The sequence below is a fragment of the Apium graveolens genome, chromosome 8, assembly GCF_009905375.1.
Source record: "Apium graveolens cultivar Ventura chromosome 8, ASM990537v1, whole genome shotgun sequence".
NCBI classification, from domain to species: Eukaryota; Viridiplantae; Streptophyta; class Magnoliopsida; order Apiales; family Apiaceae; genus Apium; species Apium graveolens.
In genome coordinates, this window is record NC_133654.1 from 111,635,654 (window position 1) to 111,707,742 (window position 72,089).

At 35.2% G+C, this 72,089-nt stretch overlaps 1 protein-coding gene across 1 annotated transcript; it reads left to right on the plus strand.

Annotated features, from left to right (window-relative positions):
- Nucleotides 1-9,690: 9,690 nt before the first annotated feature.
- LOC141679865 (potassium channel KAT3-like) lies at nt 9,691-37,387 on the plus strand. The gene is made up of 10 exons (XM_074486239.1): nt 9,691-9,740; nt 10,448-10,685; nt 11,013-11,173; nt 11,539-11,600; nt 11,866-12,206; nt 12,442-12,681; nt 12,870-12,968; nt 13,043-13,075; nt 13,265-13,344; nt 37,276-37,387. Exons 1-10 carry the CDS (start codon nt 9,691-9,693, stop codon nt 37,385-37,387), a joined length of 1,416 nt encoding a protein of 471 aa, XP_074342340.1.
- The last annotated feature ends 34,702 nt before the right edge of the window (nt 37,388-72,089 follow it).

The window sequence follows — 72,089 nt, forward strand, 5'->3', positions numbered from 1 at the left end:
GATATTTCCAAGTGAGATTAAGCCATATCTCACCGTGTAACCATTGTTATCATCTCCAAAGGTAATACTTGAGCCAACTCTTTCTTCAAACTTGGTGATCATGGATAAATCTCCAGTCATATGACATGAACAACAACTGTATATATACCAGATATTCTTCCCTTTTCCCTGCATAAATCAAAACCATTTCAAGATGACTTAGGTACCCAGATGATTTTGGTACTAATCATGTTGAATGCCTTCTTTTCCTTGAACCATTCCGATGCTCTAGAATATGAAAGGTTAAGTTTTACTTTTACTCCGGGTGATGGTCTTTGAGAAAAAAGGATGGTGTTAAAATCAGATGAGAAATTTGGAAAGTACACTTTATTAAATGAAGATGCATACATGTTATTCTTTCCTTGTATACTATGTGAAGAGTCATAAGAACTAGAAATTGTTGGCATATTACTGTTGTTCTGACTAAACACTTTAGGCATGTTTAGAAAGGCATTTGTATGTATGAAGGGAACAGACATGACAGGAGTGGTGATGATTTTACATTTGGTAGATAAGTGATTAGCACTGCCACACTTGACACAAGGATTTCTAGGTACAAATCTGTCAGGAGTGTGATTACTCTGCTTGGTACTCCCTACTTTTTTATTTCTGATGTTCTTTCTTCTAAATCAAAACTGAGATTTTAGTTCACCTTTTAATCCTTTATTTAATAAGTGTCATATATTACTTTTCTCACTTTTCTTGGTTTTGCTGCCATCTTTTCTTAAAGAGATCTTGCTTACTGGTTCATCATCTTCAATTAACATGTCCAGTTTGAAAGTACTGATACTTTCTTTCAATAAATAATTTTCATCTCTAGATTTTAATTTCTTTACTGTATAAAAATTATTTGTAGATGAACAGTTATCAATAGAAACATCTTATTCAAATTTCAGTTTCTCCGTATTCGAAGTATCTTCACAGAAAGTTTCCATACTTTCAAGGTCTGTGAATTCACTTGCTATATCCTTGGATACCTTCCATTTGGAAATTACTTCTTTCTCAAGATTTAATTGCCTATAAAGAATTCCTTCCTTCTTTAATAAACTCAGGAGTTCATTTTTAGCTGTTTGGAAATTTATCTTAGCATTTTCATATTCAAGCAGCTGCATCTCTAAAAAGGTGTTCCTCTCTTATAACTCAGAATTATATTTTTTAATTCTAATATTTTTCATTTTAAGAGACTTCAGAGTGACATGCACGTTGTATAATTTAGAATACATATCATTGACAGTTTCTTGACATTCACCCTTACTTAAAATAGAGAGATCAACTATAATTAACTGATTACTGTTTGTGGATTATTCTGACTCACCGACTTTAGCCATAAGGAATAAAATGAGAAATTTTTTGCTCAAGGCTGGAATCTGGGCTCCTACCTGCTTGTTAACCATGGTTGATTGAGTGGTCTTCAAGATCTTTAAACCTTCTCTATGTTGAAGGCTTGCTAGGATACCAATTGTTATTCACTTAAAATCAACTTAGGTTAATTTGTAGAAGGGGCTTGTTTACAAACAATTTCAAATTAATTTCTACATGGGAAACGAAATATGAACACAGATGTTTATAATTTCAAGTGGGTTATTTTTCAACTTTCCACCTGAGGTTTATTTTTGAAGAAGTGGTATGTTACAATTACAAATGTAATCTCACAGGTTCGGTTTTCAGTGTTTCACTCATAGGAGTATGTCTTTCTAAATCCCTTTGAAAATGAAGAACCTATTTCTTAAGTGGAAAACTGCTACTACTCGGTTTATATATTACAAAGTTACAAAGCTTGCTAGATAATACGTATTGCAGTCTTCGTGGTTCAGCAAGGTTGCTTCTTCATTCTCTTTCCCATGATGCTTGATAAATTAGGATAAATATTATCTTCATATATAACTTTGAGTATCTCTCCAAATTTCCATGCACGGAAATAGAATATTTCTTCTTCAGAATCCAAGATCAGGTGCAAAGTTTATCTTGGCTTCTCATCCTCTTTTCAGAGATACCTATCAGCCTATGTGCTGTGACAATCCTAACTTTTGACCACTGTCACATCAGTATCAGTAGCTATAATATGCATTAGCCATTGATAGCTGTTAGCTGTAGAAATCCTTAGCCATTTGAAGTAATTATGCTACAGATTCCCTTAGCCACTAATAGTCACTTGATTAGTAGTTGAAAGGCTGACGTATAAGGCATTTGGTGCTTCTCTTCATTTAGCAGTTGAAAATTCACTTCACTTAATCTGAATTACATGGTATGGAATATTTACACTTAACCATCCTATTCTAGATAATACATTGAGTCAACATGACTTCTGAATGAATAATTGGATTTAAATCTATTTATTGAGTTCTCAGAGATGATGTTATAATGACCATCATTTGATTGGCTACTCCTCCAATTGTTATCCCTTAGGACGGTTAGCAGTTTGAGGTTACGTCTTCTCATAACATATTATGGAAATGTAGCTTTGTTTATCATTATAATTTAGGCTTGATTCCTAACAAGCATAGGTTATATCGAAACATATTAAATAATAAAAGATTTGACTACTCAAATGATAGAAGAATTTATGTAGAGTTATTGATACACATTTTAAGATTTAGTATTTCTTAATAAAATAATGAAGTGGAGGATATTAATATGGCATACTTAATCATTGATACATATGATATAGGAGTTGTTAACTAATGTCATTGCTTGTGATGTATATAGTGTGCAAAATATCAAAGATCTTATAAGAAGTCATAGAATCGAATAAAGAACATCCAAATTAGCACTTAAAAATACATTAGCAAATTGATCAAAGTATTACATGTAGATAATTGCAAGTTCGAGAACCTAAAATCCTGGTATAATGTAAATATGAAAATAAAATTATAATACTACTTATAATACTGATGTATATTATAACAATTTTTACATTATACCTAACTCGCTCGGGGATAGTGGTTTAAGATTCCGTTTTTACTGAATCATCTAAAACTAAGTATTTATTTAGATTACATCAGAAAGTGAGTACTAATCATGTTAGCAAAATTATACCTAAAATTAAAATATAAAAGTCTCCTAGGAAACTTGAAAATCAGTTAGGTGATAAAATTAAATCATACTTTAATATTGTAGTACATAATAGAAAAAATATTCATATATTGACTAATTTATTCTAATATTGTAATTTATCAATATCAACATAACTTAATGTAACTCCCGAGAAGTTTTAAGTAACTATCTTTATCGCGATTTATGATTATAATGTAAGTGCACAAATTAATTCGTTATTATTTTCGCGAGTGTGAACACCGATTACTTTATAAGACTTATATTTATAGAGAGTTATAGAATCTATTATCTTTAAAATAATATTATAAATTTATTTTCTTTTAAATATATATATATTCCCTAATCCATATATTTTTGAAAATCTAGGTGAGAATATTATTAATTAATTAATAACGAACAACAATATCTGGATATTTATTAGTTATTTGTTCTAACATATTAATTATGACATTAAATATCGCGCGGGATATTTAAATAAGTATATGATTATTAATTTTTCACTACGCCATAAGCGCACATAGGCAACAGTTTTTATCCAGCATTGCACGACAAGCGTTGCATTATCCACAAAATTTTCAGTTTATTGCAACACAGTGGAAAAAGCGTTGAAGCTACCGTTGCTAATAACTGTTAGTGTTGCGCAGCATGCAACAGTAGAGGTCATAGCGCTGCATTAGATATTATTTTTATTTAATAAATGCTGACATGGAAAATAAATCTAATGTGTGATGTTTGGGACCCACGGTTGCTGACGTGGCATTCTGACGTGTCATGTGGGCCCCACTGGAGGGGTCAATTTTTGCTAACGTGGTATTTTTGGGTCCCACATATGGGTCCCACTGGTGACGTGTTATGCTGACATGGCATACCACGTCAGCATGATGACATGACATGCTGACGTGGCACCAGTGGGTCCCACACGTGGGCCCAAAAAACTGACGTGGCATAGATGGATCCACCTGCTGACGTGGCACTTCAGGCGTTGCATTTGCTTTCTGGTGTTGTAGTAGGTTATTTAGTGTTGCCTTAGTTATTATACTATTCTTAAAATTTATTTGTTATATTCATATTCTAATTTTTTAAAAAATCATTTTTGATTGATCCAACCGTACAGATGATGTTACCTACTAATTTTAGAGATTTGTAATTTTTTTTAAAAAAATAGATTTTATGTTACCTGCTTTTATAATAGTCAAACCACGGTGCACACGGGTTCCCATTACGTAGTCTTGTTCCGGGTAGTGATTCTATTTTTTTAAAATTTTTGTTCAACGATCCAATAATACGGATGATGATACCTACTAATTTTAGAGATGTCTAAATGGTTTTTAAAAAAATTAAATTTTATAGCGTGTGTTTTTATAATAGTCAAATTACGGTCAACACGGGTTCTTATAACCAAGTCTTGTCCCGAGTGATTATTCTATTTTATTAAAATTTTTGTTCAATGATCCAACCGTATGGATGATGATAACTACTAATTTTAGAGATGTCTAATTTTTTTTAAAAAAAATTAGATTTTACATCATGTGTTTTTATAATAGTCAAATTACGGTCAACACGGGTTCCTGTAACCAAGTCTTGTCCCGAGTGGTGATTCTATTTATTTTAAAATTCTTGTTCAACGATCCAACCATACGGATGATGTTACCTACTAATTTTAGAGATGTGTATTTTTTTTTTAAAAAAATAGATATTATATCGTGTGTTTTTATAATAGTTAAATTACGGTCAATACGGGTTCCTACAACCAAATCTTATCCTGAATGGTGATTCTATTTTTTAAAAATTCTTGTTCAACAATCCAACCATACGGATGATGTTACCTACTAATTTTAGGGATGTGAAATTTTTTTTAAAAAAATTAGATTTTATATCATGTATTTTTATAATAGTCAAATTACGGTCAACACGGGTTCCTTATAGATTCTTGTCCCGAATGATTTCTATTTTTTAAGAATTATTGTTCGACAATAATTGTTTTGATTAATTTTATCATTGTCGTGTTATTTTGACATATATTTTACATTACTTGTACAATTTTCTTATAATATTTAAAATTTTAAATATTTAATAAAAAATTAAAAAAATAATTAAATGATGTTGAGACACAGATCTGCACACTTTCCCAAGCCAAAAAATTGGGCGGCTATTTTCCCGCCTTAACAAAAAATATCAATTTACTTTCCTTCTCTCCTCCTCACTCTTTCTCACTCTCTCCTTCTAACTCTTTCTCTCTAAATCTAAGCTGATATTTGGGCGGCCAAATATCTGAGCTGATATTCGAAGGCTGATATACTTTAAACTATTCGAAGGATGATATTCGTTTTCAATTGGTAAGTGTGGGCAATGGTTTTCTAAATCCGAGCTTCGTTTTCTAAATTTGAGTAACAGTTTGAATAATTTGAACTTGTTTTCAACTTGAAGATACTTTGGGGGCTTTACATTGGTGAATTTTGCAGGTAATTTTGCAGATATTTTGAACTTGTTTTCGATCTAGGGTTTATTTTTTTAGGCTTTTGATTTGGGGATTTAGTATTTTGATTTAGGGTTTACTTTTTAGGGCTTTTGATTTGGGGCTTTAGTATTTCGATCTAGGGTTTATTTTTTAGGGCTTTTGATTTGGGGTTATAATTTCCTGTGTTTCAAACTAATAATTTAGGGTTTCTTTTCTCTGTGTTTTGGGCTTGTGTCATAATATATGTATAACTGTATTTTAGTTTGATTTATGTTGTAGTGATTTAAATTTGAATGTTGCTTATGTTGTATTATGTGTATGATAGGGGGATTTATATCACTGGAAGTAGCTTGATTGGTGCTGCAATTAAAGCGCTTGGTATTAATTCGAAGAATTTCATCAGGTTATACTCGAATCCTAGCTTTGCGTATTTGTGTACGTTGTTTTTTTGATATGATTTTGTGGATGAGTTTTCATTAGATTGAGTTGATTTGTGTTAAGTTTTCATTAGATTGAGTTTGGACGGAGCCTGTGGTACAAACCACTTAGCCATCTCCTTGTCAATATACTCCAATTTCCTAAAGCTAATTAAAATCTTATTAAAATACAAAATCTACAGGATTAAAGAAGAATTAGTTAGACCGATCTAATTTCTACTTCTTCTTTCTTCTGAACTTCTCAAACACTCACACACTGACTTAATGACCTACTCAACATCAACACCTTTACCTTTTTATTCTTGTGGTGCTACTACTTCCACCGAAGTTCCCTGCTTTACTAAAAACAGGGCTGCCAAACTGCCATAAATAAGTCAGGCCCGTGATCAGTTTTGTAACAGAGAGGAAGACTCTGAAGAAGATACAGCTGACTTGATGATTTTTGTTGTAGACATCGTTTGGCCTTAGAATCATATCTAGAATGAATATCTTTATAAAATATATATTAATTTTATTGTTCTAGTGCTTTTAATTTGGACATGTGTAAAATACAAATCTCATATTTGTCTCCATATTTTATTTTCCTTGTAGTTTTGTCCAATGTTGTTACATCCTCCCCACTTGTATGTCCAGTTACCTTGAAATTGCTACAATTTATTTTAACTAAGTTCATTGTCACATCTACTCTATTTTTTCTAGGTGAAAGTAGGTTCAAACTAAGTTGAGACATTCGTAATGGACTCTAGGAGTAATGTTTGGATAGGACTACCAAGATATAGTGTATAATACAGACAAGGGGTGACAAATTTTTTAGATAATGCCAGTTTGTGCGAGGGGCAACGAAATGAAGTGCCCTTGCAAAAATTATATTGATCGTAAATGGCATACAAGATAGGTCATCAATGACCATCTTGTTTGTAGTAGTCCTTCACTAGCACATATCAAATTGATTTATGAAACTTCACAAATAAAGCCAAGGGTTAGTACTAACTTCATGGATTAAAAAACATGGATGGATTTTGGGAATAACTTAGATGAGATGTTCAAGGGTATGGGTAAAAATTGGGAAAATTATGAAGGAAGACCAAATGCACAAGCACAAAAGTTTTATAGAAGGGTTGAGGAAGGAAAACAACCATTATTCCCGGGATGTACTAACTTTTCTCGATTAGGTTTCATGATCAGACTCTATTATTTAAAGTTTGTTCATAGAATTAGTGACTCCGCATTCGAGGAGTTGCTTAAGCTAATGAAAGAAGTGTTTTCTGAAGCCCACCTGCCTTTGTCCTTCAATGTTGCGAAGAATGTCATTAAGGATTTAGGTCTTCATTATGAGAAAATACACGCATGCCCAAATAGCTGCATGTTGTATTGGGCAGAAAATAAAGATAAAGATGAATGTCATACTTGTGGAGTTTCAAGGTGGGTTGTACAAGAGAAAAAAGGTAGTGGTGTTAATAACAAGCCGGAGAAGTTGATTCACAAAGTGCCGACAAATGTAATGAGGTATTTTCCACTAAAGCCAAGGTTGCAAAGAATGTTTATGTGCAAAGAGTTTTCCAAAATTATGACATGGCATGCAGTGGGACGTAATAAGGATGGGAAACTAAGACACCTGGCTGATGGCGAGGCTTGGAAAATGATGGATGCAAAATATCCTGATTTTTCCTCGAAACATCGAAATGTGAACTTAGGTGTAGCAGCAGACGGATTCTGCCCGTATCGTACAATGAATTTAACTCATAGCACATGGCCAATTGTGTTGGTAAATTATAACCTTCCGCCTTGGTTGGGCATGAAGCAAGAAAATTTGATACTCTCAACACTAATATCGGGTCCAGATTCTCCAGGCAATAATATCGACGTGTATATGCAACTTTTGATTACGGAGTTAAAAGAATTATGGGATATCGGCATTGAAACTTACGATGCCTTGACTGACCAGAATTTTAAGTTGCGTGCATGCGTGATATGGACCATTAGCAGTTTTCTAGGATATGCAATGTTGTCCGGCTGGAGTACGAAGGGAAAACTAGGTTGTCCTGTTTGCCATTACGAGACTTCTTCATGTTATTTAAAGCACAGCAGAAAGATGTGCTACATGAACCATAGGAAGTTTCTTGAGCCTACACATAAGTGGAGGCTGGATAAGAAAAAACTTTAATGGTGATATTGAAATGGAACGGATTCCACCAGTGTGGTTGTTAACTAGATTTTTGTTTGTTTAGGGAAACAAATATTAGTCTAAAGTTAAGTTTTTTTTATCCATATGACTGTATGAGTACTAAATAGTTAATACAAACATATTTCCAGGTTAAATGTCTCTTGCATACACACTTAAAAATCTTGTTTCCTTTCTATTTTTACTGATATTAGGTTTTCCGTATGCTGTCCTATAAAGGATATTTACTCATGCATGCATATCTTTTAACTTAGTTCTAAAAGAATGGAACAAGCATTCAAAATTTAACATAACAAGTTATTGCTGCAAAGACCAATATTAATATGAGTTGAACTCACTTCTTTTGTGTGGAACCCTTGTTTGATGCATAACAAATCATAATGTTAGGAATATGTTGTGATCTTGATAATAAATCATACAAAACACCGTAGTAGATTTAACTTAGTCAATATTGTAGCACTCGACGGACGATCAAATATAGTCCCGACGGATGATTCAATATAGTGCCAACAGATGATGATTTGATATCCATCGAGTAAGTAGCTTATGTAACAAAAATGATTGTAGCACATTTTTGAAAACAACTTTGTGTAGATTCTGTAGTAGCATATGAGTCATGTTGACTACTAGTAGATATGCAGAATAGGATGATTAATTGTAAATATGAGATGTCTTGTAATTCTGCATAAATGAAATGGAGTCAAGTGTCAAATAGCTACCCGACGGACGATCACCAAAGCTACCCGACGGATGATCAAGAAAGCCACCCAACGGATAACAAGCATGTACCCGACGGATGATCAATTCAAATATATGTTGACAGTGACAACACAGTCACATGTGTTGGGTGTTTGCAAAAGGAATGTGGCATTCTGTTTAGCAGGAAATTGAGAACAAAGAAGCATTACCATTTATATGCAAGTTATGAAGATTTTCAAAGATGCTGGAATAGTGTAATGAAGCAGCATGGAGTTAGAGTTGATAGGTTTTGTTTTATTATCCTGTCTTATTACCATGTAAACTTGGTGATATATAAACCAAGTGTAGCTAGTAGAACAAAATCAACTAAGCAAACACATTTAGAAGAGAAATAGAAAAAGTTGTACTTGTCAAGAATTTCTCTGTAGTTTGTTTCACTACAAGAAAAAGTTGAATAGACATCACACATTAGACATCGGTTGCGGATGCCACTGATGTTAAAAGAGGTAATAACATCACCCCGTATTTTTCTGATATCTTTGTTATTTGAAGACATCGATTATTTAACAGCCGATGTCTAAAGTTCTCTAAAATAAATCAGCGCAAGCCACTTCAATTTGTTTCCCCCCTTAGTGAAATTTTACAAAAGTTTCCCTCGTTTGATTGCCAATTATTCCCCCTGTCCAGAGAAACTAAAAACAAAAAAAAGTAAATCTCTCACGAATCTCTCTCTCGTCTCTCAACCCCCACTGAATCTCTCTCTCTCTCTCTCTCTCTCTCTTACTCACTCGTCTCTCACCACTACAACCTTCGCTACTCTAATGGCCACCGCCACCAGCTCTGTTGTTTTAGTAACCACCATCTCCACCAGGTCCGATGGGTTCACCTTCACCGGTCTGCTAACAATCTCTTGGTGTCTCCTTTATATGAATACTATTATGGTCTTCTCTGCTTTAACAGTTAAGTTTTTTAAAATCAAAACCCTAATTTCTTAAATTGGGGATTTTTAAAATCGAAACCCTAATTTTTAAAATTGGGGTTTTAATTGTAATACTCTTTGTTGGTTATAAGGAATATGGTTTGGGTAATAATTAGCATGTTATTTTTGTTTACTTGGATTTATCTTTCATTTATTAATTTTTTAATTTTGTTTTTCTATATGATACAACTATTATTTGAGGTAATCTTTGGTTTATATTTAAGGTACTTTGATTATAGATGAAATCTTGGGTATAATCAAGGGAGTTGCAGTGAAAAGTGTTTACTTGCATCTATTTAAGTGTATATTGGGTAACATTGCACCAAAGAGGACTATTGTGATATCAGTTTTGGTAAGTAGTAACAGCCACTGATAGTGGTACTTGTAAATGTCACTATGAGGGAATTAAGGGAGAGCATGGTAGGCTGAAACCCGATATTCTAAGATGTTGGTTCTGCCTACTGCCTAGGATAGACTTCGGGTCACTCCAGGGCCGGGGAGTGCCATATGTCACTACATTTTTTTCAACTTCAGTGCTGTGCATAACTAGAATTTTTATATGCACTTAGTAACTTTGGAGTGCTTGGATTTTGAGGCAGGTGGTGGCAAGCATTTCTAGTGTTACTGGTCGTATACTCAGCATGTTCATCTCCATTCGAATTAGCCTTTAAGGAGGTTGCTACTGGATCACTTCTGCTGGTTGATTTGGTTGTCGATGCCTTCTTCGCGATTGATATCATTCTCACTTTCTTTGTAGCTTACCTGGACAAATCTACTTATTTGCTTGTAGATGACCACAAGCAGATAGCTGTAAGGTACAATCATTTTCCCCCTAAAGTTTCAAATTTTTGTTGCCATAAATTTATATCAAATTTATTTTTATATATTTTATGTCCTGGCTCAAAGGGCTAATAAACCTTATAATTTACAGAAATATGTATCTAGATTCGATATATACATTTTATAACTTGGTGCTTGTCATTCGCAAACACCAAAGTCCTAGCATACCTATAAACATGCTCTTAGGTCGATGATAATTGACAACTACAGGGACTACTAAGATGAGCAGAATGTCATCGATCGATTCCTACTTTGATGCCTCTTGCATCTTTACGATATGGTTTTCTTGTTTTTGTATGTTAATGTATTCTTTGGTCATTTCAGTATGTTACACATCTATGGTTTCCCATGGATCTTGCATCAACGCTACCATTCCAGACAATATACCGTATTTTTGAAGGAGAAATGCACCGTGGAGAAGTTTTTGGTTTTCTCAATTTGCTCAGGCTCTGGCGATTGAGGCGTGTCAGCGAACTCTTCTCTAGGTATAACATTCCATGGCTATTATTAATATACACTGCAACATCAAGAGTATGAAATCATGTGTGTAACTAGTGTATGTGCATTTGAGGCCTAAATCTAGTGGATTTAGCTTTACTTCGATTCTAACCTAGTTGAATTGTTACTTACAACCTAGATTCAGGAGTTTCTCTGATGCTTCTCTCTTTTAAGCACACGCATTATCATTTAACTAGAGACTTGGCACAATTGACATGTGAAGAGGGATTAGCATTTTCTGTAAAAAGATTAATTTCAAAATATATTTTGACATATCTTTGAGATGAAAATGCAACTGTTTCAATAGTTTTTAAAATTATGACTCTAATCTAGAATTTTTAAATTTTAACAGATTAGAGAAAGACACACGATTCAGTTACTTCTGGACGAGATACTGCAAACTTATTGCTATAAGTATATACTTCTTTCTAACCACTTCATCTTCCTAAACCAAATACTGTTCTTCTTTCTATGTCCCTTCTACGTGTTAACTTCACAAATTATGCACATTATACAAGTGTGTTTGTAACACGAACACATGCATACGTGCACTCATTAATAAAGTCATGTCTAAGAGAAAAGAAATTTTTGAATTCCAATTTGGTAAAATTCTCTTGGGTCCTGAGTTCCAAATATTCAGATTGAGTTGAAGGTTAGGTGATCATTCATTTTGAAAAAGGTTTTGTTGTTGGATTTTCACAGGTGACATTATTTGCAGTGCACTCAGCAGCTTGTTTCTACTTCTGGCTTGCTATACACCATAAAATACCAGAGCAAACGTGGATCGGAGCTCAACTTGCAAACTTTGAAAATAGAAGCATCTGGTTGGGATATACTTATACGATGTATTGGTCAATTGTGACGCTTACTACAACTGGTTATGGAGATTTGTACTCGAAAAATACAGGAGAAAAAGTTTTCAACATCTTCAATATGCTATTCAATATTGGCCTCACTGCCTATTTGATTGGAAACATGACCAATCTCATTGTCCATAGTGCTATTAAAACATTTTTGATGGTAATGTCTCCTCTCTTTTCACCTTTAACTATCCTTAGGTCTGTTATGAGGTTTTAGCACTGTTTTTAAGAAACTCGAACTCTAAAATTGTTAAAGAATATTTAAATTCTAACTTTCGGGATTAATTTCCAAATATGCATTTTATCTGGACAACTGTAAAGAAACAAAGTTAAGAATGGCTAGCATAGCAAGCACATAGACTATATAACTTTCATTTGATGTTTTACTTTTGTAGAGGGACTCCATAAATGAGATCTTGAGGTATGCAAGTAAAAACAGGCTTCTAGAGGGTTTAAAAGAGCAAATGCTGGCACACATGCAACTCAAGTTCAAAACAGCAGAACTACAACATGAAGAAGTGCTTGAAGATCTACCGAAAGCAATCAGATCTAGCATCGCTCAGCATCTTTTCCATAAAACTATAGAGAATACCTACCTTTTCGAAGATGTCTCTGAAGACCTTATCAGCAAGATTGTAAAATGCGCTTCTATCTTCTTTAACATTTATTTTATAAATAAAAGATGTAAAATCCCTGGCTCTGTTCTTCCTAAATTTTTTTAATCTACTATTCATTGTCATTGAGATCATATAGAACTTTTACATGTACTTATGCTACACAAGTAAATTTACCTGAGCAGTATGCTATGCCTTTTGACTGACAGGTTTCAGAAATAAAAGCAGAATATTTTCCACCCAAGGTTGAAATTATCTTACAGAATGAGATACCAACAGACTTTTATGTCATCGTATCTGGAGCCGTGGTATGACAATGTAATTAATTTATTTTAATTAAGTGTAATTCAAAATCGTAATATCTGACAATCTGAAACTGCAGGATGTAATAACACATAAAAATGGACTAGAGCAGGTACATTTTATATCCATAATATTTGTAATATAATTAATCTTTGAATTTATCCAGAAAGAATTTCCCGGATGAAGAACTCTGTTTTGTACTATGGCTATCGTGCATTATTATTAAGCCAAGTCAACTGTATCATTTTTCTTTGTTTATTTGTTCAATAACCTGTCAACTTGTTCATCTGTTGCTTTGCAGTTAGTAACAAAATTAAGTTCAAAGAATATGTTCGGGGATATCGGGGTTATCTTCATATCCCGACTATGTATCTTTTCAATGTAAGATGTAGTTTATTTTGATGATGATAAAGGACCAGACTATGTATTTAAGCATGTATTCAAATCTATTATTTCTTTAGTTTACTTGAGTGCAAGTTCCGTATATTTGATATATTTTAGTTACAAAAGCAATTGTACATCACTTTTAAAGAACAAAAACTGATGTCAAAAAAAGTTAATGTACATACTTTTAAATAAAAAATTAATGTCAAAGACTGCCATGTTCAAGTATAAATTGAAAATAGGCATTACTTTCTTTGGGATAAAACTGATATTTATGTGACAATATAGACATCACTTTTTAAGAAGAAAAACTGATGTAAAAAAAGTTAATGTACATCACTTTTAGATGAATAATTGATGTCAAAGAATGACATGTTCAAGTCTAAATTAAACATAGACAACACTTTGTTTGAGATAAAACTGATGTCTATGTGTCGATATAGACATCACCTTTCACTAAAGAAATCGATGTTTAATATCTGATTTTACATCACCTAAATGAAAATACACGATGTCTATGTGGAAAAAAACATAGCTCGTCATATGTTTAATCTGTTGTAATAGGTGTAATTTATTTATTAAATTATTTATTTCTAACATTTTTTGTAAAAAACCAATGCATGAACATCATTGTTTTTCCAGAAACGATGTCTAAGCAAGTAAAGACATCGGGTTATAGCCGATGTCTAGAATAGACATCACCGACATCAACATCGGTTGCCAAACAACATAGACATCGGCCAAAAACCGATGTCTATGGACTTTTTTCTTGTAGTGTTTGTTCACTTGTAAAGCAGTTGTGAGCCAATTTGAGCTTCACAGATTTCTCAAATCGATATATATATATATATATATATATATATATATATATATATATATCTGGTGGATACATTCAAATCCACCAGAATGTTTTAGAGACTTGTGTTTTTATTACTTTGTGTTTAATTTACTTAATTCCTTACTCCATACTTTGCAAATCAAAACACCTATATATATGTATTGAGTTAGAACAATCTTATAAATCTCTAAAAGAAGCCAGATTTACATTCAACCCCCCCCTTCTGTAATTCTTGTTGTATTGTTAGGGAATAACAATTTGAATCAGAGCAAGATCTTTAAGGACAATGAGTGTAAAGATCACAACAAACGGCAAGATGAACAAGAAGGATGTTGGAGTTAAAATTCCTTTTCTGGATAAAGACAATTATCACTACTGGAAGGTGAAAATGCATCTACATCTTCTTTCTCAAGATGAGGCCTATGTGGATTGCATAGAGAAAGGTCCTCATATACCAATGAGAGCTGCAACAAGAAATGAACCATCAATTCCCAAGCCTAGGCATGAATGGTCAGGTCCTGATATTGAGCAAGTCAGGAAAGATAAGAATGCCATGAATATATTGTTCAATGGAGTTGATGGTGATATGTTTGATAACATCATTAACTGCAAAACATCCAAGGAGGTTTGGGACACTATCCAGATTATTTATGATTGTATTGAGCAAGTAAGGGAGAATAAGATGCAACTGCTAATTCAGCAATATGAGCACTTCCATTGTGAAGATAGTGAGTCTCTCACTGATATTTTTAGTAGGTTTCAAAAACTACTAAATGCTCTGAAGTTACATGGAAGAGTTTATCAAACAAAAGACTATAACCTCAAGTTACTTAGATCTCTTCCAAAGGAGTGGAAACCAATGACAGTCTCACTGAGAAATTCTCAGGATTACAAGGAGTTTACCTTAGAGAGATTGTATGGCATCCTGAAGACTTATGAGCTTGAAATAGAGCAAGATGAGAGGATGGAGAAAGGAAGGAAGAAAGGAGGGTCCATAGCATTGGTTGCTGAGTTAGAGAAAGAGAAAGAAATGAAGGTAGAATCTGTTGAGTCTACTTCGAAGGTCTATGAGAACAAGGGCAAAGGGCTGGTAGCTGAAAATGAAGATCATTTGAGCCAAGATGACATAGATGATATTGATGAGCATTTAGCATTCCTTTCCAGAAGATTTTCCAAGCTCAAGTTTAAAAAGAACTTTGGAGCAGCCAAGCCAAGTAAAAACATGATGGATAAATCCAAATTCAAATGTTTCAAATGTGGCTTGGCAGGGCATTTTTCCAGTGAGCGTAGAAAGTCAGATTCCAGCAAAAAAAAGTTTGAGCCTATTGATTACAAACAAAAATATTTTGAGTTGCTCAAGAAAAAGGAAAGGGCTTTCATTACACAGGAAAATGACCGGGCAACTGATGGATTGGATGAAGATGATGATGTAAGCTATGTCAATCTAGCCCTGATGGCCAAGTCTGATGAAATAAAAACAAGTTCTTCAAGTAATCAGGTAATCACCATTAACCTAGCACATTTATCTAAAGCTGAGTGTAATGATGCAATCAATGACATGTCTACAGAATTACATCACTTGAGTGTTACACTTAAGTCCCTCACTAAGGAAAATGCTAAAATTAAAGAAGATAATTTGTTTTTAAGTGAGAAGAATAATGTGCTAGAGTCTCAGTTTATTGAATTTGAAAAATTGAGAATTGAGTCTAAGATTGCTAAGGATGAATTAACTGAGTCCTTGAAGAAAGAAGAGATTTTAAAGAAGCAGCTTGAACGAGAACATGAAGTGATTAAAACATGGAAATCATCCAGAGATGTCCATGCTCAAATCACTAAAGTTCAAGGTTTTGAGTCCTTTTGTGATGCAGCCTGGAAAAAGAGTAAGGAGAAGCTGGAATCCAATTTAGTTGAAGGATTGCTAACAGATGTGGACTCGATGGATGGTGAGAATCATCCGTCGGATAATCAAAAGGATTATCCATCGAGTGACAAAGAGCCACATCCGTCGGCTGTGAACAAACCTGTGAGCAAAGCCAAGCTTGCCAAGTTGAATGAAAAATATGGATCAGTTTCCAAAAACTTTGTTTCAGGAGAAGCTAGTCAAGTGAAGAAGGAGAAGAAAGTGAATGTTGGTCATCTGTCCATCAAGCAATTGAATGACAGATTAGAAAAGATGGAGGTTAAAACAGAAACTAAAAGAAAAAAAATAGAAATGGGAAAGTAGGGACTAACAAACATAATAACTACACACCTGATAAGTATGCTCTAAGAAAAATCTATGTTAAGTGTGGTAGTGTTAATCATTTATCTGTTAATTGAAAATTTTCCATGCCTACTCCTATATCTGTACCCTCTTCTGTTAGGTCCCAATGTGTTTGTAAAAGGGGGGGTTGAATACAAACAGTACCGAATAATCGAATTAAATGCGGAATAAAAAATATGAAACAAAATTCAATTTAAATAAAAATATTATTAAACTTGAAAGGTGTTACAACAACTGTATCGATTACAAGGAATTAATCTCAAATTAATTATCATAAATCTAGAATAAATTCGACATGAACTTTTTCTATTTTTGTAATAAAAAGATTCAAATGCTAAACGCAATTTGAGATTAAGTTCTAGGGATTTTGATCCGCTAGATTGTTACACAAGAACAAGATAAATAATTCTAGTGGTTTGGATTTAACTTTAGAAACTAGAATTTTGATCTTGAATTTCTGCATATGAAAGATGATATATTTTCTTTTCCTTTCTGCTGTGTTCTCTTTTGTTGACTTGTGTTCTGTTCGAATGTGATGAATAAACTGCTTCTGCTTCTTTTTAATCAATAGCCGAATAGAATGAACTGGCATGACAATCTCTTTTGCCCAGCAAGACTTTCGGTAGGACTATCTCTTTGAACTGGCAAGACAATCAGAATGAACTAGCAAGACTTTCGGTATGACAATCAATTGTCATACCGATTGTCATAGTAGTTCAAACAGATTGTTTTTGCTGAAAATAAATAGATTTAAATCCTATACTAATTCTGGTAAGATAATCCTTTTGAATTAGCATGACTTTCGGTATGACTATTGATTGTCATACCGATTGTCATACTAATACAATCAGTTGTCTTGTTGAATTAAACAGAATTTTTAAACCAATTTAAATTCTAAAAATTCTTAATATTAATTCAGAATTAATTAATCAATTAATTCAATTAATCAAATAAATTAATCTTTGCAGATATAATTTATTTTCTTAATTAAATTATATGACTTAATTAATTAATAGAGAATTAATACTAATCTTGAGCAGCATCCATTCTTCTATAAATCTTCTGAAAATCACTGAAAATTATGAATCAATTCCACCACTTCAACGTTGACACTCGATGTACTGTCTGGTTCATGAGTGAGTAACTTCCGTGACGTTTCTTCATGTCTTGACTTTGATACTTTAATTTTCTTCAGATTAAATCCTTGTAATTAATGATACTCTGACGAGATCTCTGTCACTTGATTAAATCCACACTCTTGATTTATATCACTGAGGCTTGATCAATATCTTGAACTTCTTCCAGTGAATTAACTCCTCAAGTCTGTAGATGAACCTTGTTTCTGAATCCTCTGACAGATGTTACTCTGTGAGATCTCTTTTGACGGTAGATACACTATTTACTTATTACATTCTTATTTGAGTTGAGTTGAATCCTCGAATATACAAATAGGCTATGACATATGACTTAAATCTTCCTTTCTCAACATGAATGCCATGCCTTCTATTCCTATGAATGCTATGTCTGCTCAGAATATGAATGCACAATTTTCTAATATGCCATTTTCACCTAATCATTATTATGATGCATTTAGTATGCCACAAATATCATTTAGCATGCCTTACAGGAATAACATGTTTGCAAACAGTATGCCTTTTCCAGCTAATCAAAATGTGCATGATAATTCTGTTTTAATAACTAGTTTCAAAGGTCCAACTCAAATGACTAAGGATGAATCAGAAATTTCCAAGTCAAATGAGATCAAACCTAAGAAACCAAAAAAGAAAGCTAACAGGGCAAGACCCAAGGAAACTTGGGTACCAAAATCAACTTGATTTGGTTTTGATGTGTACAGGGAAACAGAAAGAATCTTTGGTATCTGGATAGTGGTTGTTCAAGACACATGACTGAAGATTCTACCCTGCTCACAGAGTTTAAGGAGAGAGCTGGCCCAAGTATTACTTTTGGAGATGACAACAAGGGTTATACTGTGGGATATGGCTTGATTTCAAAATACAATGTCATCATTGAAGAGGTTGCCCTAGTGGATGGTCTCAAACACAATTTTACAACACAAGCTTCTGAATTAAAGGTTACTGAATTGCCCTTATCACAAAGCTGGCTGATACTCAACAAATTGTGTTTGAGACAAACAAAAGAAGCAACAAAGTGGTTCTCACTAGAATGAAAAGGAAATGTGTATTTAGCTGACTTCAACTCATCTAATGCAAAATATGTCACTTGTCTTCTCAGTAAAGCAAGTCAAGATGAAAGTTGGCTATGGCACAAGAAGTTGTCCCATCTAAACTTCAAGACCATGAATGAGCTTGTCAAGAAAGAACTGGTTAGAGGCATTACTCAAGTAAAGTTTTCTAAGGTTGGATTGTGTGATGCCTGCCAAAAGGGAAAGCAGATTAAAGCATCATTCAGAAAAAAGCTTGATTCAATAATTGAAGAAACTTTGCAATTGGTACACATGGATCTATTTGGACCAGTAAATGTGTTGTCCATTTCAAGAAAAAGATTTTTCCTAGTAATTGTAGATGATTTCTCAAAGTTCTCTTGGACATATTTCCTAAAGTCTAAAGATGAGGCTAGTGAAATCATCATAAATCACATAAGGCAAGTCAATAATCATCCTGATTTTAAAGTAAGGAGAATCAGGAGTGAAAATGGAACTGAGTTCAAGAATTCTGTAAGGAGATCATTTTGTGAAGATAATGGGATAATGCATGAGTTTTCTGCAGCTAGAACTCCAAAACAAAATGGAGTAGTGGAAAAGAAAGAACAGATCTCTTATTGAAGCTGCAAGGACAATGCTTGAAGAATCAAAGTTACCAACATATTTTTGGGCTGAAGTTGTGAACACTGCCTGCTACACTCAGAATATTTCCTTGATTAATCAAGAAAAATGTATGACACCCTACCAATTGTTCAAGAACATGAAACCAACTCTGAATTTTCTTCATGTCTTTGGCTGCAAATATTTTATCTTAAGGAATCAAACTGATCATCATGGGAAGTTTGATGGTAAAGCAGATAAAGGAATTTTTGTTGGATATGTTGTGGGAAAAACATATAGAGTCTACAATCTTAGAACCACCATTTTTATGGAATCAATACATGTTGTGTTTGATGATAAAAAGATTGAAGGACTGCAAGATGAAGATTCTCATGAAAGCCTCAAGTTTGATAATGCGGAAATGGTTAGTGATGAAAGTGATCAAGAAACAATGAATAGGGATAATGAAGAAAAATATACAACTAATGAAGCACATAATTCAACATCTGTCGAGTTGCATAATGCTTCATCCATCGGGAGACAATCTGCCTTATCCGTTGGGAGACAATCAGCTTCATCCGTCGGAACACAAAGTACACCATCCGTCGGGTCATCAAGAAAAGCTGGAAGTCAGAATAGATCACTTACAAAAAGCTTTCCTTTCTCAAATAAAAGATTTACAAACTCAGGGGGAGTTTCTAATAATTAAAACTCAGTCACACATCAAGACAACAATGAGGCCTCTTTATCTAGAGCTAATCTACCTCAACAAAGAAAATGGACTAAGGATCACCCTTTTGAGCTTATCATTGGTAATGCATCTTCTAGAGTTCAAACAAGGAGAGCAACTCAAGAAGTATGTCTATATAGCAGCTTCCTATCTAAGGAAGAACCAAAGAAGGTAGAAGAAGCTTTGTTGGATGCTGATTGGATTTTAGCTATGCAGGAGGAGCTAAACCAATTTGAAAGGAATAAAGTATGGAAGCTGGTACCCAAGCCTAAAGGGAAGAATCCAATTGACACCAAGTGGGTATTCAAAAATAAGATGGATGAAAATGTCATAGTAGTCAGGAATAAATCTAGATTGGTTTCTAAGGGCTATTGTCAACAAGAAGGAATAGATTTTGATGAAATTTTGCTCCTGTTGCAAGACTTGAAGCCATCAGAATTTTCTTAGCCTATGCAGCTCATGCCAATTTCAAAGTCTATCAAATGGATGTCAAAAGTGCTTTTCTGAATGGAGATTTGGAGGAGGAAGTCTATGTTAGTTAGCCTCCTGGTTTTGAAGATCCAAATTTCCCAAATCATGTCTACTATCTTTTGAAAGCACTTTATGGACTGAAGCAAGCACCTAGAGCCTAATATGACACTTTATCAAAGTTTCTTTTGGAAAACCACTTCACAAGTGGTACTGTTGATAAAACTTTATTCTTTAGAAATGTTAATGGCTTTAGTATACTTGTTCAAATTTATGTAGATGATATTATTTTTGGCTCTATAGATAAAAAAACTTTGCAAAAAGTTTGCCAAATTGATGCAAAGTAAGTATGAAATGAGCATGATGAGAGAACTAACTTACTTTCTTGGCTTACAAGTTAAGCAAGTTAGTGATGGAATATTCATTAGTCAAACTAAATACATTCATGATCTTTTAAAGAAGTTTGATCTAATGGATTGCACATCTGCAAAAACTCCAATGGCCACTGCAACTAAGCTTGAATTAAACACTACTGAAAATTCTGTGGATATTTCAAGTTATAGGGGCATGGTTGGCTTACTTCTATACTTAACAACTAGTACGCCTGATATAATGTTTACTACTTGTCTTTGTGCTAGATTTTAGGCTGATCCTAGAGAATCTCACCTAGTAGCTATTAAGAGAATTTTCAGATATCTTAAGGGAACACCAAAACTTGGCATTTGGTACCATAGAGATTCTGGTTTTGATCTAACTGGTTATTTAGATGCAGATTATGCAGGTTGTAGAATAGACAGAAAAAGTACAACAGGAACCTGTCAATTTCTAGAAAACAAGCTTGTGTCCTGGTTCAGTAAAAAGCAAAATTCAGTTTCTACTTCTACAACTGAAGCTGAATATATTGCTGCTGGTAGTTGTTGTGCACAGATTTTGTGGATGAAAAACCAATTGTTGGACTATGGTCTGCAAGTGGATAGAATTTCCATTTTCTGTGATAACGCAAGTGCAATTTCCATCACTGAAAATCCAGTGCAGCATTCAAGAACAAAGCACATAGACATCATGTACCACTTCATAAGGGAACATGTGATGAATGATACTGTGGAACTTCATTTTGTTCCAAGTGAAAAGCAGCTTGCAGACATATTTACCAAGCTACTTGATGAATCCACCTTTTCAAGGTTGGTAAGTGAGTTAGGTATGCTTAATTATTCTTGAATCATTTCAGATATTTTGCAAGTTGTCATGCAGCTAGAAATTTAATTGATTTTTGAGCATTGGATGAAATTTTGGCTAAGTCAAAATTTACATCCCGACGGATGCTCATTATCCATCGAGTTTGATCATCCGTCGGTATATAAATTGTTAATAAAAATCAATTATTTTTCTGGAATATTTTATAACTCAACGGATAACTGATTTATCTTCATCCGTCGAATTGTCCCAATCCTAGCCGTTAAATCTCTGAACATTATCCATCGAGTATACTTACAGTTTGCAAGCATGACACGACGGATAAGTGACAGAATTTTTACAGGTTATTCATTTTTAAAATGGCTATTTTGGGAAATTTTCATTGGTCACTTTATTTTACTTTATTATTTTTGACAGTTTATTTCTGAGATAGTATAAAAGCATAATTCACTTTTATTCTATTCTTTTATCACTCTCAATTTTCAATTCCTCTAACTTCTTTCTTCTTAAAAGCAATCCCTCTCTCTGCAAATTTCAATCTCTAACAATGGCACCAGTCGTCAAAATCATGTCTCAAACTGGGTACATCTATGAAAAGAACAACTTCACGGCTCTAGTGAATAAAGAGATTCAACATTCTGGAAGTTACCACAAAATGATGGATTTTGTGAAAGGCTGCAAACTCAAATATGCTATATTGGAATCTCCCACCATCTACTGTGAGGTTGTAGAGAAGATATGGACAACTGCAGTGTACAACTCAACTGATAAGACCATCACATTCACTCTTAAAGGTAAGCAGTTTTGCACTAACAGTGACATTGTCAAGCATGCTTTAAAATTCCTGATAATATTGCCACTGCTCCACACACAGACACTGATATAGTTAACATGCTTAATTCCATAGGCTATGCACTCGCTACCTCTAAATTAAGTGAAATTAGAAGGTTGGGTCTTAGGAAAGAATGGAGTTATATGTGTGATGTGGTAACTAATGTGTTTTCTGGTAAAATTAGCAATTTTGATTCTATTAACATATCCATGCTTAACATGCTTTACATGCTGGTTACTGATAAGTACTTTAATTTCAGTGACTTGGTTCTGTTTGAGTTAGGCGTTAAGTTAGGAGAACTCAATAAGAGAGGTAAAAGTGTCTATTATGCTAGATTTTTCGTGATGCTTGCTAACCATCTCATTGAAAATATTGTGATTGAGAACCCAACCAACAAGCTGAATTGTTGGGTTCAAGAAAGGAGAATAATTGCAGATCTTAACAGTGCAGACCACCACAAAGAGGTGCCCCTCTTATATTTTCCAGTAATTGAGGGACCTCAGGTAAGTGAGGTAATTTTTACTGTCTCCACTCTTCCAACCTCACACATTTTTTTGCCTTCAAATGTAGCAATGGCATATGTGTCAATGACCAAACAGATGCCTACCCAAGCTACTAAATCACAAACTTCTAAATCCAAATATAAGAAAACCCCCTCTGATTTCTTTCAAAAGAAACCAGTTGCAAAATCTACTAAACAAAAAGAGGGGAGTGTGAAGGTGGATGAGAAAGGTGAGGGACAGGATGAAAATTAAAGAAACCCTAAGGATAAGGCTGGAGAGAAGAGTGTACCCAAACCTAGCCACACCACAATTTCCCAACAAACTGTGGTTGTTAATAAGGAAATCATCTCATTACTAGTTTCATCCTCCCAAAAGGATGTCACTATTGAAACAAGCTCCTAACCAGGAGCACAGGCAAAAAAGGGTAGGGACACTAGCTCACCACAAACTTATGCTAGAAAGAAAAGATCAAACACCCTTGGGGATGCACAGGGCACACACACAGTGCAAACTGGTGCTAAAGGCCCAGTCACTTCACCATCTCAAAGTCAGATTGATGTGGCTCCAATAAATGTGGAGTCACAGCCAAAATCTCTTATAATTGAAGCACCTGATACACCAAATTCTCCCACACACTCACTGGATGTTGACATAATAAATACATCACTTCCAAATTCTCCATCTTTAACTCTCTTGGAGAAGCTAAAAATCCAAGCAAGTGAGCATCATCTTTTAGATGATTTGTTGGCTCACTTGCCATTTCTTTCTGAGACTGTTGAAACAACTCTGCCTAAATTATCATCAATCTGCACAGAGTCTATAATAGTCTCCACTCCAAACTCATTTATTTCTTCTATCCCGATAGATATTCATCATCCATCGAGTAGTGATTGTATCCTAACGGATAAGCTTGACAGTAGTCATCCGTCGGATAGCCATACTACTGTCCCGATGGTTATTCCTCATCCGTCGGGTGTCTCTGCACAACTTAAAATTTCTTTAATTCTCACAAGTGGAGAATACTTAGTAGTAATATAATCACTCTTAGGACTGAGGGAATGGAGTGAATTGAGTGAGAGTCTGGGTTGCTCCCAGGAAAAAGGAGAGAAAAAGAGTGAACAAATGCAGTCCATTTCTTCAGGACTGGAAAAAGTGAGTGAGAGGAGTCCTACCTTAGATGGTGAAGGTGAGGGTGTGAGGGCGGGGAGCCAAGGGGAGACCTTGATGCAAAAAGAGAGAGAGAAATTGAGAGAATTGCAGGTACACGAAAAAGTAAGGATGGACATCATTCCTAGTGAGTCAATGAATGCCAGTGATACAGAAATGGAGAAACCATCTCGGCATGATCAAGCTGTTATAGGTTCCATCTCTTTGGATGCTGAGGCATTTACTCATCCTGTTCCAGCATATCAAATTTTGGCTGGACAGGGCAATGAAAATGCAGAAAGAATGTTAAACTTGGTGCATACCACCCAGTCAATGCAAAGAGGTAAGGATGCCATCACAGCTATGCCACCTAGAGCTGATGATGATGTTGACTATGGGACTGGGGAATCTGCTGATTTCATTGAAGATGATGGTGAAAATGAGGAGCTCTTGGATATAGGGGAGAATCAGGCACCAGCTCTAGATTTGGCCTTCCTTCATGGGCATTCTCCAAGGACTGTGATCTTCAACATTTTAAGGTCACTCTCATTCATCAAATTCAGTAAATACACATTGATATTCAATCTACCACAGATGCAGGCACCAGGCAGCTCTTACAGGCACAACTAAATTCTCTGCAACTGTATCAAATCCAAGGCCTCCAACACAACCAGGATATCACTTCTATCAAGACAGAGATCAATCAAGTAAAGAAGGATATTTCTGAAAGATTAGATGCCAAACTTCTAGAAGCCACAATGATTGATATTAAAAGGCAGCTAAGGAAGAACACTGATCTTTCAACCAAGGTGGATTCCTTGGATAAAAGAATGATTGCTATGGAAGCCTCTCTAAGAGCTATACATCTACATCAAGCACATCAAACAGACTTGCTCCAAAAGCTAGTGGCAGCACAAACCTCTTCCTCTACTCAACTTGCTGATAACAAAAAGGGGGAGAAAGAAAGTGCTATTGTCCCTGAAGGGTTTTTAGCACATAAACGCAACGAAAACGTAAATTTAAATCTTAAAAAAAAACTGAAACCCTCCGCAGGATCCATGCGAAAAATAATATTTAATTCGTAGTTCAGTATGTTTACCTTAAGAAGCTTTACGTTAATGAAAAGATGGAGGTCTTTAATAGCGATCCAAAAATGATGAACGGAAATCCCTAGCAGCTGCTCCTCAAGTGTGAAGCACTCCACCGGTATCCACCAAGAGTACAATGTGATGGAGGAGGAAGAGGTTGAAAGAATTAGTTGCCTCCCTCTTGTTCTACTTTAGAATTAGGGTTTCTATTTGGGTTGAGGCAAGTAGAGTTTATAATAGTATATTTATAGGCAAAATTTTCAGCTGAAAATTTTCCATAAAATATTATTATTATTAACCCTTAATTGATGATTCTTATTAACCAATTAACTAATAATTAAAACACCTTTTAATCATTAATCCCTTTTCTAAACACTTTAGAAAAATAATTCTCTCACTTGATTTAATTTCCAAAATTAAATTCTTAATTAATAATATTAGGAATTAATTAAATCTCATTTAATCAATTAATAAATCTGCTAATTAATTATTTATTTCACAAATAAATAATTACCATCCATTATTAATTAATTCTTCCACCAATAAATTATTCTCTTTTATGGTGTGACCCTGTAGGTTCAATATTAAGCCGATAGTAGAAATAAATAATAATAAAACTATTTTATCATTATTTATATAAATTCTCTAATTCATTAAATATGATTAATTAATAAATTAATCATATTTATTCTACATCGTGAGGGATACTTCTCAGCATATCGCGACTATCCGGATAATACGGATTCACTGCTTAGAATACCAAGAACCTATTCAGTGAGTAGTTACCGTACAATCAATTCCTTCTACCCTGTAATGTCACGATTAAATACAAGGTATGGAACTTGTGTCAAGCCTATCTTATTTAATCATTTGCTTTCCCATTCACTATGCTTAGTTCTATTTAATGTAAATTAGAAACTCCTTTCTAATTTCATTCACTCTCGCCAGAGATTCCTGAACTAGCATAAGTGGATCAGCATTGAACATTTTCTTCCTTCACTGGAAGGGGTAGATCCTTTATTGATCATACACTATCTTCGTGTACAAATTCCTATACCCAGTAGAGCCCTTATAATTGTCCCTGGAGACTAAGAACTAAACCAAAGCATAGTTCAGTGTACACAAGATGACTATGATGACCTCAAGTCTAAGGATACTTATACAACTATCACTATGTGAACATCTGCTGGCACGTGAGTGAACTCCATCAGTTGTTCATCTGTGTGAGTCATGTTCAGTGAACTTATTCTATAATAAGCACCTACATACTAGCTATAGTGTCAACACACAAATGTCTGTGAGAACAGACATCCTTCATAATGAAGAAAGCATAGTATGTACCGATATTTGCGGATTACTAATTACCAATTAGTAATCCTACAACCAGGAAATATTTAAGTTCAGAGTTATCATCTTTTTAGGTCTCATTATTATGATCTCATCTTAATCCATAAAAAGCTTTACTCTAAACTATGGTATATTTTATTTAAACACTTAAATAGATAAAGCCCGTAATAAAACCAAAATAATCTTTTATTAATATCAATGAAATCAAAACAGATTACATAAAACTTATTCCAAAATCATCATACATGATTGGACTTAGGACACATCTCTTTCAATCTCCCACTTGTACTAAAGCCAATCACTTTGGTATCTAATACCCATCTTTTCTTTATGACGATCAAAGTGACTTTGAGAAAGTGGCTATGTTAAAGGGTCTACTATGTTGTTATGTGTGTCAACTCTCTTGACGTTGACTTCTCCTCTTTCAACAATCTCCCTAATCAGATGAAAGCGTCGCAAAACATTTCTTATAAGAAGTAGGTCATCCACATACAATACAAGAAATGTTACCGCGCTCCCACTAACCTTCTAGTAGACACATGGTTCATCTATGTTTTTGATAAAACCAAACTCTTTGATTGTCTCATCAAAACGGATGTTCCATCTACGAGAAGCTTGCTTTAAACCATATATGGTTCGTAGCATCTTACACACTAGGTGTTCATTTCCCTTGGAAAGAAAACCCTCTGGCTGTGTCATATACATTTCTTCTTCAAGTTTCCTATTGAGGAAGGCCGTTTTCACTTCCATTTGCCAGATTTCATAGTCGTAGTAAGCAGCAATCGCAAGCAAAATCCGAATTGATTTTAACAGGGCTACAGGCGAAAAAGTTTCATCAAAGTCAATCCATTGCCTTTGTTTGAATCCTTTTTCCACGAGCCTAGCCTTATAGGTCTCCACCTGGCCATCTGCTCCAATCTTTCTTTTGTATATCCACTTGCATCCAATAGGCTTAACACCTTTCAAGCGCCTCAACCAGAGTCCATACTTGGTTGGTATACATAGATTCCATTTCGGATTTCATGGCACTATGCCATTTCTCTGAGTCAACACTACTCATAGCCTCATTATAGGTCACAGGGTTGTCATCATCAATGATTGACAACTCATTGTCATTCTCAATGACAAGGCCATAATACCTCTCAGGTTGGCGAGACACTCTCCCTGACCTACGAATGGGCTGTTCCACAGATGGTTGTTCAGTCTGAACAGGTGTTTCCACTTGATCCGTAGTAGTTAGTGCTTCTTGAACTTCATCAAGTTCAATTTTTCTCCCACTGTTTCCTTCAAGGATAAACTGCTTTTCCAAGAAGGTAGCATGTCTGGAGACAAACACCCTATGATCGGTGTAAAAGTAATACCCTAAAGTCTCTTTAGGATATCCCACAAAATTACATTTTACGGATCGAGATTCCAGCTTATCTGAGTCAACTTTCTTGACATAAGCTGGACATCCCCAAATCTTAACGTGTTTAAGACTCGGTTTCCTTTCTTTCCATATCTCATATGGAGTTTGAGGAACAGATTTGGAAGGCACCTTATTCAGTAAATATGCTGAGGTTTCCAATGCATAACCCCGCAGGAATACTGGAAGATTTACATAGCTCATCATGGACCGAACCATGTCTAACAAAGTTCGATTTCTCCTTTCAGATACCCCATTCAACTGTGGAGTATATGGAGGAGTCCACTGGGAGACTATACCATTTTCTTTGAGATAAGCTAGAAACTCTCCATTCAAGTATTCACCACCTCGATCTGATCGAAGAGTTATAATACTATGTTTGGTTTGTTTCTCCACTTCATACTTATATTCTTTGAACTTTTCAAAGGCTTCAGACTTGTGTTTCATCAATTACACATATCTGAATCTAGATCGATCATCTATGAAAGCAATGAAGTATGAAACTCCACCCATGGCTTGCGTAGACATTGGTCCACATACATCTGTGTGTACCAATCCTAGCAAATCTGCAGCCATCTCTCCATATCCACTAAATAGAGATTTGGTCATTTTACCCAATAGAAAAGACTCGCATGTAGGATATGATTCAAAATCAAAGGGGTCAAGTAACCCTTCCTTATGCAATGTCCGCAGTCTATTTTCACTAATATGACCAAGTCCGCAGTGCCACAAGAAAGTGAGATTTTCATCATCCCTTTTTTTTTATTAGTATGTTCAATTTGTAGTAAATTATGCTCTACGTCACATACATACAGACCATTGTTTAAAATACCACTTCCATAAAGAACGTTATCTCTAAGAATTGAACATTTATTATTCTTAATAACAAACGAAAATCCAGCCAAGTCTAACATGGGATAGAAATAATATTCCTCACAATCGAGGGAACAAAATAACAATTATTTAGAACAATAGTCTTGCCCGTAGGCATATGTAAATGAAATTATCCTACAGCTTCAGCAGCAACTCTTGCTCCATTTCCCATCCGTAGAATCACCTCCTCTTCTTCAAGAGTCCTACTTCTCCTTAGTCCCTGCAACGAATTGCAAATATGAGAACCACATGCGATATCTAATACCCAAGTAGAAATTTGACTTAGTGGCATATTAACTTCGATCATGAACATACCTGAATCAAAAGCGGTAGTCTCACTACCCTTCTTCTTCTTCAATTCTGTAAGGTAAACCTTGCAGTTCCTCTTCCAGTGCCCCACCTTGTTACAGTGAAAGCAAACAGCATTGCTCTTGGGGTCTTCAGCTTTTAGTGGAACCGGCTTTTTTCTCACCTACTTTCTTCTTCTTGGAAGGGTTCTTCTTCCTTTTCTTAGGATTGGAACCTTTACCAATTAGAAGAACAGAACTCTTCTTAGGGAAAAATTCGATTCCGCAGTCTTCAATATGTTGTGGAGTTCAGGCAGGCTGACATCCAGCTTATTCATGTGAAAGTTTACAACAAACTGCGAGAACGAACTTGGAAGTGATTGCAAGATCAAGTCTTGGCTCAGCTCCCCATCCATGGCAAAACCAAGTTGTCCAAGACGTTCAATCAAATTGATCATCTTAAGTACATGGTCATTCACAGATGATCCCTCAGACATCCTACAACCGAACAGTTCCTTCCATATCTCATATCGAGCTATCCTCCCTGCCACATCATACAACTCTTGTAGATGCATAAGGATAGTGTGAGCATCCATATGCTCACGTTGCTTCTGTAGCTCAATGTTCATGGAAGCTAGCATGATGCATTGAGCAACATTTGCATCATTTATCCACTTACGATACACAACATGTTCATCATTATGTGCATCGCTTGCAGGTTCAGTAGGCTTAGGCGAGTCAAGCACATATTCCAGCTTCTCAACCCTGAGAACAATTCTCAAGTTTCGAAGCCAGTCAGCAAAATTAGGACCAGTCAACTTGTGAGCATCTAGTATACTCCGGAGTGATAGTATAGAAGACATAACGTATATAGTAAATCTGTAAATGATGAACACATAACAACACTTATTAAATATTCAATTTCATTTAAAAACACTATATGAATCGGGTCTTTATTCATAAGTGGCTCCAACTAGTTTATCTAATTTACATAACCTCTAAGTGAAAATTAAGCATTCATAATGCTAGTAGGAATAGGGATCCTACATTCCATCACACAACCTCGACTATAGCTCAAAACATCATGTGATGTTTAATAGGCAGACAACTCTTGTCAATTACATCTTATGTTATTCCCTAATAAAAATTTAGCCTCTTGAATAATTGAGTCACGGCTGTAGCACGACAAACTCAATATTCTAAGTCAAGTCTAACCCAACATTTCGTACAATTGAATCAGTCTCCAACGGCCCATGGCTGTATCACGTAACGACCTTTAGATTCTAATTCAATGTACACATCTTTATGTAATAGACAAGTATTTCTTATTTCGAAATCAAAGCCCTCGGCTGTAGCACGAAATGACAATGATTTAAAAATAAGAACTACTTTCTACCATGTTGGAAGGCTTTGACCGACACAAGCCCGTTTAGTCATTGGCCAATTACTACTTGATATCATTTAATTTTAGAGGGATTTTATTATGTTACAATCATACTCATATTATAAAGAGATTCTTCCTTTTAAATTAAATATTTCAAATCAATAATCGATAATCAGATGATTCCCAGATCGGGGGGAGCATTGTCAAGAGGCGTCACTTAATACCTCTTTCTTACAGATAGAAATCTGCTTTTGACAGAATCATCCTTTCTCTCAATATTGAAAATTCATATTTAATTACGTGTTTCATAAACACAAGAATCTCATGATTGTATTCATAATATTATTGTTAAGGCAAGAAACGATTCCTATTCTAGATTTTCTAGAGAACGCCTTATATTGATTTAAGTTCACCTAAATCTATCATCGCATTGTAAACATAGGCATATATCTCATATATAAAATTAAATAAACAAGTAAATGTAAATTGCAATAAAGTAAATGTGTTTGGCTATGGCCCCATCCTATGTGATCTTTATCAAGCTCATGATAAAGATCAAGGTCAATCTAATATGGTGATGGAAATAAATACAACTACTTATTACATAAGTCTTCTTCTTTGTTTAGACTTCTTGTATGCCTCGTCTTCTTCTTTGTATCACCTCCATTGGATAGCCTTCTTGAGTCTTCAATTACATTACATAGATTGAAAGTAAAACTAATCTAATAAACTAACAAGAATAACTCGAGTTACATTCGAGATTTATGATTACAAAGATTGACGATATGCAAGTCGTATTTAAAACCAAAACCAAAACCATTACACTAAGGTCGAAAGGCCATAACCATCCACCATGCTCATACAACACATAAAAGCATGTTAAAACACATAATCTGATCTTAACATATCATATTATCCATGATCTAATCATAAAAAAAGGACAAAAATCAGAAAAATCAGAATCAAATCAGAAAAACAAGAATCCTTGTTTACGGGCAGTAAACGATGTCAAACGCCTTACAGACGAGTCGTTGATAGCTTCAGCTATCTGTTTTATTCTGACGCTCGTTTACCTATGGAATAGGGTATTCGTTTGCGTAAATCGGACACCAGACCCAGATTTCAGCAAATCTGCAGCAGCCAATTCAGAATCCGTATCTAATATGATTCTCATAATTAGAACAAACACAAATCATGTATATATCAGTATATATACAGATTATATAATCATCTTATGATTATACAACTCACATGAATATTATATATTCAAAACCATACATAAATAAGCATATTATATCAACATCAAATCATGGCGAATCACGTACATGCTCATATACCGAAAACAGTTAAACACATAAATGAATTAAAAACTTTTCGCAAGTAGCTCCGATGCCATTGAAGGGTTTTTAGCACATAAACGCAACGAAAACGTAAATTTAAATTTTTTTTAAAAAAAACTGAAACCCTCCGCAGGATCCATGCGAAAAATAATATTTAATTAGTAGTTCAGTATGTTTACCTTAAGAAACTTTACGTTAATGGAAAGATGGAGGTCTTTAATAGCGATTCAAGAACGATGAACGGAAATCCCTAGCAGCTGCTCCTCAAGTGTGAAGCACTCCACCGGTATCCACCAAGAGTACAATGGGATAGAGGAGGAAGAGGTTGAGAGAATTAGTTGCCTCCTTCTTGTTCTACTTTAGAATTAGGGTTTTTATTTGAGTTGCGGCAAATAGGGTTAATAATAGTATATTTATAGGCAAAAATTTTAGCTGAAAATTTTCCATAAAATTTTATTATTATTAACCCTTTAATTGATTATTCTTATTAACCAATTAACTAATAATTAAAACACCTTTTAATCATTAATCCCTTTTCTAAACACTTTAGAAAAATAATTCTCTCACTTGATTTAATTTCAAAAATTAAATTCTTAATTAATAATATTAAGAATTAATTAAATCTCATTTAATCAATTATTAAATCTCCTAATTAATTATTTATTTCACAAATAAATAATTACCAGCCATTATTAATTAATTCCTCCACCATTAAATCATCCTCTTTTATGGTGTGACCCTGTAGGTCCAATATTAAGCCGGTAGTAGAAATAAATAATAATAAAATTATTTTATCATTATTTATATAAATTCTCTAATTCATTAAATATGATTAATTAATAAATTAATCATATTTATTCTACATCGTGAGGGATACTTCTCAGCATATCGTGACTATCCGGATAATACGAATTCACTGCTTAGAATACCAAGAACCTATTCAGTGAGTAGTTACCATACAATTAATTCCTTCTGCCCTGCAATGTCACGATTAAATACAAGGCATGTAACTTGTGTCAAGCCTATCTTATTTAATCATTTACTTTCCCATTCACTATGCTTAGTTCTATTTAATATAAATTAGAAACTCCTTTCTAATTTCATTCACTTTGGCCAGAGATTCCTGAACTAGCATAAGTGGATCAGCATTGAACATTCTCTTCCCTCACTGGAAGGGGTAGATCCTTTATTGATCATTCACTATCTTCGTTTACAAATTCCTATACCCAGTAGAGCCCTTATAATTGTCCCTGGAGACTAAGAACTAAACCAAAGCATAGTTCAGTGTACACAAGATGACTATGATGACCTCAAGTCTAATGATACTTGTATAACTATCACTATGTGAACATCTGCTGACACGTGAGTGAACTCCATCAGTTGTTCATCTGTGTGAGTCATGTTTAGTGAACTTATTCTATAATAAGCACCTACATACTAGCTATAGTGTCAACACACAAATGTCTATGAGAAGAGACATCCTTCATAATGAAGAAAGCATAGTATGTACCGATCTTTGCGGATTACTAATTACCAGTTAGTAATCCTACGACCAGGAAATATTTAAGTTCAGAGTTATCATCTTTTTAGGTCTCATTATTATGATCTCATCTTAATCCATAAAAAGCTTTACTCTAAACTATGGTATATCTTATTTAAACACTTAAATAGATAAAGCCCGCAATAAAACCAAAATAATCTTTTATTAATATCAATGAAATCAAAATAGATTACGTAAAAGTTATTCCTAAATCATCATACATGATTGGACTTAGGACACATCTCTTTCAGTCCCAATCAGTCAAGAGGGATCAAGGAGTGAAGGGGAGCATAAAGTGCTAAACATCCAAGTCAGTAAAGTTATTATGCCAACAATTGCTTTCACAAAGCCACCGGCCATGGACAATATTGATATCATAAATCTGGCAGCAGCAAAACTGAACACAGATGATAAACTGCTAAAGATTGATGTAGCAGCAGCTGATAAGGAGTTGAAAGAAAAGTGGAGAAAGATAGATGTAGAGATTCAACAAAAGTTTGGGCCAATTCAGAAGCCAGACAAAACATTCATTCATTACTCTCAAGTCAAGAACATTTCTGTGAATGAAATGAGTATGAATTATCTGGAAAAGGCCAAACATCTTGCATCAAATCTTCAAAAGCATATTTCATCATGAAGCCTTAAAGAAACTACTTAAAGTTTCCAGAAAAGAATCCTATGGATACTGTGTATGAGACACCTAGGCCAGATGAGAAGAAACTATTGGCTAGGTCAATTGCCTTCTACAAAGATCCAGCTGATTCAACACTCAAAAGAAGATTAGCCAAGATTTACAGAAATGGTAAGGAAATTTGTGTGGTGGCTGGACACCCTATATTGGTGGAAGCTAAGAAGGAAGAGAAAGAAAGAATCAGGCAAGAAAAGAAGCAAGCTGCTCTGGATGCTAAAAACCTTAAACAAAAGAAGAAGCAAGCTGCTATCTTGGCCAAGCTTCAAGCTGTAAAAACCACAACAGAAATTCCTGTAGAACCAACTGTAATTGCTGAACCTAAGGATCAGAAAGTGCAAGAAGAACCACATCAGAAAATAAGATTCAGATACAAGCTCCACTCCAAAGGAAAATTGGACTTTAATGATGAGGAAAAGGAAGACTAAATTCCCAAAAAGCCTACAACTACAACTCGTATATTAAAACCCTCAGTGGTATTTGAAGAATTCAAGGTGGTTGAACCAACAAGGAATATTTATGGTGAGCCAATTATTCCTAAGGATGAGCCAGTAAACTGGGATAGTTTGCCAATTCCTGAGCTAAATTTACCTATCTTCAAGACAAAGAAGACAAAGACAAGAGCTAGCAAGAAAGTGAATCCAGTGATTCTCAAATCCAAGACCCTAGTCAAATCTAAATCCACAGTCAACAAAGGAGATATGTTTTACATCTATGACATCAAAGAGTTTTCAGACATTAACCTCTACTTAGATGAATTGGAAGAAGTTAGAGGAATTAATGCTCACAGACATCTCCCTGAAAGACTGGTATTCAAATACAATGGAGGAAAAGAGATGATATGGCCACTTCACATGATTTTTCTAGAAAGCCATTCTGTGCTAATAAAGATCTACTCATCTTTCAAAATGAACTTTGGATACCATATCACTGCTAGAAGATTAGTTCTAAAGAATATTGAGGAGATGAGGAGTAATAGAGCCAAAGATGCACTTCCAAAAACTCTATTTATTCCCTTCATAGGAAGGAGAGTGCATTTGAGGCCTTATTGGTTGATGGAATTCAGGGATGAAAAAGGAGTTAGAAGATTTTTTAGATTGGAGGACCAATTGAGTATCTCTAGCAATGAGACTCTGTTGGAAATGCAAGGAATGTTAGATCTCTCAGAAGCTAATGAACTTGAATTCCATAGACAACTTCAAAAACAGATAGAAGAGAACAACAAGAGGCTTGGGAAGAAACCTAGGCAATCAAGGAAATAGACTTATCTGCTCAGACTAGAGGAGCACCTTGATAATGATTGTGAGCTATTCTTTGTATACTTTGCATTGTCCAATTTTCAGTAAATTTTGCAGCACTTATCAGTTTCATCTACTATTTTCATTCTGTATTCTTAGAAGTGTTTTGTTGTCATTAAGTTTCTCTTAATTTATGGCTACAATTCCAGTAGACATAAATTGGCGGAGATTGTTAGGAATATATTGTGAACTTGATGATAAATCATACAAAACACCTTAATAAATTTAACTTAGTGAATATTGTAGCACTCGACGGATGATCAAATATAGTCCCGATGGATGATTCAATATAGTCCCGATGGATGATGATTTGATATCCATCGAGTGAGTAACTTATGTAACAATAAGTATTGTAGCACATTTCTGCAAACAACTTTGTGTAGATTCTGTAGTAGCATATGAGTCATGTTGACTACTAGTAGATATGCAGAATAGGTTGATTAATTGTAAATATGAGATGTCTTGTAATTCTATATAAATGAAATGGAGTCAAGTGTCAAATAGCTACCCGACGGATGATCAACAAAGCTACCCGGCGGATGATCAACAAGGCAACCCGACCGATGACAAGCATGTACCCGACGGATTATCAATTCAAACATCTGTTGACAGTGATTATACAATCACATGCGTTGGGTGTTTGTAAGAAGAATGTACAAGCCTGTTTAACAGGAAGTGAAGAACAAAGAAGCATTACCATTTCCATGCATGTTAAGAAGATTTTCAAAGATGCTGGAATAGAGTAGTGAAGTAACATGGAGTTTGACTTGATAGTTTTGTTTTATTATCCTGTCTTATTACCATGTAAACTTGGTGATATATAAACCAAGTATATCTAGTAGAATAAAATCAACTAAGCAAACACATTTAGAAGAGAAATAGAAAAAGCTGTACTTGTCAAGAATTTCTCTGTAGTTTGTTTGTTCACTTGTAAAGCAGTTGTGAGCCAATTTGAGCTTCACAGAGTTCTCAAATCAATATATATATATATATATATATATATATCTGGTGGATACATTCAAATCCAACAGAAAGTTTTAAAGACTTATGTTTTTATTACTTTGTGTTTGATTTACTTAATTCCTTATTCCGCACTTTGCAAATCAAAACACCTATATATATGTATTGAGTTAGAACATTCTTATAAATCTCGAAAAGAAGCCAGAATTATATTCAACCCCCTCATCTATAATTCTTATTGTATTGTTAAGGAATAACACATAACCATGGTGAAAGTAAACTTGCTCAAGTGTATGAAAATTTGAAGATATTATAAGAAATAATAGCTTGAAAAAAGATGATACACTTAACTCAGAGGCAGCAAGCCTGACATAGATTATATGTATTTTCTGAGTAGCCTCTTTTATCAATCAGACCACCATACCATAACAGGCATCCACTTCTGTTTGTAGCATTTGTATTTGAATAAGCCGTGCAATTACATTTCTTTAGACATTCTATTTCACATTTTGCTCTAAGTGCCTGTGTATCTTTGGTTTTGAATCTGTTTTTGCAGTATGGTAGCAGCTTTATGTCTTTTTTGATAAATGATTATGTCTTTATTGTATAGTCGTAGTTTTATGTCTTTTTCTGGTATAAATTCTGTAATGCTGAATATTACTCCCTCTATATTGATCGAGATCGATCAGGCTTTAAAAACCACAATTTTGCGTTGATCATCTTAGTAGATTTGATTATTTAAATACCCCTATTTTTCAGGCATTTAAAGGACTAATTGTGTACATTTTTGACAAAAAAAAGGCTTATCGGAATTTTGAGCATCCAAGCGATGCTCAAATATAATTAATCACTCGTAAGCGAGAAGAAGGGCGGGAATATAAGTCAAACACTGAACAAATGAAAGAGAAACTTGTAAGTATATTTTATTGTATAGAGCCTTTTTATATTAATGGCATATTTAGCTACTGCACTAACGAATTTTTGCAGGCAAAAATTCAAAAGTTGATGGAAGAGGGAAAGGAGGCTGAAGCAAATGCAGTTGCTTCTGATGGAAAGGCCCATGCACCAAACTGACTCCTTGGAAGGACCGATACTAAGTCTGTCTCGACGTCAATTAAGGCCTCAACTGAACAACAAGTGCAAGAGTTAACTGAAAAGGTAAGCGTCCTTGAGAGCGAATTGGAGGCCAAGTTCAACAGGAAATTGTAGGAGAACATGGCTTGGATGGTGAAAAATTTGGGAGAAGCAAATCCTGGTATGACATTCAATCTCGAAGACGTATGTGCCACGGTTTTCAGTGATCAAAAGAAAAATGGTACTCTAGTCACTCAAGGTACTCAAGGCGCAACTTCTTAGTGACTTTGTTCTTTGGTATTTCTGTTCGTTTGAAGAAATATTTGATGTACTTTTGGTTTTTTAAATTTATAATTGGGTGTATGTAGTTTGGTACTTTCGTATATTTAGAACTTGTTGGATGCGGGCTGTTTATGTTGGATGAACGATAGGGCTGTTTTTGTTGGATGCCTGATAAGGCTATATTGTTAGATGCCACTTATGGCATGTATTATCTAAAAACAAACTAGTTATGTCCAAATTTTATGTTTGCAAGTGTTGCATTTTCCAGAATATGATGTTGCATATTGCATTATATTGTGTTGCACTTGATTATAATACTGTTGCAATTTTAAAAATGGTGTTTCACAAAGTTGTATATATTGTTGCAATTGAAGAAATTGATATTGCATATGCACTAACATGGTGTTGCATAAACAAAGTGGGCCCCATAGATGATGTGGCAATATGGGTCACATTGCTGACGTGGTAAAGTGGGACCCACAGCTAACGTGGCAGGTGGACCCATGCTTACTTGGAATGCTGACGTGGCATGCTGATGTGGTTATTGGGACCCCCTACTGCTGACCTGGCATCTGATGTGTCACTTGCCACATAGGATCTGGTTTAGTGTCATGTCATGCCTTATGCAACACTAAGTGTTGGTGCCAATATTTGCCTCTACTGTTGCAAAATCAGCATAATGCAATACTTAGAGGTGTTGCACAAAGTGTTGCATTAGGTGTCTACGGCCACTACCACGTTGGCAACCCCTCCTTGGTGTTGCCTACTACCTTCTGCAACACCATTTAGACCTTATGCAACTGTATAGTAGGGGTTGCCTATGTGCACTTATGGCGTAGTGTTTGGGTAAATTATTTAATTATTTATTTATTTTCTCAGAAAGAGAGAACGGTATTGTTATTCTATATTTACAACCGAGTGTATTGTAGATTTTGAAAATTTCTTATAATTTACTTAACTGCTCTATAATGATTTCTTATTTCTCTCAAAAAGGAATAATAATTGTAAGTGTAATTGTCAAATAAGTTTTAGTTTCGGGAAATCCTAATATTGCCATTAACAAATTTTGAGAAATTATTTGAATTTCCTTTGATATGCGCTTTAGTAATTATTCTTTAAATATTTATATTTAAATATTTTGATAAGAAAAAAATTTGAATTATTATTATTATTATTATTATTTCAAGTATAATGATAGGTCACACAACACTGTAGAAGGGGGTTGAATACAGTGTAGAATACAATCAAATCGATTTAAAGCACAAGTAACAGAAAACAGATGTATTCGATATAATAAACTTTGTTACAATGGAACTGTCCTCTCTCAGTGCTGAACAAATATCACGAGAGCTGCTAGGTTACAATATATGATCTTCTCGATGATCGTAACTCTTATAGAGTAAACCTATGTTTGTGTTTATATAGCACACAGTTACAAGATAACTTCTAGTTTATATGAAATATAATTCTGTCTCATAAAATATATCAACCAGATATCTTATATAATTCTTCTAGTCCCCAAACTCTTTCCATGCATATCTTATTCCTTATTAGTTTCGATCTTCTTTCTTGTAAATCGGCTTCATTCCTTAACTGTTAGTCCTCCAGTACTTAAGTTCTAATATCCATCTTCTGATATTATCTTCTGATAATCTAAGTCCTGATATCCTTAAGTCCTGACTTCCAGTAAGTCCTGATTTCAGTAAGTACTGATATTTCCTGTTAGTTAAGATCTAAAAACTAAACATGAAACATATTAGACATGACATCTCAAATATATCCAACAATCTCCCCCAACTTGTAAATTATGCAATAATATACAAGTTAATAGATTTGATGATGTCAAAAACATTTAAGTTCAAATGCAATAAGAGTTTAATAAGACTATAAATTACAACTTACAAAACATCCAGCTTTACCAACATCACTGAATCAATCTGAATCCATAATGATTCTTAACAAAATCATTTATCAGATTATCTTCAGCTTTCTTCAGAACTTCAGCTAACTGTGCTTTGACCTGCATCAGTTCTTCTTCTTTACTGTCACCAATTTGATAAATGGTTGTTCTGAGAGCTTGAATGGATGTTCTTTCAAGTCCATCATCAAGTCTGATAACCTTAGGATGTGAAGAGTTTTCATTATAACATAAGCATCTTCCTTTCAGAATATCATCCACCTTAGCAGAATTCTTCATCATAGGAATTTCTCTTCCATCACCTTCAGTAATCATTGGACTATAATGTGAAGTCTTTGTACCAGAGATTCTGAATAGATCTCTTATAGCCTTCAAAATATATTCTAACCATCTTCTTGTAACATCAGATTTTACTTCCAGAAGATAATGAATATATTGAAGTTCTATGATAGACTTCTTTAATATATCAGAATCAGTTAATCTATAAGACCTTCCATCATTGAGAAATAAGATTAATTTCTCTTTCAGATCCTCCTTATCATGAGCATCTATCATAACTTGAGCAGATAACACATTGTCAAGGTGCCTTTGTTTGATTTGTTCATATGGTTTATCTGTCAATATGAAGGGATCTCCTAGAGTAACCTCTACTTCTGTTTGAATCTTCTCTTCGTCAGAACCTAATCCAGCTCTATAATGAGATTAATCATGAGATTGAATTTTGGTTCAACTGGTGTAGCTTTCTTCCATAACAGCTTCTTCTTATCAGCAATTATTAATTTATTCAAATCAACTTGAGCATTGTCAACAGTTGATGTCTTGATAGCTTGATCAGAATTTGTTGTTTCTTCTGTACCTTCCTGTCCTTTATTCTGAACAACAACTTGAGCAGTGTCAGAGGTTGTTTTAGAATATTCACTTATCTTTCTTCTTTTTAGAATTTGAACAGTTTCATCTTCAACAAGATTATCATACTTGAACCATTTTACACACTGGTTTCATCAGATCTTGAGAAGTTTTCAAGTCCAGTGACTTGGTTGGTTCATCAATTTTTTCTTTTCCCTTTGTCTCTGGGATTACTCTCAGTCTATGATCTAGTTCTGAACTTTTAAGTTTCAGAATTTGACTTTTCCTTGATCACAATGTCCTTTTCCTTTGGCCTTGGAGGTTTCTTTGCATCAGAAGCTTTAGACTTAGGATTTATCTTCTCAGCAGCAAATCTAGCTTCTTCCTCTTTGAGAGTTTCGAAATCCATTCCTGAATTGTGTTTCAGAAATAATCTTCTTGCTATCTCCTCATCAAGTGTCTGGATTTTAGGATCTTTGTAATAAACAGTAGTCTGCTTCCTCTTTAACTTCAGAGTTTGTAAAAAACTCTGAGAGTCTTCAGATCCTGACTGAATCAGAATATCAGAACTTGACATCAGACTTTGCTTATCACCACTTGACTTCAGTCTTTGAGCATTCACAGCATCAGAACTTGACGTGTTCTAAAAGAAGATTTTCCTTGAACTTTTCTTTGACCTCTGCTCTTTTCAAAGTTTCCCTGGTCATCACCTTTATCATCCTTTTTTTCAGTACTTGAGTAGGTGAGCAATTGGACTTAACTACCTTCTCCCCCTTTTTCGTATCATCAGGAAGTAAGAGAGAAAGAAGAAGTTCAACTGAAGATTGGATTTCATCCAATTGAGCTTTCTGAGAAGCTTGATTAACCAGAACCTCAGCAATTTGGGCATGTTGCTTCTCTTGAGTTTTCTCAATGGCTACAACTTTTTCAGAAATATGTTTGATATACCTATGTTTGTCAATCTTGAGCACCTGATCGAGCTTATCAGCTTGTTCTCTGAGTGTATCAACCTTTTCATGAGTAGCAGTATGTAGACCTTGAAGATGTTTTATAGACAGAGCTATGATCTTGAGTTGTGTCTTGAAATCAGCATTTGTGAGCAACTCATCAGCTTTTACAATATGCTCTGTCAGAATTTTAGAACATGGAATAAAATCTGATTCATTCCACTTCTTGATCCACTCAACACCTCTTTGAGCATCCTCCCAAGGAACAGGTGCTTCCTTTTCAACAAATTCTTCACAAATTCTTCCTTGCCCAGAATTGGTACTGGAGTCTTAGCAGAAACACTGTCATCAGAACTTGGGAAAGACTCATTCTGTTCTGAGAGCTCAATAGTGTGTGAAGCAACTGGAGATTCAGGAATTACATCATCTAAATTCTGCTGATCAGAATTTATCTCCAGAGCTGGTGTCTTTGATGTAGATGGAGCTTCCAGATAAAGAACTTCAGGTATATTCAAATTATGAATATCTATTTTAGAAATATCAGTTTGTTCTTTAGCATCATCTATAGCTTTAATAGGAGAGAAAGGAAGGGTTAGAACTGTGTCATTAGTAGTGTCTTTGGCTTGAGCTGGAAGGGCTGCAATAATTAATTGGGTCTTGTGAGATCAGAGATTCCTGATCCCCTTCCTCAGCTTCTTCAGTATCTTCTGATATAGCCTTAGCCAAATACCTCCTTGCCTTTATTTTCTTCAATCTCCTTGCCAATGAAGGAGTTGCTTCAGCAGCATCAGAATTTACACATTTCCTTTTCAAAGTATCAGAACTTTGAGCTGCTTTCTCTTATGAGAAGTAACATTCTCCGCTTCAATTATCACAGGTTCAGATGCATGAACTCGTGCTTCAACTGTTTCCTCTTCACTCTCAGACTAATCTCTGAGAATCATCTTCCTGCTCTTTTGTGGAGGTTGAGGAATAGACTTTGTTCTCTTAGAAGGTTTGGAAGATGAAGGTCTGGTTGTTTGTGCTGATGGTTGAGAAGTCTGAGGTGTTTGTGTAGAGGTGGTAGGTTTTGATGGTTGAGGTTCTGATGGTTGGACATCAAGATATAATGAATTGTATTTCACTAGAACATAGATTATTAAGGCTTGTTTGACAGATAAAAATATTTGGAGGGGTCTCAACACAGCCTTCTTATTATCAGTAGATAATAAGTAATTAAAAGCTCTTTTGGCTAGTTTGAATGATGGAAGTAATTCATGAGCTACATGGGGCTTATTATCACAACAAAAGCTATAAATAAGCTGACAGAATCTAGAAAAATAGACAGTATTTCTATATTCTGTCATCCTATCCCCAAGGAAACCTAAAACAGCACTTGCATAATCAAAATTAGTTTGATTAATGAGAGCATACCCGATTTGTTGACTCAGGATGGGAATGGCATCAAAATTAGAACATTTGTATGCAAAAGCCTTGGTGATGCAGTCAAAGAAGAAACTCCATTCCCTCCTTCTGTAAGGTTCTTCAATTGACCCAGCTTGGCCAAACCCCAGACTGGCCATCTTATTTTGAAGAACTGGCTCCTCAACAGTGGAATAGGCGCAGTTCTCAGGCAGCTGCAGTGCTTGGCGTACTGTAGCCAAAGTTACGACATGTTCTTCTTCCCCTGATGAAAAGATTATACTTGGGGACCCTTGAGCACCACCATCATCATCTACTCCACTTCTCCAGAACTCCAGCACTTGAGTTCCAGAGACTGCATCAGGTTGGGTTAGAGCGTACCCAATATCAGAATTAGTGAGAAAATCCCGAATGAAGTGAAGTTCTGATGGAGCTTCAGCCTTGCTAAGAATGGTAGAGTAGTTGTTAGGAACAAACTTAGCTCCATTGAAAATCACGTCTTTGGGTGCCATCTCTGTAAGAAATTAAGTGAGACAGAGAGTGTTTGCAAAGTGTTTGATAAAAGTCCTGAAAGAAGACCGCTTCAAAGAATATTAGAGAAAGAGATAATAAGAGAGATGAACAATAGAAAAGTAAATAAAAGATTAGAAAATCTTTTCATACCCACATATATACTTTCTCCACTCAACAGTTATATTTTTTTTATGAAGCATGGGATACACTTTACACCTGGCAACGCATGAACAGTCAGTAAAAAGTTAAAACAGGAGTTAATGGGCACATAAAATAGGCAATAATTATCGTGCACATGTAGTTAATCAAAACCAACACGTTAACCACTAACCCATAATGATTATGATTATTTTTAACTTACCTAATTTTATTCTGATTTAAATATGACTGTTTCAGATTTTACCACAAATAAGTCAAGTAAAGAAAAATACCACGTAAGCATCAAAAATTCCATCAGGATTTAATATCAGAACTTAACTCATATCAGATTTTAATAGTCATCAGAACATGGCTTCTGGACTCAAATAGTGAATATTTTTTTCTGTGATTCTTCATACAAATAATGAATTGTTTTCTTCAGAGTTTAATCATCAGAACTTCCATTAGAACTTGTCCTCAAAATTTATGCAAATGACACTTAACTGTTTGTCAAAAACAACTTAATTACCACAATAATTTTCATCATTCATATGGAGTGAAAGTGTGTGTGCATTCAGCAAAATATCAGATAAAGATTAAAGTCTGATAAACTTCAGTACATCTTAGAAATAAGGCATAACTAAGAAAACTACTTAAAATCTGTCATCAGTCATGATGTCTACTATAGAACAAATTTATGAAAGAGTCCACCTCAACTATTTGTGCTTATTTTATGCATCTTTTGAAATTCCTTTTTATAGTGGCTTCTCAGTGTAAGTGAGTCACGACTGCTTATCAGAATTTATGCTGTAATCAGAGTATTTCTCCAGTAATTATAGAGTGTGAAAAGTCACCAAGAAATTATTTTTTGCTTTTCTAATGCATATTACTTAATACCAGCAATGCACTTGGGTCTTCCCTTCCACAATTTTACTCTAGATCTTAAAGGAGTACCTGACTTTTATTCTTTTCTTTTCTTTTTCTTTTCTTTTGATAAGTGAGACTTATCAGCACTTAGTTCATTCTTAAGATTTACTGACATCAGAATTTGACAGATAAGAAACAAGAATCTAGGTTGTGACTTAGTAATAAGATACACAAAGTAAACTTGACTAAGCTCAATATTAGAATCTGCTTGTGTTAATGAGTTTCCACATAAACAACTAATTCAAACATGGGATTTCTAGTATGTTAAAGACTACTAGGTCAGCATCTAGCACAATTATCCTCATTAGATTGAATAGTCACAGAACATTCAAAACATTTATCAGAGTATATAAATCCACATCAGATAACAATCAGTATTTAATGAATTTTCAAATTAAGCATAAATTACATATAGATAATACAATCTGTAAACACTGATCATAAAGTCTGATGCATGAGAACAAAAACTAAGCAGATTTAGAGAAAGAACCTGAAACCATTCCAAGTTCATTTACCAATCTTATAAAAGTAGCTTCACATAGTGGTTTTGTGAAGATATCTTCTAGCTGTTGATCTGTTGGAACAAAATGCAATTCCATTGTACCTTCATCCACATGTTCCCTTACGAAATGGTATATAATGCTGATGTGCTTTGTCATTGAGTGTTGAACTGGATTACCTGTCATAGCAATAGCACTTTGATTATCACAATAAATAGGGATTTTAGAAAATTCTAACCCATAATCCAGTAACTGAATCTTCACCCAAAGAATCTGTGCACAACAGCTTCCTGCAGCAATATATTCTGCTTCTGCAGTTGATGTGGAAATTGACTTTTGTTTCTTGCTAAACCAAGAAACCAATCTGCCTCCAAGAAATTGGCAGCTTCCACTAGTGCTTTTCCTGTCTATTTTGCATCCTGCAAAATATGCATCTGAGTAACCAATTAGCTTAAAATCTGATTCCCTAGGATACCATAATCCTAGATCAGCTGTACCCTTAAGGTACTTGAAAATTCTTTTCACAGCTAATAAGTGAGGTTCTCTTGGATCAGCCTGAAATCTTACACAAAGACAGGTAGCATACATGATATCATGTCTACTTGTAGTTAGATAGAGTAATGAGCTAATCACACCTCTATAGTTAGTAATATCTACTGATTTACCAATATCCTTATCTAACTTGGTTGCAGTGGCCATGGGAGTGGATGCAGTTGAACAATCTTGCATTCTAAATTTCTTCAGTAAATTTCTGATATACTTGGATTGATAGATAAAAGTTCCTATTAGCTTATTAGCTTAAAGTTCCTATTTCTTCAGTAAATTTCTGGTATACTTGGATTGACAGATAAAAGTTCCTATTAGCTTATTAGCTTAAAGTTCCTATTTCTTCGGTAAATTTCTGGTATGAAAATTTTGCACCCTGCAAAATCTGCATATGAGTAACCTATTAGCTTAAAGTCTGATTCCCTAGGATACCACAATCCTAAATCAGATGTACCTTTAAGGTACTTGAAAATTCTTTTCACAGCTGTTAAGTGAGGTTCTCTTGGATCTGCTTGAAATCTTGCACAAAGACAGGTAGCATACATAATATCAGGTCTACTTGCAATTAGATAGAGTAGTGAGCCAATCATACCTCTATAATCAGTAATATCTACTGATGTACAAGTATCCTTATCCAATTTTGTTGTAGTGGCTATAGGAGTGGATGCACTTGAACATTCTTGCATTCCAAATTTCTTCAACAAATTTCTGGTGTACTTAGATTGACAAATAAAAGTTCCTTCTTCATTCTGCTTGACTTGAAGGCCCAGAAAATAGCTGAGTTCTCCTAGCATACTCATCTGATATCTTAACAGCATTAGCTTTGTAAACTTCTCACACAGTTTGGAATTAGTAGAACCAAATATGATATCATCAACATATATCTGTACCAAAAGTAAGTCCTTTCCATGGTTGAGGTAGAATAAAGTCTTGTCAATTGTGCCTCTGTGAAATCCACTTTCCAGAAGGAAATGAGCTAAAGTCTCATACCATGCTTTTGGAGCTTGCTTAAGGCCATAAAGTGCTTTATCAAGCCTATAGACATGTTTGGGAAATTTAGGATCTACAAAGCCTGGAGGTTGTTCAACATATACCTCTTCTTCCAATTCTCCATTGAGAAAACACTTTTCACATCCATTTGAAAGACTTTAAACTTCTTGTGAGCAGCATAAGCCAAAAAGATCCTTATGGCTTCTAATTTAGCAACCGGTGCAAATGTTTCATCATAATCAATACCCTCCTACTGAGAGTAACCTTTAGCAACCAGTCTTGCTTTATTCCTTGCAATTATGCCATCACTGTCAGTTTTGTTTCTGAACACCCATTTTGTACCAACAACTGATCTGTTCTTTGGTCTTGGCACTAGGTTCCAGACTTTATTTCTTTAAATTCATTTAACTCTTCCTGCATTGCTTGCACCCAACCAGCATCTTGAAGAGCTTCTTCCACTTTCTTTGGTTCAGTCTGAGATAGAAAAGAATGATAGAGACATTCATTTGAAGTTGATTGATTTCATGATCAGAACTTACAGGATCAGAATTTTCAGAATCGGAATTTTCAGTGTCAGAATTTAAATCTTCATTCTCAAATCTCAGCTGATCATGATCATCAAAATCTTCAAGTCCAGTAATCTTCTTATCATTAAAAGAGACATTGATAGATTTCATGACAACTCTTGTTCTTAAATTGTAGACTCTGAAGGCTTTTGTTGAAAGTGGATATCCAACAAAAATTCCTTCATCAGCCTTTAGATCAAATTTTGACAGCTGCTCAGTATGAGTCTTAAGAACAAAATACTTGCAACCAAATAAATGAAAGTATTTCATATTTGGCTTCTTCTTCACCATCTCATATGGTGTTTTACCATGCTTGTTTATGAGTGTTGCATTTTGTGTAAAACAAGCAGTCTGCACATCTTCAGCCCAAAAATAGGTTGGTACATTTTCTTCATCAAGCATTATTCATGCAGCTTCAATGAGAGTCCTGTTCTTTCTTTCTACAACTCCATTTTGCTGTGGAATTCCAGGGGCAGAAAATTCCTGTTTGATTCCATGATCTTTGCAGAACTCTTCCATGATTGAATTCTTGAACTCAGTGCCATTATCACTTCTTATGATTTTAACAGAATCTTTGATCAATTTATCCAGCTATCTGACATGATCAGTTAGGATAGATGCAGTTTTAGTCTTCTTGTGCAAGAAGTACACCCATGTGTACCTTGTGAACTCATCCACTATAACCGTAGCATATCCCTCTTTGCAATAGACATGACATTGACTGGACCAAATAGATCAACATGCAGTAGGTGATAAGACTCAAGAATTGATGACTCAGTTTTGCTCTTGAAAGAAGATTTTCTTTGTTTTGCCTTCTGACATGAATTACAAAGGCCATCAGGAGCAAATACTATTTTTGGCAGTCCTCTCACAAGATCTTTCTTTACAAGCTCATTTATATTGTTGAAATTTAAATGAGAGAGTTTCTTGTGCCAATTCCAGCTTTCTTCAATTGATGCTTTACTCAACAGACAGATTGCAGAACCATCAGTACTTGTTAAAAGTCTGGCTTCATAAATGTTACCATGCCTATATCCTTTCAGAACCACTTTGCATGTTGAATTACTTATAACTTCACAATGTTTTTCAAAGAAATCCACATGATAACCTCTGTCACAGATTTGACTTATACTCAACAGATTGTGTTTAAGTCCTGAGACTAGAGCTACTGATTTAATGATGACATTCCCTAGATTGATCTTGCCATATCCCAGAGTTTTCCCAATGTTGCCATCTCCATAAGAAACTTCTGGGCCAGCTTTCTCCACAAAGTCTGATAGCAGGGCTTTATTTCCAGTCATATGTCCTGAACATCCACTGTCCAGAACTAGGATGTTCTTCCTGTTGCCCTGCAATCACAAAGACCACTAAAGGTTAGTTTTAAGGACCCAGACTTGCTTGGATCCTTTGGTCTTTTTAAGTTTGTTAACATTTGCAGCGGATTTAACATCAGAGTTTATGCTAACAATTTTCTTATCAATATTAACATTATCAGACTTTGCATCATACTTTACACTTGAAGGAATTAAAGTAACTGTTACGACCGGCATTTTATGTAATATTATTTGTGGATTGGGTATAATATTAAAGTCAAATGAAAATATATTCAATGATTGTACGCTAGTGTGAGTAAAAATTTCTGCATTATAAATTTGCTTTGTGTAGTATATGATTTTTCAAAGCAAGAGTTTATTTAATTTCTTTATTTTTGATTTATAAGGAATATTCTAAGCTTCGGAAAAATTTTCTTTTAAAAGGTATTTTGTTCACAAATTTTGAAAATGATTTCATAAAGTCTCTAAAAATCCAAGTTATTTTATGGTATAAATTTTATAATTTTTGAACTTGTATTTTATTTTATAAAAATAAATCTTTATAAATTTTATTTGTTATAATTAGCAAATTACATGGCTACCCTTGCATGCAAATACTCTTCCAATTCAACTATGGGGCAAGGAAGACATTTCCAACCCCACTCACTTTCATTCTACTAACCAAATTACCACTTTACCCTTGCATGCAAATCTACCTAACTATATTGGAAGGTTACTCTTGTAAAATCTCAAATCCACTCACTTTTGGCCAAATAAAAACCAAACTAACATGATTATTACTCCACATTCACCCCACCATTTCAACACTCCTCCTTTCCTCCCCCTCCCTCTCGGCTTTTCCCCCTCTCCTCTCGGCAATTCCCAAAAACCGAGCCCCCATCCCCTTCTTTCTTCATTTCTCACTCAAACAATCATCCTATTATCAAGTAATCCTACTCCCTACATGTTGTTCTTGTATATCTTAAGAGTTTATAGTAGAAAAACTTATGTGTTGACCTTGCATGGTGGTGTTTTGTTAAAACTCCAAGTGAATATCCTTGATTCTTGTGAATTCAAGGCTTTCACCATGAGTTATAGTAGCAAAGGGTTGAGAATGGCTAGACATGAGTATGCTACACTCATGCAATTGTTGTTTTCACCCTAATCCATTCGGCCATGACTTGATAGGAGCCGAATGGATGGAGTTTTGGTTGTCATGTTCCACTTTGTGTGTTTTTGTTAGCACTTGTTGAGCATTCGACTCACTTCTTGCTTTACCCTGATATTACAGCTAGCAGTTATGGTTAGATTCAAGCAGACTGCCCGTAAGACCTGTGATGCTGATGCTTATGTTCGAGCTTAGGTAGAATAAGTAACAATAATTGTGTGAGGACTCGGTATTTGTAATCAGATGTAATAGTTTGTAGTGTTGGGCTGTTCCAAACCCTAAACTGTAAGATCTTGGATTTGGTTGTGTATTCTTCATTAAAATGATGTAATAGCTATATTTATTTTGCTGTTAAAGTTGGGGGTGTGACAGGTTTTGGTATCAGAGCTAAGGTTTAGAGTCCCTGGACAGCCCAAATAGGTTATAGGATATGTGTGTAGGTTATAGATATTATGCGAGAGAGTAGGTTAAGTAAATTATTATTAATACTCCTCTTATTGGTTGTCAGCAAAGGGCGCATTCCTCGTCATCCTCTGGGTCGGACGACACTATTGCTTTCACAGTGTATGCTGAGTTGAGGCGCGAGTTTGACATGCTTCAGGGCAAGTACGACCGACTGAAGAACGTGTATCCGAACAGCCGAAACTACGAAGGGAAGCCCAAGGAGCAGATCACTGCGAGACTTGAGACCTTGGTTCAGTACGTCAACACTAAGCTTGAGGAGATGCCAGCGCACCGGGACCGTACCAGCCAGTATGTCATTCAGATGGTGGCAGATGAGCTCCAGATCATTGTGAAGACGCTTCGAGAGGAAAAGACTACCAAGCCCCGTTCAGATGGAGTGGAGCCTTAGTTCTTTCCATTTACCTTTCATGTTGTTGTACTGTCAGACTCTGTGGAATCCTCAGTTGTTTCCGTTGCTTCCTTTAAATAAACCTGTTATTCCTAGAATCAGACCTTGTCCCAATCCTATGTACTGTGACCTTTAAAATTTCAATAATTATGTGCTATTATTCCATTTGCTCTCAACTGTTATTTTATGTTTTTATCATCATATCTGCTTAATGTGGAAACTTGACCCCATATTAAATGAGAATGCCATGCGATACCCTCGAATCATTTTATCATTCATATCTGTTTTGACACAACTCTTATTTCAGGATCATGCCTCCCAAAAAGAAGAACCCAACAACCACCTCCACCACAGACCCAAATATTCTTCGACTACTGGAAACCTTGCAACAACAAACCAATGCTATAGCTCAACAACAACTAACTCTTCAACAACGAAATGAAAACCAAGATAACCGTGAGCCACACCAACCACCTGAACCACCAGTACCACCTAGACAAATTGTCACTTTCAAGGCTTTTCAGAATGTGAATCCACCTGTATTTCATGATACCACTGATCCAGTGATAGCTAACACATGGATCAAGGAGATGGAAAGGGCTTTTGAGTTGGTACAGTTAGGAGACGGTCAGAAGACGCCATATGCTACTTACTTCTTGAAGGGAGAAGTCATCTATTGGTGGGAATCAGTAAAGGCTATGGAAGTCACTCAGCAGGTTTCTTGGGAGAGATTTAAGAAGTTATTTCTGGACAAGTATTACCCTAAGTACATGCAGAATCAGATGGAGCTAAAATTTCTTGAGTTGAAGCAAGGGAACATGACTGTATTGGAGTATAAGAAGAAGTTCACTGAGTTGTCAAGGTTTGTGACAAAGTATACCAGCACTGAGGAGGAAAAAGCAAAGAAATTTCAGCAAGGATTGGAGCCTTGGATCAGAGATAGGGTGGCTATGTTTGAGCTTGAAACTTATGCGGGAGTAGTACAGAAAGCTGCTCTGATTGAGAATAATGGGATGCAGTCAAGGAGAGAGAGGGATAACAAGAAGAGGAAGGTTCCATTTTATGGAGAAAAGTCTGAAGCTGGTAGTTCGCAAGATCGGAATATAAAGAGGATTGGTTTCCAGAAGGGCGGAAATTTTCAAAAGAAGGGAAATTTGGACAAAAGGCAAGAATCAAAAGGGAACAACCAGGCAAGCCAAGGGCAAGTTGGAGAAAACAGGTTCCAGAGACCGGAATGCAAGCACTGTGGAAGAAGGCACCCCGGAGTATGCAATAAGCTGAGCATGACCTGTTATAGGTACAATCAGAAGGGACATTTGGCGAATGAGTGCAAGATGCCGAAGCCAGGAGTTACGTGCTACAAGTGTGGGAAGACTGGACACATGGCTAGGGAGTGTAAGGCAACCGGACCAGTCAAAGCTCTGATGAATGTGGTAAGTACCAGTGCAAGCGTGCCAACTGAGGTATTGGCATTACCTCCACCACCTGCACCAACCCCGCAAGCAATAGCAAAGACATTTGATTTGAAGATGAAGGATGCTGTTCAGAATTCTGAGGTGATAGCAGGTACACTTTTACTCAATAATGTCAAAGCTAAAGTATTGATTGATTCGGGATCAACAAGATCTTTCATATCAGAATCTTTTGTTGATAAGCTCCAATGTGATAAAATGGTTATGAGTGAGGTAGTAAATGTGGTAATTGCGAACCAAGAGAAGATTCTTGTGAATCAATTTTGTCCAAAGTTTGAGTATGATATTTCGGGGTATAAGTTCTCAGCCGACTTAATACTCTTCAAGTTGGGAGAGTTTGATATAATTTTAGGAATGGATTGGTTAGGAGAGAATAGCGCTCAGATAAATTGTAAGACCAAGAGAGTGTATTTAAAGACGAAGAGTGGAGAGAAGGTAGTATTTAAGGGGCAGAGGCAAGAGCAACTATTTCTTACAGTTGTTCAGGCTAAGAAGTTACTTAAAAAAGGTTGTGAGTCGTTCCTAGCATATGTAGTGGATTCAGAGAGAGGCAGCCTCAGAATGGAAGATATTCCTGTAGTTAACGAGTTCCCCGATGTGTTTCCCGATGAACTACCAGGCTTACCACCAGATCGACAAATTGAGTTCGAGATCAACCTTGCTCCAGGCACGTAACCAGTTTCAAAGGCCCCATATAGGATGGCACCAGCAGAAATGAAAGAGTTGGCGAACCAGCTACAAGAATTATTGGATAAAGGAGTGATACGACCAAGTACGTCACCATGGGGAGCACCTATTTTGTTTGTAAAGAAGAAAGATGGGAGTATGCGTCTATGCATAGATTACCGGGAGTTGAATAAGGTGATGATCAAGAACCGCTACCCGCTACCAAGGATAGATGACCTTTTTGATCAGTTGAAGGGAGCAAAATGCTTTTCGAAGATTGATTTGAGATCGGGATACCATCAATTAAAGATCAAAGAAGAAGATATTCCTAAGACCGCATTCAGGACCAGATATGGGCATTATGAATTCCTAGTAATGCCGTTTGGATTGACCAACGCTCCAGCCGCATTTATGGATCTGATGAATCGGGTATTTAAGAAGTATTTGGACAAATTTATCATGGTATTCATTGATGACATCCTTATTTATTCTAAGTCGGAAGAAGAACATAAGCAGCACCTCTGGATAGTATTGGAGATACTCCGACAAGAGAAGTTGTATGCCAAGTTTACCAAATGTGAGTTTTGGTTAAAGGAAGTTCAATTTTTGGGGCATGTTATTGGAAATGAGGGAGTTAAAGTGGATTCGGCAAAGATTGAGGCAGTTATGAGTTGGGAGAGGCCAAAGACTCCTACGGAAGTGCGAAGTTTTCTAGGATTGGCCGGATACTATAGAAGATTCGTCAAGGATTTCTCGAAGATCGCCACGCCATTGACCAAGTTAACCAGAAAGAATCAAAAGTTTGAATGGAGTGCAGAATGTGAAGATAGCTTTCAAGAGTTGAAGCAGAAGCTAGTAACAGCTCCGGTGTTGGTACTTTCAGATGATCAAGGAAATTTTGTAATATTCAGCGACGCTTCACATAAGGGTTTGGGTTGTGTGTTGATGCAACACAGCAAAGTGATCGCATATGCATCAAGACAGTTGAAGCCGCATGAGTTAAAGTACCCGACGCATGACTTGGAACTAGCCGCCATAGTGTTCGCACTCAAGATCTGGAGACATTACCTCTATGGAGAGAAATGTGAAATCTACACGGATCACAAGAGTTTAAAGTACATTTTTACTCAGAAAGAGCTCAATATGAGGCAGAGGAGATGGCTGGAATTGATCAAGGACTATGACTGTTCGATAAATTACCATCCTGGAAAGGCGAACTTAGTGGCCGATGCTCTGAGTAGGAAGGAGAGACTGAATATGATGATAACATCAAAAGAGTTATCTGAAGAAATCGAAAGATTGGAATTGGAACTTTGTGCTTATGGAAAAGTCGAGGAAGTTTGTCGTGCAATGACCTTTCAGCCAACACTAGTGGAAAAGATAAAGAAGTGTCAAGAGGAAGTAATGGAAAAAGAGAAGAATCAGTTATCTGGAGAGGAGATTAATACTCAAAGGGATGAGCAAGGGATACTAAGGTTTTCATCCAGAATATGGATTCCCCATGTACCTGAATTAAAGAATGAGATCCCCCATGAAGCCCATAATTCGAAATTTTCACTCCACCCGGGAAGCACCAAGATGTATCGAGACTTAAAGAAGAACTTTTGGTGGCCAAATATGAAGGGAGACGTGGCAGAATGGGTTGCGAAGTGCTATACTTGTCAGAAAGTAAAGGCAGAACATCAACGACCAAGCGGATTAATTCAGCCCCTGAAGGTTCCAGAATGGAAATGGGAAAATATCGCTATGGACTTTATAGTGGGTCTACCGCGAACGAAATCCGGGCATGACGCAATATGGGTTATAATTGATCGTCTTACGAAGTCGGCACATTTCCTTCCAATAAATGAGAAGTCGACACTGGACAAATTGGTTCATCTGTATGTGCGCGAAATCGTACTAAGGCATGGAGTACCCGTATCAATAGTTTCAGACAAAGATCCCCGATTTAACTCAAGATTCTGGAAGCAATTTCAGGAATGTCTTGGAACAAAGTTGAATATGAGCACGGCGTACCACCCACAGACTGATGGCCAGAGTGAAAGGACAATTCAAATGATTGAAGATATGTTGCGCAGTTGTGCAATCGATTTTGCAGGAAGTTGGGACGACCATTTGCCGTTGATTGAATTCTCTTACAACAACAGCTATCATTCCAGTATCGGCATGCCACCATACGAAGCTTTGTACGGGCGAAAATGTAGATCACCAACAAGTTGGGATGAAGTGGGAGAAGGAAGAATTCTCGGCTCGGAATTGGTACAACAGTTGCATGACTCGATCAAGTTAATTTAGAAAAGGTTGCTTGCTGCTCAAGATAGACAGAGGAAGTATGCGGATCCAGCGCGTATGGACGTTCAATTCCAAATTGGCGAAGCTGTGTTGCTGAAGGTGTCACCTAGAAAAGGGTTGATGAGATTTGGCAAGAAAGGGAAGTTAGCACCTAGATACATAGATCCTTTTGAGATTTTGAGTCAAGTGGGAAAGGTGGCCTATGAGTTGGCCTTACCACCTCAGTATCGGCATGTGCATAATGTGTTCCACGTGTCGTTGCTTAAGAACTACAATCCTGACGCTAGCCATGTGATAGAATATGAACCTGTAGAAATTCAGGCAGACCTATCATTTATGGAGCAACCGGTTAAAATACTCGACTGGCAAGTAAAGAGTCTTAGAAATAAGTACTTTGGAGGAACCCTAAGGTCGAAGAGTCGACTTGGGAGTTAGAATCTGATATGCGTTCCCGGCATCCTCATCTTTTCTCTTAGATTCTGGGGACAGAATCCCTTAAGGGGGAGAGGAGGTTACGACCGGCATTTTATGTAATATTATTTGTGGATTAGGTATAATATTAAAGTCAAATGAAAATATATTCAATGATTGTATGCTAGTGTGAGTGAAAATTTCTGCATTATAAATTTGCTTTGTGTAGTATATGATTTTTCAAAGCAAGAGTTTATTTAATTTCTTTATTTTTGATTTATAAGGAATATTCTAAGCTTTGGAAAAATTTTCTTTTAAAAGGTATTTTGTTCACAAATTTTGAAAATGATTTTATAAAGTCTCTAAAAATCCAAGTTATTTTATGGTATAAATTTTATAATTTTTGAACTTGTATTTTATTTTATAAAAATAAATCTTTATAAATTTTATTGGTTATAATTAGCAAATTACATGGCTACCCTTGCATGCAAATACTCTTCCAATTCAACTAAGGAGCAAGGAAGACATTTCCAACCCCACTCACTTTCATTCTACTAACCAAATTACCACTTTACCCTTGCATGCAAATCTACCTAACTATATTGGAAGGTTACTCTTGTAAAATCTCAAATCCACTCACTTTTGGCCAAATAAAAATCAAACTAACATGATTATTACTCCACATTCACCCCACCATTTCCACACTCCTCCTTTCCTCCCCCTCCCTCTCGGCTTTTCCCCCTCTCCTCTCGGCAATTCCCAAAAACCGAGCCCCCATCCCCTTCTTTCTTCATTTCTCACTCAAACAATCATCCTATTATCAAGTAATCCTACTCCCTACATGTTGTTCTTGTATATCTTAAGAGTTTAGAGTAGAAAAACTTATGTGTTGACCTTGCATGGTGGTGTTTTGTTAAAACTCCAAGTGAATATCCTTGATTCTTGTGAATTCAAGGCTTTCACCATGAGTTATAGTAGCAAAGGGTTGAGAATGGCTAAACATGAGTATGATACACTCATGCAATTGTTGTTTTCACCCTAATCCATTCGGCCATGACTTGATAGGAGCCGAATGGATGGTGTTTTGGTTGTCATGTTCCACTTTGTGTGTTTTTGTGATGATAACATGAAAATCTTAGTGAAGTATTGATAAAACTCTTTGCATGTTAAGTGATCATCTAGGTATATCTTATTCTAGGCTTGCATGTCAATTTTATGATAGAACATATGTAGAAAATGTGTTGTTTTGGTTTGAAAAACCCGAAGGCATGCATACATGTGGATTTCTCTTAGAATGTTGTAAGATTTTGATCATTTGGAAAGATTTTGTTAGTGAGCCTTAATTTCAGTAGGAATAATGTGTTAATATTGATTTATGCTTCTTGTTACATGGTAATAATTCGTGGTTATCTTTTATAAAAATATATATCTTGTTATTTCAAAAACATGAAGATTTGTGATTTGTGAAGTGTAGTCTCTTTTGTTATGCCATAATTGTACCTTAGGTAAGGATGATCTCACCAAGGTTATTTTGAGAATAAGGGAGTTAGTTCTGTAGATTACCATGTATAAGTCTTGGTTTAAGTATTGAGTTGTTGTTAGTTGAGTTGTCAAGTCAAAACCTTAGAAAATGAGAGTTATAGTTTCTGCAGAAAAATCAGTATAGCACCCTGAGGTTTAGAGTGAGTTTTCACCATGTCATTGGTGTGCACTTTGAGGCCCAAGCTACCAGAAGTTAGTATTGGGAGTATATAAAAGGTTTTAGGAGTTGGTTGGAGGTTTGCATGTCATTTGGTTAGGTGCACAAGTAGAATAACAAAATCTGTCCAGCAGGGGACAGTTTTGTTGCAACTTAGAAATAGGGAGATTTGACCATGTCATGGGTAGGCCCTCATTAGGCCCAATCGGGCCTTAGTTAGAGGGAGTGTCAGAGAAGTTTTTCCAACCATAGTTTATAGGATATGAGTTAGAACCATGTGTCACAAGTTAATTCAAGTCAGGGCGTTTTCTGCCCAGAAAAACAGGGGAACCATGGACTTTAAGCTTAGGCCCAAGAAGGCCCAAGCCAGACCTTTGAGCCACATCAAGTTTTGGAGATGCCCTAAGGTCAGGAGAGTCTTGTGTAAAAGTTTTGAAGGAAAACCTATAGTTTAAGGGTGTCTAATGCACTCAAGAAACCATAGATATCATTCTGAAATTTGCACTAGTGAGCACTTTCACATATCACATAGTTTTAGAATACTTAGGAGTGAGATTTAGGTTGACCACCATAGTTGCAAGATAGTATAAGGTCAGTAGAGCAAAAGACCCAAGTGAGGGTCAATAGGTCTAGGATAGTTTAGTAAAGACACACCGAGTTAGAAAGCCAAAATTTGAAGACTTTGTCTAGTTTAGCGACCAAGTGACTTAAGTTGTGAATCGAGATCATCCAAGCCTAGTGTTGCATTATGGTGTATATGGTAATATTTGGTATTAAAATATGATATGTGAGTATATGTGGCTTTGTGTGCAATATATTTTGAAGGTGAATACAAATTAAGTGCATATAGGACTAAGTGCCATTTGTGTTTAATTACGGGATGTGAATAGGTTGAGTTGGTGAGAATATATTATAACGAGGATTATTATTATGTAGGATCTCGAGACGAGGGAAAACTTGCCATAAAGGTCGGGTGAAGCTTCCAGTTGCTCCTACCAGTCAGACTAGACCAGCCTTTCTCAAGGCAAGTGATTCAACTTGTCTTTCGTATTCACTATAAATAGTTCATATATATCGATGCAACTATCCTGAGTTATTTTGATATATTTAAATCAAGCGTATCTTATGTTTATCTTTGAATCATATAAAAATGTCATGAACCCTCGAGTACGTCTTGAAAGTAGTTCAAAAGTCTTATCATGAAAGTATATTAAAGTAATTTGAATGCCATGATAAAAGAAAGAGTTGTTATAGCACTCGGTTGATCCACTTGATTACCATGCTCATGATTCCTAAGTAATGATATCTCATCCTGATACTTGAATCCCTATAGAACCTTACCTTGATACCTGAAATCTAAATATTTATCAAAGTTGTCTCTAATTGATTGATACCCCTCTTTCTTATCCTAAAGCTTTTCAATTCTGATATATCCTGAGCTAAAAATCATTTCTTCATACCTTAACACCCTTAATATTCATGAAGCTTACATTCTTGATGATCCAGCACTTGAACCTTGATGAGAAACCATTGCTTTAAGCCCAATTTGGCACTTCCTTTCATGATATCTAATATCCTCACTAAATTCCCTTGTCCAAACTTTGATACATGAAAACCATTCAGTTACCCTAATAGAGTTTAGCTTTGTGAATCATGGCCCTGAGATTTAGTACCATATTTCCCGTGTTTCGAGTTGATCTATATTCCCTTAATAAAAATGTTTACTGTTAAAAGAGATTTTGTTACAATTCGGCATCAGCTTTTGAAATAAACAAAATGTGGGTATTCAGTCCCAAAGGGGGATAAATATTTTCTTGAATAGTGGATCTGGACTGAGACGCGAGTCATTTCCACACTTATTTTAGGCTTAAAAGTTGCCTAGGGATTCCCGTTAATGTTTTAGAACCCAGCGAGGTTCGGGATTACTTCGCGGCTGATCACCGGCTGTAATTCGTAGCGTCATAAAATAATTTTGATTAAGACATGATTTTTAAAATTGTTTTGATACAAGCAAAATGATGCCATCTCTCATAGTTTTATCTCTCGTTATCATTAGTTATGTCTTTCCATTGGCATTCTTAAAAGTATATCTCGATTTATGTTTTGTGTTATGTTGTTAGCACTTGTTGAGCATTCGGCTCACTTCTTGCTTTACCCTGATATTACAGCTAGCAGTTATGGTTAGATTCAAGCAGACTGCCCGTAAGACCTGTGATGCTGATGCTTATGTTCGAGCTCAGGTAGAATAAGTAACAATAGTTGTGTGAGGACTCGGTATTTGTAATCAGATGTAATAGTTGGTAGTGTTGGGCTGTTCCAAACCCTAAACTATAAGATCTTAGATTTCGTTGTGTATTCTTCATTAAAATGACGTAATAGCTATATTTATTTTGCTGTTAAAGTTGGGGGTGTGACAGTAACTTTCTTCAAAGAAGGTTTTATCTGATAATAATCATAGTACAAACTATGATATTCCTTACCAGTATAAATGGAATGCCACACACTACCACAATGAAAACAAGGATTTAGTGGCTTAAACATAATAGACTGACTCTTAACTCCTGACTTAGAAGGTAAGGAGTTTATAATCTTATTCTTCCTGCAAAAAGAAGCCAGATGGTTAGAATTTCCACAGTTATAGCATTTCTTTCTAGGAGCGTTAGGAACAGGCATATAATTGTTGCTTTTATTCACACCTTCCTTTCCATTCCTATTTTTCCTAGCTGTCTTTACCTTGTTTACATTGGTAATCTCTTTCATCTTATGTTTAAGCTGCTTCTTTGTCATTAAGCCTATGTTAACTTCAGTTGGTTTATCATGTTCTAGTTTGTCAGAAGTTGACTCTGCTATCACTTCTATCTCAATATCTTTCATCTTTTCAGAATCAGACTTTACAGTTTTAGCTACAAATTTAACAAGATTTACCTTTGGCTTAGTAGTCTGTTTAACAATACTTGGCTTAACTTGTTCAGTTCCTTTTTCACTTTTCTCATCTCCATAACCTAAGCCCTCTTTCCAGTTTTCACTACTTAGTATATCCTGAGTTGCACTTCATCTCTAACATAGAAAGCATCATCTCTATCCTTCTGAGTTTGATGGAACATAACTAACTCTTTTTCTAAATAATCATTCCTCTTTTTAAAAGCAAGATATTCAGAAGTTAATCTTTCACATGTTAAAGTTTGATCTCTATAGCTAATAAACATGGTTTTAAGATAAGATCTCAACTCAGTAATATCATCAGTATGAAAGGCATAAGTTGTTTGAGGTACCTTTAACTCAGCAGCATCAGAACTGATATCAGCATTTGCCATCAAGGCATAGTTCTCCTCATCTTCAAAATTTGAGGTGTCTGTCCAGCTTTTCTTCTTTATGACAAGTGCCTTGCCTTTGTCACTATTTCCTTTTTTGCAGTCAGGAGATATGTGGCCTTTCTCACCACAGTTGTATCATTTGACATTTGAGTAATCACCTCTGTCAGAATTTCCTCCTTTGCCTTCAGATTTTCTGAAACTCTTCTTATCAGAACTTCTACCTTTCCTGGAAAACTTATTTCCTCTTCTGAATTTCCTGTAGGCTATCTTTGTGATACCCTTCACCATAAGAGCACACAGCTTCATCATCTCTTCATCAGCATCTACTTCAGGTAGGCTTTCAGTTTCTAAATCATCATCAGAACTTGATGATTCTGAATCAGACTTTATGATGAGAGCCTTTCCTTTTCCTTTCTTTGAGAAAGCCACTTTGGGGGATTCCTCCTCAGCATTAAGAGCAACTGTTCTTGATTTTCTCCCATGTTTCTTGCTTCTTTGATCCATCTCAAGTTCATAAGTCTTGAGCATTCCATAAATTTCATCAAGAGTAGTTTGATCAAGAGCATAGTTATCTCTTATAATAGTAGCTTTCAAATCCCAACTTTCAAGAAGAGCTAAAAGAAATTTTAGATTTGAATCTTCAATATCATATTCCTTATCCACCAGTGATAGATAATTTAAGAGTTTGACAAACCTGTCATATAAGTCAGTTAATGACTCATCACTTTTTGAGTCAAAGTGTTCGTACTCTTGAATGGGTATAGTCCTCCTGTTTTTCTTGATTGCATCAGTTCCCTGACACCTTGTCTCCAAAGCATCCCATATCTCCTTTGCAGTCTTGCAGTGAATTACCCTATTTGACATGACATTATCAATGGCACTATGCAGCAAATGCCTTACCTTTGTATCCTTGGCAATAGATGAGATATCTTCGGTTATGTATTCACTTTTCTCCTTTGGTACAGTTTTTGCTGGCTGATCTGCAACTACAACAGAGAGCTTGGTTGGCTTATGTGGTCCTTCACTAATTATGTCAAGGTATTCTAGATCTGTAGCTTCCACAAACATAGCCATCTTCACTTTCCATATGGGATATTCAGACGGTCTCAGCATGGGAACCCTGATAGTGTCATATCGACTATGGGTTTGAGTCTTTGGAGTTTCTTCAGTTTTAGCGGCTTTGGTTGGATTTTATGCTTCTTCAGACATGATTGTTTTGGATCTTTACTGTATGTGTGTTAACAGATATGCTCTGATACCACTTGTTAGGTCACACAACACTGTAGAAGGGGGTTGAATACAGTGTAGAATACAATCAAATCGATTTAAAGCACAAGTAACAAAAAACAGATGTATTCGATATAATAAACTATATAACAATGGAACTGTCCTCTTAGTGATGAACAAATATCACGAGAGCTGCTAGGTTACAATGTATGATCTTCTCGATAATGATAACACATATAGTGTAAACCTATGTCCGTGTTTATATAGTACACAGTTACAAGATAACTTCTAATTAATATGGAATATAATTTTGTCTCCTAAAATATATCAATCAGATATCTTAGACAATTCTTTCAGTCCTATAACTCTTTCCATGCATATCTTCTTTTGTATTAGTCCTGATCTTTTTTCCTATAAATCAGCTTCCTTCCTTAACTGTTAGTCCTCTTGTACTTAAATTCTGATATCCATCTTCTGATATTTATCTTCTGATAATCTAAGTTCTGATATCCTTAAGTTCTGACTTCCAGTAAGTACTGATTCCAGTAAGTACTGATATTTCCTATTTGTTAAGATCTGAAAACTAAACATGAAACATATTAGACATGACATCTCAAATATATCTAACAAAGATGAAAGTTGGCTATGGCACAAGAAGCTACCTTATCTAAACTTCAAGACCATGAATGAGCTTGTCAAGAAAGAACAGGTTAGAGGCATTCCTCAAGTGGAGTTTTTTAAGGATGGATTGTGTGATGCCTGCCAAAAAGGAAAGCAGATCAAAGCGTCATTCAGAAAGAAGCTTGATTCAACAATTAAAGAACCTTTGCAATTTCTACACATGGATTTATTTGGACCAGTCAATGTGTTGTCCATCTCAAGGAAAAGATTTTTCCTAGTAATTGTGGATGATTTCTCAAAGTTTTCTTGGACATATTTCCTAAAGTCTAAAGATGAGGCTAGTGAAATCATCATCAATCACATAAGGCAAGTCAACAATTATCCTGATTTTAAAGTAAGGAGAATCAGGAGTGACAATGGAACTGAGTTCAAGAATTCTGTGATGAGATCATTTTGTGTAGAGAATGGGATAATGCATGAGTTTTCTGTAGCAAGAACTCCACAACAAAATGGAGTAGTGGAAAGAAAGAGCAGATCTCTTATTGAAGCTGCAAGGATCTTCTCGATGATCGTAATTCTTATAGAGTAAACCTATGTCTGTGTTTATATAGACACACAGTTACAAGATAACTTCTAGTTGATATGGAATATATTTCTGTCTCCTAAAATATATCAACCAGATATCTTATATAATTCTTCTAGTCCTCGAACTCTTTCCATGCATATCTTATTCCTTATTAGTTTCGATCTTCTTTCCTGTAAATCAGCTTCCTTCTTTAATTGTTAGTCCTCCAGTACTTAAGTTCTGATATCCATCTTCTGATATTATCTTCTGATAATCTAAGTCCTGATATCCTTAAGTCCTGACTTCGAGTAAGTCCTGATTTCAGTAAGTACTGATATTTCCTGTTAGTTAAGATCTGAAAACTAAACATGAAACATATTAGACATGACATCTCAAATATATCCAACATATAAATCTATTTAAAATATTATGTCACAGCCCCAACTTAACCAGCAAAATTAAATAAAACTATTATAATATTTAAAGACAAATAATCATAACCAAATCCAAGATCTTACAGTTTAGGGTTTGGAACAGCCCAACACTACCATCTATTACAGCTGATTTTAAATACCGAGTCCTCACAAAAACTACTATCTATTATTCTACCTGAGCTCGAACTTAAGCATCAGCATCACAGGTCTTACGGGCGGTCTGCTTGAATCTAACCATAGCTGCTAGCTGTAATATCAGGGTAAAGCAAGGAGTGAGCGAAATGCTCAACAAGTGCTAAACAGTACGATACAAAACATAAATCGAGATATACATTAAAGAATGACAATGGAAAGACATAACCAATGATAACGAGAGATAAAAATTTGGGTGATGGCATCATTTTGCTTGTATCAAAACAATTTCAAAACCATATCTTAATCAAAATCATTTTATGACGCTACGGATTACAGCCGGTGATCAGCCGTGAAGTAATCCCGAACCTCGCTGGGTTCTAGAACATTAATGGGAATCCCTAGGCAACTTTTAAGCCTAATATAAGTATGGAAAGGACTCGCGTCTCAGTCCAGATCCACTATTCAAAGAAAACATTTATCCCCCTTTGGGACTGAAAACCCACATTTTATTTATTTCAAAAACTGATGCCGAATTATAACAAAATCTCTTTTAACAGTAAGCATTTTTATCAAGGGATTATAGACCAACTCGAAACACGAGAATTATGGTACTAAATCTCAGGGCCATGATCCACTAAACTTTACTCCATTAGGGTAACGGAAAGGTTTTCATATATAAAACTTGGACAAGAAAATTTAGTGAGGCTATTGGATATTATGTAGGGGTAATGCCAAACTGGGCTTAAAGCAATGGTTTCTTGTCAAGGCACAAGTGCTGGATCACCAAGAAGATAAGATTCATGAATACTAAGGGTGTTAAGGTATGAAGAAATGATCTTTAACTCGGGTTATATCAGAATTGTCAAGCTTTAAGATAAGAAAGAAGGGTATCAATCAATGAGGAATCACTTTGATAAATATCTGGCTTTCAGGGTTCAAGGTAAGGTTCTATAGGGGTTCAAGTATCAGGATGAGATATCAATACTTAGGAATCATCAGCATGTTAATCAAGAGAATCAACCAAGAGGTATAACTACCCTTTCTTTTATCATGGCATTCAAAATTACTTTAATATACTATCATGATAAGACTTTTGAACTACTTGCAAGACGTACTCGAGGGTTCATGGCATTTTTATATGATTCAAAGATAAACATAAGATACGCTTGATTTAAATTTATCAAAATGACTCAGGATAGTTGCATCGATATATATGAACTATTTATAGTGAATACGAAAGACAAGTTGAATCACTTGCCTTGAGAAAGGCTGGTCTGGTCTGACTGGTAGGAGCAACTGGAAGCTTCACCCGACCTTTATGGCAAGTTTTCCCTCGTCTCGAGATCCTACAAAATAATAATCCTCGTTATAATATATTCTCACCAACTTAACCTATTCACATCCCGTAATTAAACACAAATGGCACTTAGTCCTATATGCACTTAATTTGTATTCACCTTCAAAATATATTGCACACAAAGCCACATATACTCACATATCATATTTTAATACCAAATATTACCATATAAACCATAATGCAACATTAGGCTTGGATGATCTCGATTCACAACTTAAGTCACTTGGTCGCTAAACTAGACAAAGTCTTCAAATTTTGGCTTTCTAACTCGGTGTGCCTTTACTAAACTATCCTAGATCTATTGACCCTCACTTGGGCCTTTTGCTCTACTGACCTTATACTATCTTGCAACTATGGTGGTCAACCTAAATCTCACTCCTAAGTATTCTAAAACTATGTGATATGTGAAAGTGCTCACTAGTGCAAATTTCAGAATGATATCTATGGTTTCTTGAGTGCATTAGACACCCTTAAACTATAGGTTTTCCTTCAAAACTTTTACACAAGACTCTCCTGACCTTAGGGCATCTCCCAAACTTGATGTGGCTCAAAGGCCTGGCTTGGGCCTTCTTGGGCCTAAGCTTAAAGTCCATGGTTCCCCTGTTTTTCTGGGCAGAAAACGCCCTGACTTGAATTAACTTGTGACACATGGTTCTAACTTATATCCTATGAACTACGGTTGGAACAACTTCTCTGACACTCCCTCTAACTAAGGCCCAATAGGGCCTAATGAGGGCCTACCCATGACATGGTCAAATCTCCCTATTTCTAAGTTACAACAAAACTGTCCCCTGTTGGACAGATTTTGTTATTCTACTTGTGCACCTAACCAATCGACATGCAAACCTCCAACCAACTCCTAAAACCTTTTATATACTCCTAATACTAACTTCTGGTGGCTTGGGCCTCAAAGTGCACATCAATGACATGGTCAAAACTCACTCTAAACCTCAGGGTACTAAACTGATTTTCTGCAGAAACTATAACTCTCCTTTCTCCAAGGTTTTGACTTGACAAACTCAACCACCAACAACCCAATACCCAAACCAAGACTTAAACATGGTGATCTACTGAACTAACTCCCTTATACTCAAAATAATCTTGGTGGAGATCATCCTTACCTAAGGTGCAATCATGGCAAAACAAAAGAAACCACATTTCACAAAACTCAAATCATCAAGTTTTTGAAAATAACAAGTTATGTTTTTTTTATAAAATATACCCGAATTATTATCATGCATCAAGGAACACTAATCAATATTAACACCTTATTCCTACTGAAATTAAAGCTTACTAACAAAATCTTTCCAAATGATCAAAATCTTATAACATTCTAAGAGAAATCCACATGCATGCATGTCTTCGAGTTTTACCAACCTAAGCAACATGTTTTCTAAATATATTTCACCATGAAATTGACATGCAAGCCTAGCATAAGCTATATCTAGATGATCACTTAGCATGCAAAGAGTTTCATCAAATTTTCACTACAAGATTCATGCCATTATCACATAAACATACAAAGATTGAACAAAGCAACAAGAATGATCTCAAGGACCATTCATTCGGCTCCCTTAAGGTCATGGCCGAATGAAATGGAAGGGAAATGTCCATTCAACATCAAGAGTTTCCTTCTCAAGACTTGGCACTTCACCATTCCTTGTAGTCCTCTCAAAAACAACCTTAAATCCATAAAAATCAAGGTTGTACTTTGAGTTTCAACTAAAACCTTGACATGCAACCTTAAAACTTAAACTTTTTACTCAAAACTCCTTGAAATATATGTGATCATGATATGGGAAGTAGTATTTACTTGTATAGAAGGTGGGAGCTTGGTTGAGGAATAAAGAAAATGGGGAGGGGGTTGGTCTCGGCTAAAACCCGAGAGTGAGGGGGAGGAGGGCCGAGAGTGAGAGAGGGGGGAGGGAGGGAGGAGAAAGTGTGGTGTGAGTGGAGTGAATGATCATGCCATTTGCTTGTTTTATGGTTTTATGGTTTTTGATTTGACAAAATCTGAGTGGGAATGAGAATTGACAAGACTATCCTTCCGATTATACTTGGATCATTTTGCATGCAAGGGCAAAGAAGGAATTTGGCTAGTAAAATAAGAGTTAGTGGGGTTGGAATTGTCTCTTTAGCTCTTTAAATTGAATAGAAAAGGATTTGCATGCAAGGGCAACCATGTAATTTGCTAATTATGACAACTAAAATTTATAAAGATTTATTTTTATAAAATAAAATATAAGTTCAAAAATTATAAAATTTATACCATAAAATAACTTAGATTTTTAGAAATTTTATAAAACCACTTTTGAAATTTGTGAACAAAATAACTTTTAAAAAAGAAATTTATTCAAGGTTTAAAATATTCCTTATAAATCAAAAATAAAAGAAATAAATAAACTTTTGCTTTGAAAAATCATATACCACATAACGCAAATTTAAGGTGCAGAAATTCTCATTCACACGAGCATACAATAGTTGAATATATTGGCATTCGGTTTTAAAATTGCACCAAATTTATAAATAGTATTACACGAAAATGCCGGTTGTAACATATTAGGTGAACTCTTATAATTAAAATAGCACTTTCAGAAATATTTGGGTAGTGTGCTCATATTTTATTATTTAATTATTATTTTTTTATTGAAGAAATAATAAATTATTTTGATAATTGTATTAGTAAATAAACTAATATTATTCTAGTTTTTAGTAGATGATTCTAGAACCACTAAACATTTAATTATTAATTCTTTTATTTTTATTTTTAACGATGGTTCACTAGTGGGTAACCCATTATGTAATCAAATCCCTAAATCACCCTCCAATTCTAAAAAATTTTATACATCAAATTTTTACAAGTTTAATCAAGGGAAGTTAGAGCTCAAAATTTCGGTTGCAAGGAGAATCAAAAAGATGTATTAGTGCTTTTGGGTGAAGATTTTGCATTATTACATTTGGGGTATAGAGATTTTCATTACTAATCTGAATCCATTCAAGTTTAATGCTATTGGTAAGTTAATTATTTTATTATCATTTTTTAAATTAGGAGAGGATATAACTTTCCTTTTAAATTATACGTTTTATGATTTAAAATTTGGTATTAGCATGCTGGTAACTAAAATTAGGGATAATCACTATTTGTATTCATATTATTTTTTTGGAATATAAGATGTTATTAATTGCAATATTTGGTATAGTTTATAGCTATTATTGGTAATAAAAAGCCCATGGGCCTATATTATTGTTAAAGGGTCACAAATTGGATGAGCCTATTGTTTTTAATTAGGGTTTATAAAAAAATTTGGGGATTTTGATTTGTTGTTGAAATTTGGATAATTAAGTAAGGGTTTATAATGGTTGTGATGTGAGGATTGATTTTTGGGGGATGAATTGTTGGATGGGGCCAGAGTAGAACAGAACCACCGCAACAATGGTGGTGGTGTTGGCAGCGGCGGCGATTTATTGCCGGAAAAAGAAGGGGAAAAGGCGGAAAGAAGGGGAGCTTTGTAGTGTGATTGTTGTGTGTATGTGTGTTTATGTTCGTGTGTGTGCGTGTGTTGTGATTGTGTGTGTGCATATTTGTGGTGTGTATTGAACGAAAAATTAAGCCACCACAGTCGGAGATGGTGGCGCTGTGAGTGAAATGGAGATCAAGAGATAGAGGGAGAAAAGAGAGCGAGAGAGTGAGGGGATGAGAATGAGAGAGAGAGATTCGAAGAGAGAGAAGGCCGGAGTTTGACCGGAGAATGAACTCCGGGATGAGTATGAAAAATCTGACTTGGCAAAGGAACAGATCGGGGATGGGGATTGGAAATTGAGAGAAAAACTTAGTTTTGGCTTCCCCGAAAAACGGCCGGCCAGAAAAATTTATTTTTTAATTGAAATGGGTTGTATTTTGGAGTAATATGGAAGTATTTTAATATATTTTAGCAAGGGTAATTTCAATGTATAAATGAAGTATTTCTAGTATATTCCCAATATGGGTTTTAAATAATCTAAAGTGTGACCACAAAAAATAGAGAAATCTATAATTAGAATTAATAAATTTTCAAAAAGGGGATACATATTATTTTAATAAAGTATTGATTAAGAGGGGGTTTAAATAATAAATATGGTATTAAAGTATAAAATATAATAATAATAATAATAATAATAATAAATATTAAATTACTTTAGACCATTAAAAGAACCGAATCGATATATTTTAAGGAATCGAATATTCTTTTGGTAAATAAAATATGAATTGAGTTTTTATAAATAACTAGGATGAGTTATAGATAGTACTATGAGAGAATAAATAATTGGGTAACCGAAAAATATTAAATTATTATCTAAGACTCATTAGTAATTTATTTTTCTGAATATTGTTACCAAATATTTTATGTGTGAGTGATTATTTTTAAAAATTTATTTACATGGACAATTACTTATATCAGGAAAGTGATATTTTCCGAATGGTGCGTTGTTTCTGGATAATTAGATGTTAGGTCATACACACTGTAGAAGGGGGTTAAATACAGTGTATAATACAATCAAATCGAATTAAGAACACAAGTATATAACAAAGAATAATCTTATTAATAAAACAGTATTGCAATGGAATCGTTCTCTCTCAATGATGAACAAATATCACGAGAGCTGCTAGGGTTACAATGAATAATATTCTCGATAATGATAACACTTCTAGTGTAAACCCTATGCTGTGTTTATATACCACACAGTTATAAGATAATTTCTAATTGATATCGAATATAATTCTGTATCCTAAAATATATCAATTAATTATCTTTTCCTCCAAGTCTTCAATTCTTCATAGAATTCTTCTCCATGCATATCTCTTCTTGTTTTAGTCTTGAGCTTCTTTCCTTTCAATCAACCGCCTTCCTTATTTGAAAGTTTTCTTAAGTCCTGATATTATCTTCTGATGAATATCTTCTGATATCTAAAGTTCTGATAACTTAAGTTCTGATATCTTAAGTTCTGACTTCAGTATAAGTACTGATTTCCAGTTAAGTCCTGATTTGTCCTCTTAGTCAAGATCTGAAAACTAAACACAAATCATTATTAGACATGACATCACAAATATATCTAACAATCTCCCCAACTTGTAAATTAGCATAATATATAAGTTCAATAGATATTGATGATGTCAAAAACATTAAGTACAAATGCATATGAGAATTTGACTAGATAACTACAACTCACAGTCCTTATAGCTTTTACCATCCTTAAAGTCTAATATCAGCTTTAGCCTGTATATCCTTCAAAATTTAATAGTTGTAGTTCTTGACTTGGCTTCAGTTTTTGATCTCTTGAATGTCAGAAGTTGTTCTGAGATAGTTCTTCAGAAGAGTTCTCTCAGCATATTCAAGTTCATTTATCATCCTCCTTTTAGCATCTTTAAGTTCAACTGTATTTTCTCCTGTCTGAAAGATAGCAGCCCTGAGATCATTAATCTTTGCTTTCCTTATTTCTTAATCCAGTTTGATCATATAAGCTTTGTCAGACTCCAGATTAAATTCAACACCCTTAATACCCAGACATGTAGTGATCTTGGCGGTATTAGGCTTCATCTCAACTAATTCACCATTGCGAGCTCTGTACTTTGGATAGTATGGTCTGTCAGACTTTACAGAGTAAAGTTTCTTCTGCTTTTGAATATCACATTTTAAGTAACTGGCAGCACCATCTGTTGACCTGTTCTTCACTTGAAGTAGAAATAAAACATGTTGCAGTTCTTCATAATACTTCACCGAATTGCATCCTTTCTTATCTGGAATACTCTTTCATCTGTCATAGAATAAAGCATTATGTCTTCTTTCAGCTTGGAATTGTAGACTATCTGTACAAATTTCAATTGATTTAGTCTTTCTGGAGTTGTCCCTACTCCTGTTTCAGAAAGAGATGTAGGATCTAAGGTAGAGTTGCTTACTCTTTTCTCATCAGCATTACCCAGTCCTGTTTTATCTCTAGCTTCCTTTCCTTGGAGCAATCTACCCTTAAAAACATTTGTTAAAGTCTTCATAGGTTGAGCAGATTGTTGAGCTTTAGTAAACCCGGGTAGTAGAACTATTGAAGGTTTAACATGAGCAATGTGAGAGGTTTCCTTTTCTTCTGATGTCAAGACAACTTGAGCTCTATCAGAGGTTGCTTGAATATTCCTTTTCTTCTTCAAAATCAAACTTGTATCTTCATCAGATTTTGCTTCCAGATCCATGGTTGGCATATATATCTTTACAGGTTCATCAACTTTTGCCTTAACCTTGAATTTAGGATCAACTTCCACCTGTGATTTGGACTTGGCCTTAGATGCCTCAGTTTTTGTCCTCTCTTTGATCACAATGCCCTTAGCCTTAGGTGGTTTCTTTGCAATGACTTGAGCTTTAGACTTTGACTTAGATTTGTCATTTTCAGCCTTCAATCTGATCTCTTCTTCCTTCAGGCTTTCAAAATCCATGCCTGGATTATTGTAATAACCCCAAAAATTTTGGACTTTTTGTAACCCTTATGAATAGTGATTTTGCTGATTATGTTGAATAAGAAAACTTTTCATGCCACGCTATATAGCAGTTCTTTTATTGATATTCTGAGATCTTATTAGTACTCTATATGGTATAAGTGTATGTAAAGATCGTCGGAATCCAAATTCGAACACTTTGATCTTTCCCGAAAATTCACCAGATACCGAAAGAATTGAGCATAAGGTAACGTGATTAAAAAGGATTTAAATTCAAGGATTAAAAGAAAGGATCATAAAAAGGAATATAAAATATTGAGAAAGGTTTAGGGGAACCCAAGTAATAAGGTCCTGGATATGATCCCTCAAATGATAAACGAGAACGAAAGTTAAGCGAACCGCATAACAGATCAGCGGTCATTAGCCAAGTAATTAAGGGTTAATCAAAGAGATTAAGGGATGGTAATTTCATCACACCAACAAGGAGGTTACATGTGTTAACAGGATGACTTAGGGATGGTGACATAAGCATGACAAGTGGGAAGGATTGGTTGGTTGATTATGAGGCATACATTTTTCACCATGGTAAAAATAATCTAGCAACAAAGTGTAGCAAACAAGCCAAAGAAAATCATAACACAAATTTGGGAGTTGACTTCGCCAAAAGCAACAAGAAGCTCTCGGCTTCTTCATCATTTCAAGAAGAAGAAATCAAAAACCAAGATCCAAGCCTTGTTAATTTGTGAGGTAATTATCTAAGGTCCCTTATACTTAGATATGGCTATTCTAGGAATCTAAGCTTCCATTTCCTTCACAATCTCTTTCAATAAATCATTGAAGAAGAGAGTGATAGTGTTTTCAAGAACTTGAAATTTTTGATCTTGTGTTTTTGTTTAGATATAGCTTTTGTAAGGATTTTTAAAGGTTGTTTCAAGCTCTTTAGTTACTTCTACTCACCAAGAAAGGTATAATCTCTTACCCTATCCTTACTTTTGAATATTTAGAGCTTGTTATGATTGGTATAGTTCATGGGAAGCATGATTCATGTATATTTAGAGTTTGGTTGGATTTGTCATGGGTTTGAGTTGTAAATCTTGGTTATTGGTTAATGAACTTAAGTATAGCTATTAGTTCATATTTG

Excerpts from the sequence above, each read along its gene's own strand:
- LOC141679865 (XM_074486239.1), top strand. The coding sequence starts at position 9,691 with ATGGCCACCGCCACCAGCTCTGTTGTTTTAGTAACCACCATCTCCACC. Across the intron at positions 12,207-12,441 it reads CTATTAAAACATTTTTGATG|AGGGACTCCATAAATGAGAT; the intron begins GTAATGTCTCCT and ends TTACTTTTGTAG. Across the intron at positions 13,076-13,264 it reads ATAAAAATGGACTAGAGCAG|TTAGTAACAAAATTAAGTTC; the intron begins GTACATTTTATA and ends GTTGCTTTGCAG.